This window comes from Fusarium oxysporum, chromosome 4 (assembly GCF_000149955.1).
Source record: "Fusarium oxysporum f. sp. lycopersici 4287 chromosome 4, whole genome shotgun sequence".
In the NCBI taxonomy this organism is placed as follows: Eukaryota; Fungi; Ascomycota; class Sordariomycetes; order Hypocreales; family Nectriaceae; genus Fusarium; species Fusarium oxysporum.
In genome coordinates, this window is record NC_030989.1 from 653,696 (window position 1) to 714,643 (window position 60,948).

At 48.6% G+C, this 60,948-nt stretch overlaps 24 protein-coding genes across 26 annotated transcripts in view; 15 read left to right on the forward strand and 9 right to left on the reverse strand.

Moving 5' to 3' along the window:
* The window catches only part of FOXG_07611 (phosphatidylinositol phospholipase C, gamma-1), a gene marked incomplete at both ends in the record, with an annotated part of 3,342 nt that extends 409 nt beyond the window's left edge, over positions 1-2,933 (forward strand). The window contains one exon of the mRNA XM_018386207.1: positions 1-2,933. This exon is cut by the window's left edge and continues 409 nt beyond it. Within this exon, the coding sequence (XP_018243332.1) occupies positions 1-2,933 (2,933 nt within the window).
* Positions 2,934-4,315: 1,382 nt separating this feature from the next.
* FOXG_07613 (palmitoyltransferase PFA3) lies at positions 4,316-7,670 on the reverse strand. Its single transcript, XM_018386209.1, has 3 exons — positions 7,180-7,670; positions 4,433-7,129; positions 4,316-4,381 (listed from the first exon to the last, which is right to left on the reverse strand). The coding sequence occupies exons 1-2, from the start codon at positions 7,331-7,333 to the stop codon at positions 5,643-5,645; spliced, it is 1,641 nt and encodes a 546-aa protein (XP_018243333.1). The 5' UTR covers positions 7,334-7,670; the 3' UTR covers positions 4,316-4,381; positions 4,433-5,642.
* On the forward strand, positions 4,500-5,171 carry FOXG_07612 (uncharacterized protein; the record flags this gene model as incomplete). The annotated part of the gene is made up of 1 exon (XM_018386208.1): positions 4,500-5,171. The coding sequence occupies one exon, from the start codon at positions 4,500-4,502 to the stop codon at positions 5,169-5,171; it is 672 nt and encodes a 223-aa protein (XP_018243334.1).
* Positions 7,671-7,965: 295 nt separating the features above from the next.
* FOXG_07614 (uncharacterized protein) lies at positions 7,966-9,281 on the reverse strand (the record flags this gene model as incomplete). Its single annotated transcript, XM_018386210.1, has 2 exons — positions 7,966-8,982; positions 9,033-9,281. 2 exons carry the CDS (start codon positions 9,279-9,281, stop codon positions 8,053-8,055), a joined length of 1,179 nt encoding a protein of 392 aa, XP_018243335.1. The 3' UTR covers positions 7,966-8,052.
* Positions 9,282-9,779: 498 nt separating this feature from the next.
* On the reverse strand, positions 9,780-12,250 carry FOXG_07615 (uncharacterized protein). Its single transcript, XM_018386211.1, has 3 exons — positions 11,734-12,250; positions 11,269-11,683; positions 9,780-11,221 (listed from the first exon to the last, which is right to left on the reverse strand). The coding sequence occupies exons 1-3, from the start codon at positions 11,947-11,949 to the stop codon at positions 10,041-10,043; spliced, it is 1,812 nt and encodes a 603-aa protein (XP_018243336.1). The 5' UTR covers positions 11,950-12,250; the 3' UTR covers positions 9,780-10,040.
* A 1,890-nt stretch (positions 12,251-14,140) lies between these two features.
* On the forward strand, positions 14,141-16,329 carry FOXG_07616 (serine/threonine protein phosphatase 2A; the record flags this gene model as incomplete). The annotated part of the gene is made up of 5 exons (XM_018386212.1): positions 14,141-14,164; positions 14,266-14,559; positions 14,621-15,577; positions 15,624-15,922; positions 15,969-16,329. 5 exons carry the CDS (start codon positions 14,141-14,143, stop codon positions 16,327-16,329), a joined length of 1,935 nt encoding a protein of 644 aa, XP_018243337.1.
* An 865-nt stretch (positions 16,330-17,194) lies between these two features.
* On the reverse strand, positions 17,195-18,858 carry FOXG_19515 (uncharacterized protein; the record flags this gene model as incomplete). The annotated part of the gene is made up of 2 exons (XM_018399737.1): positions 17,195-18,625; positions 18,709-18,858. 2 exons carry the CDS (start codon positions 18,856-18,858, stop codon positions 17,195-17,197), a joined length of 1,581 nt encoding a protein of 526 aa, XP_018243338.1.
* Positions 18,859-19,472: 614 nt separating this feature from the next.
* FOXG_07619 (uncharacterized protein) lies at positions 19,473-19,991 on the reverse strand (the record flags this gene model as incomplete). The annotated part of the gene is made up of 4 exons (XM_018386213.1): positions 19,473-19,759; positions 19,814-19,839; positions 19,913-19,926; positions 19,983-19,991. 4 exons carry the CDS (start codon positions 19,989-19,991, stop codon positions 19,473-19,475), a joined length of 336 nt encoding a protein of 111 aa, XP_018243339.1.
* Positions 19,992-21,383: 1,392 nt separating this feature from the next.
* FOXG_19516 (uncharacterized protein) lies at positions 21,384-22,131 on the forward strand (the record flags this gene model as incomplete). The annotated part of the gene is made up of 2 exons (XM_018399738.1): positions 21,384-21,425; positions 21,475-22,131. The coding sequence occupies 2 exons, from the start codon at positions 21,384-21,386 to the stop codon at positions 22,129-22,131; spliced, it is 699 nt and encodes a 232-aa protein (XP_018243340.1).
* Positions 22,132-22,375: 244 nt separating this feature from the next.
* On the forward strand, positions 22,376-25,157 carry FOXG_07620 (uncharacterized protein; the record flags this gene model as incomplete). The annotated part of the gene is made up of 2 exons (XM_018386214.1): positions 22,376-25,002; positions 25,052-25,157. The coding sequence occupies 2 exons, from the start codon at positions 22,376-22,378 to the stop codon at positions 25,155-25,157; spliced, it is 2,733 nt and encodes a 910-aa protein (XP_018243341.1).
* Positions 25,158-26,127: 970 nt separating this feature from the next.
* On the forward strand, positions 26,128-27,821 carry FOXG_07621 (uncharacterized protein). Of its 2 annotated transcripts, XM_018386216.1 has the most exons (3): positions 26,133-26,156; positions 26,243-27,045; positions 27,095-27,740. In XM_018386216.1, the coding sequence occupies exons 2-3, from the start codon at positions 26,382-26,384 to the stop codon at positions 27,478-27,480; spliced, it is 1,050 nt and encodes a 349-aa protein (XP_018243343.1). In that variant the 5' UTR covers positions 26,133-26,156; positions 26,243-26,381; the 3' UTR covers positions 27,481-27,740. The 2 variants fall into 2 exon arrangements, with proteins under 2 accessions (XP_018243342.1, XP_018243343.1); XM_018386215.1 differs by having other exon boundaries at positions 26,128-27,045; positions 27,095-27,821.
* An 878-nt stretch (positions 27,822-28,699) lies between these two features.
* Positions 28,700-31,505, forward strand: FOXG_07622 (mitochondrial chaperone BCS1). Its single transcript, XM_018386217.1, has 3 exons — positions 28,700-29,842; positions 29,889-30,048; positions 30,099-31,505. Exons 1-3 carry the CDS (start codon positions 29,318-29,320, stop codon positions 31,316-31,318), a joined length of 1,905 nt encoding a protein of 634 aa, XP_018243344.1. The 5' UTR covers positions 28,700-29,317; the 3' UTR covers positions 31,319-31,505.
* An 82-nt stretch (positions 31,506-31,587) lies between these two features.
* Positions 31,588-32,485, forward strand: FOXG_19517 (uncharacterized protein; the record flags this gene model as incomplete). The annotated part of the gene is made up of 2 exons (XM_018399739.1): positions 31,588-31,994; positions 32,044-32,485. 2 exons carry the CDS (start codon positions 31,588-31,590, stop codon positions 32,483-32,485), a joined length of 849 nt encoding a protein of 282 aa, XP_018243345.1.
* Positions 32,486-32,662: 177 nt separating this feature from the next.
* Positions 32,663-33,022, reverse strand: FOXG_07623 (uncharacterized protein; the record flags this gene model as incomplete). The annotated part of the gene is made up of 2 exons (XM_018386218.1): positions 32,663-32,971; positions 33,020-33,022. The coding sequence occupies 2 exons, from the start codon at positions 33,020-33,022 to the stop codon at positions 32,663-32,665; spliced, it is 312 nt and encodes a 103-aa protein (XP_018243346.1).
* A 295-nt stretch (positions 33,023-33,317) lies between these two features.
* FOXG_07624 (uncharacterized protein) lies at positions 33,318-35,345 on the forward strand. Its single transcript, XM_018386219.1, has one exon. The coding sequence runs from the start codon at positions 33,521-33,523 to the stop codon at positions 35,057-35,059; it is 1,539 nt and encodes a 512-aa protein (XP_018243347.1). The 5' UTR covers positions 33,318-33,520; the 3' UTR covers positions 35,060-35,345.
* Positions 35,346-35,495: 150 nt separating this feature from the next.
* On the reverse strand, positions 35,496-37,249 carry FOXG_07625 (uncharacterized protein; the record flags this gene model as incomplete). Its single annotated transcript, XM_018386220.1, has 2 exons — positions 35,496-36,422; positions 36,472-37,249. The coding sequence occupies 2 exons, from the start codon at positions 37,247-37,249 to the stop codon at positions 35,497-35,499; spliced, it is 1,704 nt and encodes a 567-aa protein (XP_018243348.1). The 3' UTR covers position 35,496.
* A 1,702-nt stretch (positions 37,250-38,951) lies between these two features.
* FOXG_07626 (uncharacterized protein) lies at positions 38,952-40,181 on the reverse strand. Of its 2 annotated transcripts, XM_018386222.1 has the most exons (3): positions 39,646-40,175; positions 39,440-39,604; positions 38,964-39,385 (listed from the first exon to the last, which is right to left on the reverse strand). In XM_018386222.1, the coding sequence occupies exons 2-3, from the start codon at positions 39,545-39,547 to the stop codon at positions 39,071-39,073; spliced, it is 423 nt and encodes a 140-aa protein (XP_018243350.1). In that variant the 5' UTR covers positions 39,548-39,604; positions 39,646-40,175; the 3' UTR covers positions 38,964-39,070. The 2 variants fall into 2 exon arrangements, with proteins under 2 accessions (XP_018243349.1, XP_018243350.1); XM_018386221.1 differs by having other exon boundaries at positions 38,952-39,385; positions 39,440-40,181.
* Positions 40,182-40,339: 158 nt separating this feature from the next.
* FOXG_07627 (uncharacterized protein) lies at positions 40,340-45,121 on the forward strand. The gene is made up of 4 exons (XM_018386223.1): positions 40,340-40,793; positions 40,841-43,871; positions 43,920-44,258; positions 44,306-45,121. Exons 1-4 carry the CDS (start codon positions 40,558-40,560, stop codon positions 44,768-44,770), a joined length of 4,071 nt encoding a protein of 1,356 aa, XP_018243351.1. The 5' UTR covers positions 40,340-40,557; the 3' UTR covers positions 44,771-45,121.
* Positions 45,122-45,456: 335 nt separating this feature from the next.
* FOXG_07628 (uncharacterized protein) lies at positions 45,457-47,582 on the forward strand. Its single transcript, XM_018386224.1, has 4 exons — positions 45,457-46,101; positions 46,147-46,257; positions 46,302-46,557; positions 46,607-47,582. Exons 1-4 carry the CDS (start codon positions 45,579-45,581, stop codon positions 47,433-47,435), a joined length of 1,719 nt encoding a protein of 572 aa, XP_018243352.1. The 5' UTR covers positions 45,457-45,578; the 3' UTR covers positions 47,436-47,582.
* A 1,214-nt stretch (positions 47,583-48,796) lies between these two features.
* FOXG_19518 (uncharacterized protein) lies at positions 48,797-49,459 on the forward strand (the record flags this gene model as incomplete). The annotated part of the gene is made up of 3 exons (XM_018399740.1): positions 48,797-48,930; positions 49,111-49,361; positions 49,413-49,459. 3 exons carry the CDS (start codon positions 48,797-48,799, stop codon positions 49,457-49,459), a joined length of 432 nt encoding a protein of 143 aa, XP_018243353.1.
* Positions 49,460-49,780: 321 nt separating this feature from the next.
* FOXG_07629 (uncharacterized protein) lies at positions 49,781-50,626 on the forward strand (the record flags this gene model as incomplete). Its single annotated transcript, XM_018386225.1, has 1 exon — positions 49,781-50,626. The coding sequence occupies one exon, from the start codon at positions 49,781-49,783 to the stop codon at positions 50,624-50,626; it is 846 nt and encodes a 281-aa protein (XP_018243354.1).
* Positions 50,627-50,675: 49 nt separating this feature from the next.
* On the forward strand, positions 50,676-52,547 carry FOXG_19519 (uncharacterized protein; the record flags this gene model as incomplete). Its single annotated transcript, XM_018399741.1, has 3 exons — positions 50,676-50,773; positions 50,866-52,054; positions 52,122-52,547. 3 exons carry the CDS (start codon positions 50,676-50,678, stop codon positions 52,545-52,547), a joined length of 1,713 nt encoding a protein of 570 aa, XP_018243355.1.
* Positions 52,548-52,607: 60 nt separating this feature from the next.
* On the reverse strand, positions 52,608-54,986 carry FOXG_07631 (uncharacterized protein). Its single transcript, XM_018386226.1, has 3 exons — positions 53,847-54,986; positions 53,627-53,757; positions 52,608-53,574 (listed from the first exon to the last, which is right to left on the reverse strand). Exons 1-3 carry the CDS (start codon positions 54,410-54,412, stop codon positions 52,721-52,723), a joined length of 1,551 nt encoding a protein of 516 aa, XP_018243356.1. The 5' UTR covers positions 54,413-54,986; the 3' UTR covers positions 52,608-52,720.
* A 4,064-nt stretch (positions 54,987-59,050) lies between these two features.
* Positions 59,051-60,424, forward strand: FOXG_19520 (uncharacterized protein; the record flags this gene model as incomplete). The annotated part of the gene is made up of 4 exons (XM_018399742.1): positions 59,051-59,329; positions 59,381-59,869; positions 59,972-60,191; positions 60,240-60,424. The coding sequence occupies 4 exons, from the start codon at positions 59,051-59,053 to the stop codon at positions 60,422-60,424; spliced, it is 1,173 nt and encodes a 390-aa protein (XP_018243357.1).
* Positions 60,425-60,948: the final 524 nt, after the last annotated feature.

The following is a 60,948-nucleotide window of genomic DNA, read 5'->3' on the forward strand; positions in this document are numbered from 1 at the left end:
GAGCCCAACGATTTGCAGGTAGAAGACGACCATCCTCTGGTGCCCCTGCCAGTCGTGACGGAAGTGTTGGCCCCAGCATTCTCAGACGTCGAAGTGACAGCAACGCTACAGCCCCTCAGGAGAACAGCGCCTTGACGGATACCGATGAGGAGCCTGAGATCATCCCCGACGACTGCATCTCCATGGTTGGACTTGATGGCGCTACCAACACCTCATCCGCCAACAGCACTCACGGATCCATCAGCGCAAGTGCTGGAGCTATGGCTGGCCCGGTGCTTCCGGCTGAGCTTCGCAATGGATGCCCAGTGAGAAAGGTTTCAAAGAAGAGCCGACCTAAGAGAATCAATCTTGTATACGAGACCGAATCCAACAAGCTTTCTTGGGATGCCACCCGACCTCAAAAGTCTCTCCATGTCGATGAGATTAGGGAGATTCGAACAGGCTCAGATATCCAACAGTACATCATCGACTATGGCCTTGGCGAGGAGGCGGCCAAGTACAGCGACAAGTGGTTCACTATTATCTACACAGTTCCCGAGAACTCGAAAACAAGATTTCTGCACATTGTTACAGACAACACTAAGAGCTTGTCACTTTGGACAGAATTCTTGGACGCCATGTTGAGATACCGTCAAGAACTTATGACATCGTTGATGGCATTCAACGACCGTGCTGTTGCCCAATATTGGCAAACAGAGATGGCCAAGGAGTTTGGCGACCAGGTTCGAAGCCCCGAGCAAGAGGAGATGAACATTGCTGGAGTGAAACGTGTGTGCCAAAACCTTCACATTTACAGTTCACAAGCGACCCTGGAAGTCAACTTTCACTTGTCTGATTCGCGACGACGACAAAAACTAAACTTTAGGGAGTTCAAGGACTTTGTTCGACGCATGAAGCAAAGGACCGACGTTCAACGAATTATCCGTGGCTTTGCCGCCAACCCTGAGTTCGGTCTTACCTCGACAGAGTTTCTTACCTTTCTCCGCGACGTCCAGGGCGAGGATGTTGATTCTAACCGCGTTGCCTGGGAGAAGCTGTTCTCCCGGTTTTGCCGTCAGTACCGCAATGACGAGGTCGATCTTCAAGAAAACGCCGAGATTATGTCCGAAGCCGCCTTTGTTGGTTTCTTGACGTCAGAGCATAACGATGTGATTCAACCCGAGCCTCAAAACATTGTCCTGGATCGCCCGATGAACGAGTATTTCATTTCAAGCTCCCACAACACCTACCTCCTCGGTCGTCAGGTTGCTGGTCAGTCTAGCGTCGAGGGCTACATCTCAGCTCTTGTCCGGGGATGCCGATGTGTTGAGGTCGATTGCTGGGACGGCTACAACGGTCAGCCCGAAGTTAATCATGGCCGCACCATGACCACTTCAATTAGCTTCAAGGAAGTTATGACCACCATCAACAAATACGCTTTTGTTAAGTCCAAGTACCCTCTTTGGATTTCACTCGAGGTCCACTGCAGCCCGGCTCAACAGGCGACAATGACGGAGATCATCAAGGAATGCTTCGGTTCACGATTGGTCACGGAGACTTTGGAGGCGTTCCCCGATAAGCTTCCTACCCCCTCTGAGCTTATGGAGCGTGTCCTCATCAAGGTCAAGAAGCCTCAGATTAAGGAAGAGCCTGTTTCCGTTGGTAATGACTTCCGTGGTCGACGAAGGGGCAACAGCCTCAACTCGCCTATGATGCGACCCTCGGCTCCTGATGGTACTCCTTTGATGCCCTCTCAGTCCCTTCCCCAGAGCCCTATGTTGACACCCAGCCACTCCTCGCGAAGATTGGTCAGCAAGACCCGTGTCAACACTATCACTGAGGGCCGTGTTCAGGATATGATGAGCAGCAGCACTAGCGACAACGAGAGCGCAGGTGAACAGCCAGCCAAGAAGGCCCCCAACAAGACTGTCAAGGTCCTTGGTGAACTGGGTGTCTACTGCGCTGGTGTCAAGTTCTCTGGCTTTGACACAGTGGACGCGAAGCAGTACAACCACATCTTCTCCTTCATGGAGTCTAGCTTTGCCAAGCACTCCCGCGCTAAAGATCAGAAGATGGCACTTGATATCCACAACATGCGTTACATGATGCGCGTCTACCCCGACCGAACCCGCATCACCTCCAACAACTTCGACCCCCTCATCTACTGGCGACGGGGTGTCCAGATGGCCGCTCTCAACTGGCAGACATTCGACCTCGGAATGCAGCTCAACCGTGCCATGTTCGATGGCAAGGATGCTTCTGGCTACGTCTTGAAGCCCGCCGAGCTCCGGGACATTCAAGTTCTCCCCTACAACTCCGACATTGCCGAGGGCAAGAAGGAGCGCAGTGTAGTCTCATTCAGCATTGATGTCATCTCTGCCCAACAGCTTATGCGACCTGCCAACCTCCCCGCCAACAAGTCTATGGACCCCTACGTGGAGATCGAGATCTTCCACGCCAACGACAAGCGCGACAAGAAGGAGGCTGATTCTAACTTGGTCATGGAGCACGACTCGCCCCTTAAAGTCCAGACTGAGGTGATCCGCGAGAACGGCTTCAACCCCATGTTCGACAAGCAGTTCAAGTTCAAGGTTACCACCAAGCACCCTGACCTGATCTTCGTTCGCTGGTCGGTCAAGCTCTCCAACGATGGCGAGAGCTACAATGAGCGCCCTGCCGTCGCTACTTACACCGCCAAACTCACCAACCTCAAGCAGGGTTACCGCACCCTGCCTCTCCTCAACCATGCTGGCGACCAGTACCTTTTCTCTAAGCTCTTCTGCAAGATTAAGGTCGACTCGGTCCAGAAGATGTTGATTGATGCTCCTCGCCGCACCCAAGACGGAAACAAGCTCAACCGTCTTGGTGGCAAGGTCTTCAGCCGAATCAACACCAGCCCTAAAAGTACTATTGAAAAGTCTAGCTCCGAGAAGACGAGCTTTGACAGCTATTGATTACCAACTGAGCCACATCTATCTCATCTGTACGAACACTTTTTTCAACCTTCTTGGATATAATTTTTTTTACCATTCACTTCTCGATCGATCGATACTGAGCCTGACGAAGCTGGATCTGGACGCTGCTTAAGTCTGATATCGACAAGGATCTTGGGCAAAGGATATCCGAAGCCATCCTATGATGTTAGTCACACATCTTTATTCCATGATCCCAGGAGGATCCTGGCGCGACACGCGATGGGACTGAAGGGATCTGTGACTTGATGGATGGAACCTGCGCCATTACTGTTTACTTTGTTTCTTTTCTTTTCGTTTCATTTTATTCAAGGCAGGGTTGAAGCGTTTGAATAACCCTTTTAACAGTACCCTCTGGTACACGACGATTTCCTTAAAAATACGGCGCATGAAAAAAAACAGTTAAAGATGGACAAATACCCCCTTTAGCGTGGACGGTGTTGGTCATTATTGGGATTCTATGTTTATATTATTTTTATTATCGTGGCATTGAACGCTGCTCCGATGGATCAAAGGAACAGGACGGGAATGAAAAGGAGTCTGCATACACCACGCTTGGCCGTGATTTGGGAGCGTCAGGGAAACTTGCATTGCACTGGGGAATACCGGAATTCACGTATTATAGATCGGCACAAGGCAGGGGAGCCAAACACTTGGGAAATATCTCTTTTCTGCTGAAAGCACTTTCACTTTACTTGGCCCACAAAATCTCTCTCATCTTTTGACTCTCTTGTTGATTCTCCTACAATCTGATGTCATCAATGTCACCTAGCACGGAGGACGAGATGATAGGAAGAAGGTTATTGCACGGGCGTAAGGGAGAATGGAATGGCTGGTGGAGAAGATGGAGATATCCCTCACTTTTGAGGCCTCTGAGATGGGACAATGGATCGACATAGGGAAATCATGATATACACATACCGGTGGCTCACGCTACAACAAACAAAACAAACAAACTACTGGACCACCCCCTCAATCTCGGGATAGGCGATATATTCCTTCACCCTTTCGTGGAAGAAGCCTTCTTGGCCTTGACCCAAGGGCGAAGAGGGGAATAATAAGGAATGAACTATTTTACAAACACATGAATCTCTGATACAGTCTGTGACTCGTATTCTCGTATTATTACCCCTGTTCCTTAACAAAATAGTCATAAACTAATCTCCACAAGTTCAACCTCCTAATCCGAGCGTCGAAACCGCCTCGTTCTTATTTTACGGTTCTCACTAAAAGGCGCTCGTTCCATATTCGTCTCGTCTTCCCCGCAGGGTCCCCCCCTCTCCAATGCTGATCTCCACGATCGTCGCGGGGGGGTGTGCGCCCGTTGAGAAGAGGACATCGTATGGAATGAGAATGAGGCTATTCTGAGTTTCTGGAAGAGGGGGGTTGGATAGTGGAGTTGAAGATGTCATTCCAGCTCGACGTTGTAACTTGTAAGCTTTGTCAGCGTTCAAGTCAACCCCGCTTGGATATGGACATACCGTAGTAGCTTCATCTCAAAGCGTAGCATTTGTAACGTTCCTTTATGAATATCGTCTGAGAGTCATGATGAGCGACATAAACCCCCTTGTACTGGAAAAGATACCTCAGGCCGATACTTGTCTCTCAGCTCTTGAACTCGCTAGGGATGCTTTGCCTATCCCTATCTTGAATCATTCTCTTCGAGTCTATCTTCTAGCTCGGTATATCGCCGAGAAAGAAGACTCTCCCTTCAAGTCTGAAGATCAGAGTCCACTTCTCTTTGTAGCAGCTATTCATCACGATATTGGAGCGAGCCACCTCTGCAATGGCGAGCAACGCTTTGAGATCTGCTCTGCCGACTGCGCAAAGGCGCATCTCGCCAAAAGCGGCTATTCTGAAGCTGCGTCACATCAAGTCTGGACTGCCATCGCAGTACATACGTCACCAGGCATAGCAGAGCGAATAGACCCCTTGTCCCGTCTCATACGCCTCGGCGTGCTGTCTGACTTTGGATCGAAAGATTACAGGACAAGTCTAGGCGTTGACGAATACTACACCGAGATCGAAAAGCTTCTGCCGAGATTAGATGCAGAGAAATGTCTAGGTGACGCAGTTGTCAGTCAAGCCAAGGAGATACCACATGTGGATAGTCTCACTTGGCCAAATGACGCCAAGTTCCCTGCTGCGAGCTGGCCTGGGATACTCCTACGGGCACATGCCGAGAACCCAGGGCATGACGGCGTCAATCCAGCTTTTTGAAACACGCCAAAGGTCTCGGTTGACAGGCGATATCATTGTCGTAGGGAGTGAGATTGGCGGTGTAACCCTTTTTTGAAAGTAACATAGTGCTGATCAAGGGGTGTTGGTGTTGTAGATCTCATAAACGTGGACGATCTCAACTCGGCAGTTTTAGACTAATCACACGAGTCACGCTTGGCAAAAGAGTAGATCTATAGTAGATATACACCCGTGGATCCATAGGAAGGGTGGAAGTTAAATAATATTGGATATCGGATCATACACCATCAACTAAAACTCCGCCAAAACGTATCGGAGAAAAAGTAATCTGTACCAAGAAGAAGAAGAATAAGAAGAATAATAATATGATGATGATCGAACTTGAAAATAAAAGGATAGAACACAAAACTCCTCATCTCATGACAAGAAACGTTAAACGTCGAGGAACCTCATTCATTTCATTCGCTTTCGAAAACATAACCCTCCAAATGTCTAATCCACGCCTTCGTCTTGGAACTTTGGTGTCCCTGAGCGGCTGAGATTGCTTGGTGTTCTACTGAGAGGACTGCTCTGTGAGCTTCCCTTTCGAAGCATGCCGCTCGCTCCACCGCGGCCCCAGTTGCCGTTGGTGACGACTTCAAGGGCGCGAGCCTCAGCGTCGTCACGACGTTGAGCTTCTGACGTGAAGCTTGGACTCAACTTACCGTTTTCTGGCTCTGGGTTATTTGTGTCGATGAAGCCATCGTCGTCATCACTGTCCAAGTCTGCAAGCTCGTCGTCTACTGTTCGACCTCGAGGGCTGAGTCGGCTCATGGGCACATTTTGTGTTGCATCGGCATAAAGGTTAGGATCGCGGCCCAGAACCCGATCAGCCTTACTCATCGTCTTGGGTCCTGCAAGCTTTGGTCCTGGAGTGAAATGCCGTCCTGCACCTGTAGGTCGTTCGGGAACATCAGGAATATCATCTGGGGATCCCCAACCAGCGTTAACCTCACGAGCTCGTTGTTGCTCTCGCTCAGCTTTAAGTCGGTCCCGCGCCTCAAGCCATTTGCTGCTAGCTTCCCATGTCCAGCCATCTCCTGTTGTGTTGGAGACAGGGAAGAACCAAAGGGCGGGGGTAGGTCCGAATAGATGCAACAAGTTGCGTTTCCAGCCGAGGTCAAAGACATTAGGGAGCTTCTCAGAGTCCTGTTCGTCGAGATACTCCTCATATCGCCTTTGTCGTTGTTCTCGTTCTCGCTGAGCGTACGAAAGCTGAACAGGGCGAGAACCATCAGGGGGATACGACCGTCGCTCTTCGCCCTCTTCAGGTCGAGTGATACCTGGCAGAGCATTTGTGTGAAAGTCGACAAATTGGCGAGCAGCTTCCGGTACATTGTTGGCGGGATTGTGAGCAGAGTTGTAGGTCTTGCGCAAGGGTGACAGGTATCGTGTCTTTTCGAGACACTCGATCGTAGTTTGTCCACAACGTGCCAGGTGAATATGCCATCCTGTAAAAGCACCCACAACGAGACCAATAATTCCGCTGATGACGCTCAACATGATAAAGTTGACGGGCAGGAAAGTATCGATGTACTCCTGATCATCCAGCGCCTCGTACCAAACCCATGATCCGCTGACCGCAAATGACCAGAAGCAGAAAACAGTCGTATAAATGAGGAACAGGAGGAATGCCTTGTGGTTGCGCAGGCCGATGCACGTTGCTAACCAGGGGCAGTGGTGATCCATCTTCAGAACACATCGTCGACATGTCGAGCAGTGGTGCGCACGATCAGGCTTACGAGCCTGGCACTTCTTGCAGAATCGAAATTCGCCGTTACTCTTGACTGTAAAGGATGTGCCCTGCGGCGTATTTTGTGTAGGAAGGAGTCCATAACCCATATCGTTCGTTGTCGAGCCGGGGGGTGTAAAGACAGCGGTAGTGTAGCACCAGTTGAGCATAATGTAAAGTACAACACCTATTATCGAAGAACCGGTGCCTGTAAAGTTGTTAGATGGAAACATCAGCATCACCGCAGTCCAGACTTACCTATCCAACTGCTCTTCCTGCTGGCACTACCGATACAGACCACCACCCAAACCGCCCATGATGTCAAACCGTAAACGAAAGCCAGTGGAAAGTATGTCGCAAAAGTACAACAGCAACGCTCAATCTTGCGCGCCCATCTCCGAGCTGTCGCCATTGCGCCCGCTTGTATGTTGTCTCTGTAACCTCGAAGCCAGTCCAAACTCTATCTCCCTGATCGCTCGTGCAATATATATTCAGATATCTATTCGAATCGTCTCGTCATAGCGTTGTTCCAGCGTAGCGAACACAGGGGTATCGTTTAGTCGATCTTGAAGAAGCCGTTATTCGATAGCGGAATCCGGGGAAAGGCCAGAGGAGAAGATAGCAGCAGGCTTTGCTGCAAACGCTCAATATCGCAGGTGTCTTTGACGCAAAATACACAAAATTATTAGATGATGAAAGCAAAGTTGAACTGGTGAAATATCCTGAAATTAATTACGGGAGTGTTGTCTACTCTCACTGTATCGTATTGGATTAGAGTGAAGCTTAGGTCATCAGGGGCCAATGGGTTCCACATTTAGCTCCGCTCCGGTTCTAAATTTACAACTCCGCCTCTTGAACGCGTAAACCCAACGTGCATCCGCTGCGGCTGCTGTAAGTTGAATCAATGCAATGCTACATAATCTTATAGAGGAAGAAATGCTCGTATATGACTGTATTTGCTCACGATAGATCAGTTGAATTAACGACTTCACGGCAATGAATGAATTACTTGGGCATCGTCAATCATTCAGCTACTATATAAGCTCAGGTACATTGCCCAGCAGTCTCCCAAGTTCACTTCTCAAACTTGCCAATCTCAAATTCATTCTCCGCAACAATCATTCCGCAAATCTACCAATGGATCTGCATTCCCGTGTAAGGGTCTCCTCCATTGACCTTGGGGTTCTCCTTCTGCTCAACGAGGTCTGAGCCAGGGCTAGGGCCTTTGCCAAACGTCTTTGACGTCTCATAGCGAACGGTGCCATCTGCGTGTCTATCCTTGACGTTAACCATGCTAGCGAGAAGCTGGTCCATGTAGGAATTGTACTGCTCCGTGTCTCGGATCTTGCACTTGTTGCTGTTGGACTCAACATGCTGGGTGATCGAAGCAAGAGACCCAAACGTGTTGAGACAGTAGGGGCAGCGGTACTTGCTCGCAGAGTGAACCTCGGAGGTGAGGTGTGCGATGAAACCCTTCGCTGTCTTGAAGGCCTTGCCGCATCTCCCCATGCGACAATTAAATTTCTGAGTGTACTCGGAGTAAAACCGGCCCACGTTGAAGTTGGGATGCTTGGGGTCGAGATCGCTCATGAGGTCGAAGGTAGCTCTGGCGCTCGGAGCAGTGACTTGCTTGAGCTGCTCTTGAGTAGGGCGCTGAGCTGCAGGAGCATCTGGGAACAGGTTCTTGCCTTTGTTCCAGCTGTTTTCTTTCTTTTCCTTGGTGGGCTGGAGTGTGGTAGAACTAGATTCGCCAAGGCTGGGGAACTGACTCTGCTCGATAGTAAAGGGAGCAGGAATGCTTCCAGTTGATTCCCAGGTAGCATCAGGAAGACCCTTGTTCGCATTTTCGGGCATGTAGCCTCCATAGTTGTTCTTGAGAGGCTCTTTAGTCAAAGCTGTAAGGGCTTGGGAGAATTCCATCTTCTCCTCACGCATGGTCTCAATCGTGTTGGTATTGAGAATGAGACACTCTTTCTCGACGTGAGATACGAGTCCGCCAACTCGAACGAAAGGGCCTTTTCCACATCCTGTGCAATAAAGGCTTTGTTCCTGAGGGTGATCCTGCGGAGGAGTTAGCAGGGCAATACAGGAGAAGAAGAGATGAAACTAACCTGCTGGATGTGGGTGATTTTGGCGGATTCGGTGTGAAAGTCACGACTGCAGAACTGGCAGTGTATATGCTTAGCCTTGCCTTGAGCGCTCATCTTTTCTTTGTGATCGTGAAGCTGCTGCCACGTGCTGAAGATTCTCTTGCACGGATCACACCAGAACCTGTCGCTGGTGAGGGTGCCAGACCCCGTTTTATATTCGGAGACCACGATGGCTGTCGCGCCATTGGATTGGCGTTTGACGGCTGCCATCTTCTGTTTGGAGTGAAGGGTGAAGGGTGAAGGGAGAAGAGAGAAGATTGGTGTTTGTCTGCAATAATGCGGATGGATGCGGAGGTGAAAACGGAAAGATGCAGGAAGGAGGGTGAAATCGAAATTTATATACAGGTGAAAACGCAGGCAACAAGTAAACAAGAACACAGTGAGTCACTGTCACTGCGAAGCACGGCAAACGTGCAGAATAAGAATGTTAACGAGCTCGCAAAGAGGTGTGAGGAAACAATAAGTTTGAGGGGACAATAAGTTTGAGATAAATAAGAAAAGATCAAACCAACGAAGAGCCACGGGAGGAACAATAGCCGCAGAGCAAAATGGCAGAGAACGATTATTTAAGTATCCTGATTGCTGGCAATTCACTTCACTTTGAGCATGATTCTGATACTCGTTTTACTTCTATAATGGTGCTGCCGACGGTTACTAACGCAAAGTTGGACTTCACATCGTTTTCTCGCAAAGAGTTTGAAAGCCAAGCACTGCTCAAACATGGGGTTTGTTAGCAACATTTTCCCATGGAAGCAGGGGAGAAGACAATAGAATGGAATTAGTACCATAGGGGCAAAATGCGAGAGTCTGAGCAACAAACTGTAATGGAGGTTTGGAAACGTGCCCAATGCACAATTGCGGCAGGGAATTGTTTGATGACTGTGTTTCCCCTTTGCTTCCTTACAGCTGACTGCATACTGCCATGTCCCTTGCTTCTTGGTACTGTGATCTGGTTCCCGTATTGACAACTCATCCATACATCATCTCTCTATCTATATCCTCGTCCCTTACAGCCGTGATGTCACCATCTTCATCATCTCCTGAATCATCGTCATCCGAATCCTCATTTCCGGATCCCATCTCTTCCAATATCCTAGCCTCTTCTTCCCCTCGCTCGACCGCCCGTGTCTCTTCAGCTGGTGCCCGCTTCGGTCCTGCGTTGGGGTCTCTAACACGCACGCTGTAACCCTTATGCTTGTTCTTCTTTGTCGGTTGCCGTCCACGAAGTTGCGTAAGCTCCTCGTCTGTGAGACGTAGATTAGGCAGAGGGAGATGGAATGTTGCTTGATTGGATCGTATAGGAGTTTCGTCTCCTGCTTGTAGCGTCATTGCGAAATCTTCTCGTGTAAGGTGCCGGTCAAATTGGATCGCGACCAGTTTTGTCTTCATGATGGCCTTGACCTTTGCCCACAGACCTCCGTGATACCATCCGCTGCTTGGGTCCCATTCGGGACGGATAGCAGCATTCTCAAGAAGCTCTTTGAGTAGTGGGTCGGTAATATCGCATACTTGCCACACTTTACCATCAGTGTGAAAGGTGTCGCCGTCAAAAACGTGGCTTTCCGAGAGCTCCTCCAGAAATTCCTTCAAGGGGCCCATCTGGACCTTGCGTAGCGATTTCCACGTCTGACCGCGTTGGGCACGCTTCTGCTTAGGAAGCTTAAACATGAGAGTCTGATAGGTTCGATACTTCGGATCGGTCCGTGGATCGATACCATAAGGAACCACACCATCCCTCCATGGCCCTCCCTTGAACTGATAGGCTGCGTAGTTGAGATACTTTTTGAGCTCGTTCCAGTTCTTGAGTTTGCCTCCAAGGTGATTGAGTAGAGACCGCCGTGTCCACACTGGCCGCTCTTCAAAGGCCGCTTCGAGTTCAGCCATGATTTCCACCATTCTAGGATCGGTCATATCGGGTTCAAGTTGAGGTCCAGCTGGTGCAGGGTCTTCTGCGCCAATGAAGTAACCGACTTGCTTCACAGCTGTAGTGTTGACCGTACCGCCATCTTCAGTGGCACGTACGTAAGGGTTTTGCGAGTATTGGTAGTTGAAAGGGAGGCTCATGTGCGTAAACATCGGTGGTGGTAGAATATCGACATTCGGTCCTTTGTCAGTTCCAGGTTGGAACTTGAACTCCTTAATCTTGTCGACTGCAAGCTGTTAGTACCCTGAACAGATTTTGGACCAAAAAGCTTACCATCTCCAGGGAGCACCTTGTCCACGTATTGTTGCGCAAATGACGATTTGGACATATCCCAGTAAAAGTCCGCAAGCCCCCGAAATCGATGTGTGTTCCGAATAACACCAACTGCTTCAACCTGGTACTTGTCGACATTGTCTGCCATTGTTCGGCGCAATACTTTGGGGTCGTCCAATCTGGCATGAGATGAGACTCTGTCATTTTCTTGTGGTTGATCCTCAGCGTCGTTGATTTCAACATCTCCTTCCCATGGTCCATCAGTACCACGCTTGCGCTTACGCCCTGTTCGTTTTGGAACAGTGATTTTCAGCACGACATTATGACTGCGGGCATTGTGTGACATGATGGGTTTGCAGAACGGCATCTCTGGCATCAGATAGAGGGGAATCGAGTTTCTCCCTGCATCCATGACCTGAATTCCTATTAGTCGAAGTAGAAGACTGAACTGTTATGAGTTCTTACATGCTGGAGATTTGGTACTCGGCCGAACGCCTTAATGGTACGGTCGATGTTTTCAACCACAGCAGGAATCTCAACAGCACCAATAGCGCGAGAAGGAACTGTATATCTGGGAGCTGAATCTGGATGAACCGAATCATTGGCTCTTTCACCATTGTCATTCTCTAGTTGAGCATCATCCAGGCTTTCATAGCCGTTTTCATCGGACGAAATCTCCATCTTTGCTTGCCAACTGTTATTGTAGTCGTGACATCAAAACGAAAGGCCCAATTTATGAGAAAAAGAATATTGTTGTATCTTCATGTAAGTTCTGTTGTCGCCCTGTAAACTCTAGGTTGAAAAAACAACACTGACAAGCTCCAGATACACACCGGAGCTAACTTTTATGGGAGGAAGACGGTGACACAACAGACCCAAGAATAGTGGCCAATTGGAACTCGCTGATGAGTCGGAGTCTGTGCTGATGCTGCCCAAATTAACGGAGGGGGAAAGTCGATGCCGCTGTTGCATTGGATACGCGATGATGATGACTTGACGTGATTCTCACCAGGTGCCCTTGACATTGATTTCGTTGTGGCTGGGGATGGGGCTTCGCGCACTGTCTTTCTGACCTGAAAACACTGGCAGAGGACAGTGTCATTCTAGTTAACTTCTGTGGCTGTTCTGGTCTGTGCTTACGACCTGGCTTATCAAACTCCAATGAATGTTGGGTTCGAAAGGGTATCGGTATCACGAAGAGAAACAACGAGACCAGAAAAGACTCACGATTGAAACATCTGCTTAACTCACGGCTGATATGATCTGAAAACACACTTTGTCGTTCCCATCTTAGCTATGGAATGTTCTAAGCTGTATCCTCTCTCTCACCTGAATTTGCACCTGCATGCCTCCAACAGCACAACAAAACTGGCTTACAATCAGTCAATTACTAGAAATAGAGAGTATCACTAATATGCTCAAGTCTAAAGCACATTTTAACGTTCGTCTGATATCCTTTCTTCTAGAATGGACTTTCGAGATTCTGTTTATCTGCGGCTGAACATTCCCATGTTAAATGCCCGGCCTCTTACACAGCCTACCTGTAATTTCGGCCGCGTGACTGGTTCAACTCACACCTAGTGGCACTCCAACTGACTCCCTTGACGCCCACTTCTTGGCAGATCGGTATTTGATGTCCTTTCAGTTGAACTTAGAAATAACTATAAACAACATAAAGTGATACAAATAATAGCTAAAAGATAGCCAATATCAAACGCATTAAAGCCAATGTACCTTAAATTATAGCAAGCATTGATCCAAGCCTCTCCCTAATTACCAGCTCCTACCAAGCATTGGGGTCCATTCAGGAGGGGCACATCCCCCTAATGTGCCTCTGCAGCGCCTCTCTAGTGGTTTCACCGCCCGTTCCTAGTCATCCCAACCAGGGTCAATCCAATTGAGCTCACCAGTGCATGCCTAGGGGATCTGTTAGCGATAGCACAGCATCTGCACACTGTCACTAACAGCTGGTGATCTACGTGAACACCATGACCCGAACCTGACCTCCCTCTCCAATAATCGAAGCGCGTTCCCTCCAACTGGAGCTTCCACCCCCCCGCAAAGCACAATACCTACTCTTCGCCGGCGCCCAACGACAATCACGTCCGCTACCTACGACAAGTTTCCGATTTCCTCATCGACGACAACGAGGCTCGAGTCTGAAGCCGCCGTGAGCATCTCGACCACGCCGCGTCCTTGACATTTCTTCTTCTTCGTTCCACTTCCAGTTCTACTTTGCTCCTCACGACCTTTGATCTTACTACGTTTTCTCCTCCCTAAGACAAGACAGCAGCACCAGGAAGCATCAGCAGAGACCAACCCGGCCGAGCCCCCGTTCCAGTTTCCCACCCTCCTGCGCAAGTACCAGCCAGCGCCTCAGTCAGTACCAGCGCCCAGCACTCGCACTGCACAGCACCGCACTTGATTGCACCTCATCTCGACGCACTGTCGCCCAACACCTACCAAAGATCTTCAGCTCTGGCTGGTTCAGTGCTTCATCGTTCTTCTCCTGCATGGGATCAATCGTCGCTTTTCGCTTCCCGAGTAGTCTTTTTACACCAGCTGCCCCGGCCTCATCAGCTTAGAAGCTCTCGCACTCGCGGTCTTTCGTCCGGCTCTCGACAGCACCACAACGCTCTCGCCAGGCTGGCCCCTCTCCTCTTACCTTGAAATCGACCCCTAACAAAGATTATCGACATCGCTCATCGCTACGACGCCTCGATTCATTGATATTGTTGCTTGCGCAGCTGTTATCACACCCTCAACGTCCCTTTGCCCCTGACGTCGTTGCCCCGGTGCCCCACTGCCTCATACAGTTGAGCAGCGGGCGTCTTAAACCGCCCCTCCACACGACACGCTGTTGTCCGACAAGATGAAGCGCTTCAGTCAGAGAGTTGTATGTCACTGTTGCTTTATTATCTACTAGTTTTGCTTGTGCTAATATCATCCAGCTCTCGCGTGGGAAAGATCCAAATAAGTCTTCTTAAGAAGAACAAGGATTCCAAGGATGGTACCGCGTCTCCTTCATCACGGGATTCCAATCAGTCACCCGTGCTCACGCCCTCATCCTCCACGTCGACCTTGAACGATCCTAGAAACAAGCCACTGCCACAGAACAATGCTGGACACGGAGGTGAACACGGCAGTGGCTCACAGCCCTCCAATCTGTCCAATGTAACTCAGGCCGGTAGCACCCCTGATCGCTTTGCAACTGGAGGCGCTTCGAGCCCCAACGGTGGAAGTGCCAACTCGAGACTTCCGCCAACTGTTGTCATCAGCCCAACACCAGGTGTAAGTTACACTTCTCGCTACCATTCAGTCTCGAACTTTCGACTAATCACAATTACCACAGCATATCCCTCCCCCCGGAGCCGCCGAGACGATGCCACACGATTTGGCCCCTCCTAAAGCAGGACAAAAGTCACTCTTGATCCATCGAGGAATAGATAACCGCGATGCGATTCCCGAGGGACTCAGAACCCCAAAGAGACAGCATTCTTCACGATTCGACATCTCCGCCCACCGCGAGCTTGAGAAGTTGCCTGGATTCCACGAGGTCCCCCCTAACCGACGACAAGAACTCTTCATGCAAAAGATTGATCAGTGCAACGTCATTTTCGACTTCAACGATGCGAGTGGTGACATGAAGTCCAAGGAGATCAAGAGGCTAGCTTTGCACGAGCTACTGGATTATGTCGCCAACAACCGACAAGTCATCACGGAACCCATGTACCCCAAGGTTGTCGACATGTTTGCCAAGAACTTGTTCCGTCCGATCCCTCCTCCAATGAACCCTCAAGGCGAAGCTTTCGATCCCGAAGAGGACGAGCCTGTTCTTGAGGTCGCTTGGCCGCATATCCAGGTCGTTTATGAGTTCTTCCTTCGCTTCATTGAGAGTCAGGATTTCAACACCAACATCGCCAAGGCCTACATTGACCACAGCTTTGTCCTCCAGCTTCTTGAGCTTTTTGACTCAGAGGACCCCCGTGAGCGAGACTTCTTGAAGACCACCCTCCATCGCATTTACGGAAAATTCCTTAACCTACGATCCTTTATTCGACGATCCATCAACAACGTCTTCTTCCAATTCACCTACGAAACCGAGCGATTCAACGGTATTGCCGAGTTGCTCGAGATTCTTGGCTCTATTATCAACGGGTTTGCTCTCCCTCTGAAGGAGGAGCACAAGATCTTCTTGACCCGAGTGCTATTGCCGCTGCACAAGCCCAAGAGTCTGAGCATGTACCACCCTCAGCTTGCCTACTGTATTGTGCAATTCTTGGAGAAGGATGCTTCTCTTACAGAAGATGTAAGTTAAACTTGTTGTTTCTTAGACGTCATACTAATCATCACAGGTGGTTTTGGGATTACTCCGTTACTGGCCCAAGGTCAACAGCACAAAGGAGGTCATGTTCCTCAACGAAGTCGAAGATATCTTTGAGGTCATGGATCCTGCAGAGTTTGCGAAGGTTCAAGAACCTCTGTTCCACCAGCTTGCCAAGTCTGTCGCCAGCCCTCACTTCCAGGTTGCCGAGCGAGCCCTGTACTTCTGGAACAACGAGTACTTCTGCAATCTTGTCAGCGACAATGTTGAAATCATTCTGCCCATTATGTTTGCTCCTCTCTACGAGAATTCAAAGGGCCACTGGAACAGGTATGTGACGTTGAACGCTCTGAAGGACCAAGTCTAACTGTCACAGAACGATCCACGGCATGGTTTACAATGCTATGAAGCTGTTCATGGAGATTAACCCACAGTTATTTGATGACTGCTCGCACGACTACACAGAACAGCAGAACAGCGCAGCAGCACGTGAAGCTCTTCGAGAGCGTAAATGGGCTGCTTTAAGCGAGAAGGCCAACCAACAGAGGGAAAGCAATGGCAATGGAACCGCCGATGCCCCATCAGCACAAAACCATGTCAACCCCATGCCTCGTGTAGACGAAGTCGACCCAGTCACCGAGGATAATTCGAAGCGCCTCGATTCGCTTAAGTTGCAAGACGGCCGACCCAATCTCCACGAGCGACAGAACTCTGTAGGATCTACTCGAAGTCGGTAATCCAAGTTAGCAGCTATCCAACATTCGTCAATGCATCGAACTTGGATAAGAAAGGGACGAATCCCCTTTCCAAAGTCGAATACAGAGGGACACTGGTGGATTCGGATAACGATCATTGCTGCATAGTCGTGTTTGGCGGTGGTATTATGATTATGAGAAGGGATTGGTCTTTCGCGGTTCAATAATGGACTAAAGAACACGCGTACTCGACATACAGTCACTTTTACTGGGGTTGGGACTGGCCAGTGTGAGCACCGTCGCTATATTTCGCCTTTTGACTCTTGAACCTTCTCTTGGTTTGCGCCTCAGCTAGACCACATTCAGGGGGGATTGTTCTGGGGAGGACAAAAGCGTGCAGATATTACAATGCTACTGAGTTCTCTCTCTGGCTCTCGAGATGACAAGAAAAGAACGCGTGTTTTTATACTATATTGCCTGTCGTGGCATGATGGGAACCGAGCATTAAAAAAACATGGATGTCTACGCTTCTCGTGTAACTCTTTGGGGCGAATACTGAACTTTGTCTGTTCTTTTCTTCTTCTTTACTTCTTCTGGCTGTCTCACTTTTTTCACCCTCCCGCGACATGGAACCGGGCGCATGGAGGAGCTGTAGGTTCTTCGCTGGTCCCGGGTTTGAGTTGTGTTTTTGTGCTTTTGCTGTGTGTAAAGAGGGAAGAGGGATTGAGGGTCTGCTTGGTTTTATGTAGACGATGAATGAGCAAGACTAAAATAAAAGTCATCACTATTACGACGTCGGTAAATCATGGATCAGGTTGTGTGAAAGATGTGAATCAAATTCAGAGATCTATTATTGACATGTAGTTGTACATCAGTGTATCTCGTTACAAATGTCTCATTGAACACCTTACCATCCTCGACCTCGATCATATCCACCCCTCCCTCTACCACGATATCCGTTTCCTCTCCCCCTCCCTTGATATCCGTTGTGCGGCAGAGGTGGAGGCGGTGGAACATTCCAGCCACCCATCATCTGGCCCATCATGGCTGGGTTAGGGGGGAACCAGCCTGGTGCCATATGTGGAGGAGGCGGCGGAGGCGGCCAAGGACCTTGGTAACCTGCTGGAGGAGGCGGAGGGACAGGGAAGTCTCCTGGTGGGGGAATAGGAGGGAAAGGCGCTGAGGGTGCTTGCTGAGGAAAAGGAGGCGGGCGATATGAACGGTCTTGGGGAGCCTTGCCTTGGAAGGGCGGAGGTGAACGCGATGGTGATCTGCTGTACCCTGGGCGCTCAAATCGTGCTTTACGGCTTCGACTCCGACTCCGGCTTCGGCTGTAGCTGGGACTGCGTGGTCGTTTTGTGCTGCGATCGTTATCACGACTATATGATCGGCTTCGGCTACGGGAAAGACTTCGACCCCTGGAGTCTTTTGAATCTCGTCGGCGCTTGTGCGTAGGTCGTGAAGAACTTCGTGTTCGACTGCGTGAATAGCTGCGAGATCTGGAGCGCGAACGACCCCTGTCTGACCCCTTTCTGCCCTTTTTCTTTCTCTCCTTCATTTTCTCGCAAAACTGACGGGACCAGCCGTAGTATGTGTCTCCTGCGATAACCTCGCCAGTGATTTCATCCAGAACAACTCGTTCCCCTAACTCATTTAGATCGTTACCGGGTTCGTCGTTCCACTTTTGCTCCTTCGAGAACATGCGCTCAACCTCTCCCAAGAGGTCTTGCACAGCGTTGACGAGAACCTTGTCTGCAGGGCCAGCAGCGAGTTGAATAGGCCGAATCTGGTCAGGAAACATTGGTTTCGTCGAGTTTGGAGTCAGGTGAGGTAGCCATGTTGTCGCGGGTAGATCATACCACGGTACTGTGCTGTCGCCGTGGAAGGAAGGGAGCGCAAAGGGCGCGTCCTTTGCAAGCTTGAGAGTAACACTGGATGTTTGCGCTTCTTGGGCGGTTTGAGGAGCTACACCACTTGCGAGAGCATCTTCAAGCTTTTTGGCGAAACTTGACTTGACGTATTGCTGATTCTCCCACAGGCGAATAAGATTCGCGATCTTTTGCTTATGTTTCGGGCAATTGTCGAACGCGGCGGCGCTTGCGATCATCCCAGGCAAAACGGGTTCCCAAGCTGTCGCAAACTTGAAGTCATCATTCCTCGTGACGGCGTGATACAGCACGTCATTTAAAACATACAGAAGATGCAGTCTCCGTCGCTTAAGGCTCGGCCGTGAGCCGTCGTCTTGTAGACTCTTGGATAGGGCATTGAAGTATTTTGCCAGGGCAGTCGTGCGCGCGGCAGAGGGCGCAATTTTATCGATGATCCAAACCTTGCATTTCTGTTTGACCAAAAAAAGCACGCAAAATTTAGTGACTTCTGCTTGGGTACAGAGGGAAGAGCTTTTCAAGCGATGGAGCAGACCTGGACGTTGGGGCGCGAGCACTTGGCGAGGGCGTCTGTTAGGATCGGGAAGAAGGCATCGACTTCAGGACGGCTAAGGGATGTTGGATCGGCGCGGAAGAGAGTGGCAGAGAGGGTGGCCTTTGCGATGGCCAGCTCTGGCGTGGCCATTCTTCTGAGTGGCACTAGAGACTCTATTACGAAGACAATAAAATGTTGAACGAACGAAGTTGATAATGGAAGCTATGGTGGAGCTGAGGCGAAGTTAGAGCCTCCTTCAACGGGTGCGAATGCGGCTAATTGTCGGGTCTCTCAGCACGTGGCTTGGCTGCACAAGCGGTAATTCGAGTATGACGCCCATGACGAGCCGCGAATAACGTCAGTTTACCTGTACCATCTCAGAAAAATACCCAATTCAATTTCTCGTAATACTGATTTAGTGAGAGTGTACTAACGTTGCAGCAACACAGAAAAGAGCGATTCTTTCCGTAGAAGCTCCAAGCGAGGTCGGAACAGGTTCAAGGCTCCACTCCAACCGGTCTTGTCCGTAAGGATGTGTTGCATCCAGCTTATCACCGAATATGACAGCGTTGGTGAGCAAATTTGTGTACATTTTGCAGATGAAATAAATTCAATGTGATAGTTTCTCAATTCGAAATATCCAAGCAATCTGAAATCCTTTGCCTTTTTCTAGTAAATCATAATGACGATGCGTTAAGGTAATTGTTATACACAGCTCCAATACCGAGCCCTCTCCTCATATACACATTTCCGGGGTTGTTGGCTTAAGAGAATCGATCTCCCTTTGGACTTCGGTATACATTTGCACTTTCGTATTTGCTCTTCTCTCCAATTCGCTGGCTCTCGGTCTCGGGCGCATGTCTCGTAGGGGCAGGGTCGCTGCTTGCTTCTTGGCTTGGGGAGCCGGTGCTATCGGTGCGGGCAGGGCTTCCGTTGCCCTCTGTGGTTTCCAAGTTCTCGATCATCTGTCTCTTCTTACGGTGGGCTTCCATCTTGGCCTGTCGGTCGGCGTTGATCTGCTGCTTAGCAAAGTAGTAGGCACCGCCACCAGCTGTGACATGGTCAATTGATGTGCTAGGGAAGAAGGAATTGTGAGGTTATGTACCGACGCAAAGAGAGCCCCAGCCCAGCCTATGATTAACATTGTCAGCTTCGAATTGCTAGATTTCGGGGGGGCGGAAATCGGAGGCGCAAAAGTACGAACCAGAAAGATTTAACCTAGAGCAGTCAGTATCAACGGCGCAATAATCGGATTTGTCTCCTTGGAAACTCACAGTGTTCATTTTGGCGATAATCGACAGTTCAGAGTGATGTTGAAATTTTTGACAGCGAAAATCGGGACGCAGGATTGAAGGACTGTAAGAGGCAGGGTTTTGTCAAGGTGTAAGTGGAATGGCCTGACATGATGAACCGAGAGGTTCCTTTCAAGGTCCAGGCCTTGTCGCTTGGCGCCAGATTTGGGTACGTACCGTTGAAGAGCTCTGGTGGTTTTCAGTGCTTGACTTGACCATCTCCCGCCGCTAGAACAGTTTCACCTTGGGGCGTTGCGGCAACCACAAACTGCCGTGAGAAAGGTCACAGGCGCAGCTTATACAGGGATCAATTCATTTGTGCTTTGATGGCACGGGGCGAGTTGAATTGAACCTTATGATATGTGATTTTTGGCCTCTATCGGCACTTGATTCCTTAGGGCCAGTCGACAATCTGTAGTTGGGAAGTCTTATGATGAGTTTTGAGTATCTTAGGCCTTCTCTAACAAATATCTGTAGAGTTCTTCTAAGTTACAGATAAATATGTGCAACTGTTTCATGACAGTCGATCAACAGGTACAACGACTAAATCGGACAATTTCCAAGGTCCCTTTAGCATGATATCAATTTCAGCGAAAGCTTAGGCAATATAATTTATCCCAAGCCTCGGGATAACCTTAAACTATTTACAAAAATGTTCTTCCTTAGCGATTATCCTTACATCATGACGTTCCTTATTCCATTTACTGACCGCGTGGACATCTTGAACTTCGATGGTTTCCCCGCTGATACACCCCTGAAGCCTTAGCGGAAATCACTGACCCTGGTAGTTCTACAGTGCATCATTCATGAAACGAACCTATATGCACAGTATCAACCTCTCGCAAAACGCATGTCTCTACAGTGCCAAGAACAACGCCAGACGCACCCACTTATGACATAAGGGTGGCTCAGCCAGCTCGAAATTGTGAGAGACCACGCAAGACAACTCGCAGCAAGATCGACATCGAAGCCACGAGGAGAATAGGGGACTTTGAATGAGAAAAAAACAAGACACTTCTCCAAAACATCCCTCGCTAGTTTTCCACGCACTTCCACCACGATATCGACAATACGAGACTCTTTGGGTTCTCGCCAAAGGCCCCTGTCATCAACATTAACATCACCCACCCGCTCTTTCGTCGACCCCCAATGTTCCTTGTCACTGCCCAGTGCCGACTTTTGGAGCTTTAACTTACCGTCTCGAATTCTGACTTTTCATTACAATCTCTTTGCTTGACTCTGGCTTACTACGACCTGTCGCGCCGGATTCAGCTTCCACTTTCGACTGTTGATGCCTTCATGAGTGAGACGACTGGGCGTGGGTGTAGCGGGTAGAGTCACCCTCGACCCTCGCTGTCGAGAGGAAGCATTTGTTTTATTATCATGGAGCCAACTAACGGAGAAGGGCCTGATGGCTCTTCACTTGTATGAACCTCCATTGTCCCAAGTATTCACAATGCTAACAGTTCTACAGAAGCCGGTATCCTCATTACGAGCCCGATTCGAGAACATGGGCAACTCGACCAACTCCAACGTCAGCAAACCTGTCGATGTCCCGCCTACTACAGCTCCAGCTGCCACCGGACCTCCTTCACGACCTATCTCCCCAGCTCCCAAACCGAACCGTCTTCGTGATTTCAAACCTGGACAAGAAGTACCGCCGGCCAGTCCTTCGACCCCAGCAATCCCTGCGAGACCAAAGCCTAAGCCAGCGGCACTGTCTGTTAATCACGATGCCCCTCCCCCGCCGACGTCCGCACGACCAGCTCCGACCCCGAAACCACAAACAGTTCAGCTACAACAACCACCTGCGTCGGCTACGCTTCCAGCTGTGACAGTTCTTCCACCACAATCGCCCCCGAAGGTTCGAATCTCAGCACTGGCAGTTGGAGACCAACCTTCATTCGTAAACCCAGATGCTGTCGCGACACCTCCAACACCAACCGGCGGTAGCCGATCCTTCAAGATTCCAAGTCGATCACTTAATACTTCACCATCTTTCAATGCTCCTAAGTCTCCTCGCTCTGGCGGTTCGAGGCCGCCGTCACCGCCTCCACCTAGACGTTCTGGAGAGCTGATCAGGACTCGAGAACCCCAAGGTTCCTCCTCCGCCGCCAGCCCCTCGCAATGAAAAGGCACTGATACCTGCGCCTCCCAAGATCGCATCGCTTTCTGGGCCAACAGTCATTGGGAAGGGTGGCATCTCCCAGGAAAACTCACCATTTAACAGTCCGCCAAGTAGCTTGGGATCTGGGGAGGAGACACCTCCAAAACTACCAACACGACCAAGGCCACAATCGCACATTGAACCAAGCAGGCCAAAATCTGTGGTTGTGGGCTTCGATCCTCCGCCTGTTCATCATTCGATCACGACTATGAGAAAGGATCGTGAAGAGGCCAATGGGTTCTCAAGAGGCCATATAACTCCTCAGGTAACTGGCGAGCCTCGGCCAGCACTACCAGCAAGACCTGCAAACTTTGACATCCCGCCTCGACCTCCTCCAGTAAACAATAATAGTAATAGCATGCCTCCTCCCCCACGACCACAACGCCCCGCTGCAACGACAGCAGTGCAAGCCGTCGATCCGGCGCCTACTTCGTCACCACCTAAGCGAGTTGTTTCAACCCCTACGACACAGCAACCTCAGCAACAGCTTGCAGCTCCTTCACGAGGTCATGGCAGGTCTATGACGATAGATAGAGCATCTGACCGAACACCAGCCGAGTTCCGTATCGCCCCGACGACCGTTGCCGCCCCAATTGCTGCTGCCGCACCTCCAAAGTCTGTGCAATCCACTCCAGTTGTTGCCGCAAAAATTGCTCCAAAGGCTGAGCCTATCCATCACGTCACGACATATCCCGAGGCTTCAAACACCAATCGACGACCACCCTTCAGCAAGCATGGAACTTATGAGATTCCAACAAAGTATGATGCGAGAAGTTTCGACGTTTGTGGTGAATTTATTTGCGCCAGTGGTTACATGACAAGAGTGTGGAGTCTCATAGACGGCGAGCAAATTATGAGCTTACAGCATACTGAGGGAGTCAAGGCGACAGCGGTAAGCTTCAAACCTGCTGCTGACCCGCGAGAAGAAGGCAAGAGGATATGGATCGGTACCAATACAGGAGACCTCATGGAAGTCGAGGTAGCGACGCATGCCATAACACCGAGCAAGCCAAATGTCCATGGTCGAAACGAAGTTGTACGAATATTCCGACATTGGAACGAAATATGGACTATGGATGAATCGGGAACACTACTCGTGTGGGGACCGGATGAGAAAGCAGTTGCAAACATCACAGGACATCCGACTCAGAGTTACAAGCTTCCAAAAGGACACACTCATTCCATGGTTATCGGGGATTATCTTTGGCATGCGACAGGCAAGGAGATTCGAGTATTTGCGCCTACAGTCGATGGACGAACCCAATTTCAAGTGCTCGTTCGTCCCCTGATAGCGGATAGTGCCGGCGAGGTTACTTCTGGCACTCTTGTCAAGTCACATCCGGATAAGGTCTTCTTTGGTCATGTGGATGGCAAGGTGACTGTCTACAATACCAATGACTATTCATGTGTGATGATGATGAACATCAGCACATGGAAGATCAACGCATTGGCGAGTGCAGGCAACTACATCTGGGCAGCGTACAACACCGGTAAAATATGTGTGTATGACGTGGAGGAGGCACCTTGGGTCATTCTCAAAGAGTGGCAGGGGCATGAGAATCCCATTGTCAAGATGGCCGCCGACCCCTCTTGCTCATATTTCCTGGACCGACAGCAAATCATTTCGTTGGGAGCTGATAACAAGATTAAAGCATGGGATGGCTTGCTTGAGGATGACTTCCTCGAAGATTCAATGAAGTCGAAAGATACTCAATACTGCGACTTCGACGAAATACGAGCCCTATTCTTTACTTGGAATGCCGGAGCATCGACACCTTCGAGTCTACGACATTCTGGTGGCGATTCAACATTCTTTCAAGATCTTGTTCAGTCTAGTGGCTCGCCAGATATCCTTGTGTTTGGTTTCCAGGAACTTGTGGACTTGGAGGACAAGAAGTTGACGGCCAAACGATTCTTGAAGCCCAAGAAAAAAGAAGCCGGAACAGACCAGGAACGAATGAGCCACCAGTACCGAGATTGGCGCGACTTTTTGATGAAGACCCTCGATGACTACATGCCAGCAGACGATTTATATCACCTCCTTCATACAGCACCTATGGTTGGATTGTTCACCTGTGTCTTTGTGAAAGCAACCCTACGAGACAGGATCAGGGGCCTCCAAGGCGCTGAGGTCAAGCGAGGTATGGGTGGCTTGCACGGTAATAAGGGCTGTGTTGCCGTACGCTTCCGAGTTGATGACACCTCCATCTGCCTCGTCAATTGCCATTTGGCTGCCGGGCAGTCACAAGCGAACGCCCGACACAATGACATTGCAGCCATTCTTGAAGCTAATCTTTTTGCTATTGAACGAGATTCTGCTTCTCGCATTGACAGCTTCGTTGGTGGCGGTGATGGCAGTCTGATCATGGATCATGAGCTGTGTATTCTCAATGGCGACTTGAACTACCGAATTGATACCATGTCTCGTGATACTGTTGTTACAGCAGTCAAACAGAACAATTTGGGCAAACTCCTCGAACGAGACCAGCTTTTGGTGGCACGAAGACGAAATCCAGCATTCAAGCTTCGGGCTTTTGAAGAAATGCCCATCACATTTGCGCCAACTTATAAGTACGACGTTGGTACTGACAACTACGACACCAGCGAGAAGAGACGAAGCCCTGCCTGGTGTGACCGACTACTATACAGGGGGCGAGGCCGTGTCGAACAATTTGATTACAGACGGCATGAGGTTCGAGTGAGTGACCACCGTCCTGTAACTGGAACTTTCAACCTTTGGGTCAAGAAGGTCGATCCAAGAGGTCGAGCAACAGCTTGGATGGAAAGTCAACAGAGCTTCGAAGATATGCGGGAGAAAGAAACGTCCGAAGACAAGTGAGTTTGAACGTGCTTCATCAACGGTGCTGAACTAACATGAAAACAGACTTTTGTTCTTAAGGGATACTTGCGGCTTTGACGAAGAGACGAGCAAGAGGCTCATTAGAGAGAAGTCAGCGAGACGTGACAACCGCAGTCCTGTTCGCGCTTAGTTATCTACTCAATACCCAGACGGCAAAGTCGTCTTGATTCCTAAAAACACAGCACAGAGAAGACACGAGATGCGTATGAACGAGTTGGATTGATGATTTATCGGAGTAAAAAGCAGGTTGGGGAGATTTCTAAAGGAATGCGGATGTGATAGTGAGTATCACGGATAGGGGCGTGCGCAGGCGATAGACTAGTTGTTTTTACTACATTTCTTGTCTTTGTTGATAGCTGGAGGTACGTTAGACATTGACATGGACACATGAGAGGATTGTGGACATTTATGATAGACGTTTGGTCACCCAAGGAGGAGGAGATACTGGGAATAGCTGATGATGAAAGACGAGATAACGGAAAATATAAGACATTGAGGTGTCGGGCGATTTAGTGTGTGAGAACAAATGTTGGTTGTTAATTCAACATATTGGAGTCTGGTAAACATGATCAGCTGTAGCGGTGAGCTGCCCTTGTTCGGTCATCTTAAGTCTACATTTCGGAAGCTCTATCGAGATTATAAAGTCAATTTACTGTTAATCGAGAATAATCATGCCATAATGCATCATTATCAACCTATAGCCTTCCAATATTGGCAAGCATAGGGTAACTCGCTTATATCCATCACTTTGGCGGTTCAATGTTTGTTAGTTGGATACAAAATGCCAAACCAACTTGAGATAAAAGTGGTAGAATGGCTGATAGGAAGAATACGATTACGAGCTTTGGAACGGCTGGATACATCAAAATGCATGTCAGCCTGCATTTGTGTCAAGTTGGAGGCCAACTGCGCACGATGGATGAAGGATAGACGCCCCGCATCATCCGAAGTCCCCTGGAAATTACTGAGAAGCCCCTGTAACTGCAGCAAGCGGAAGCCGGTCCTGGAGGTTAATTCGTGTGGGTATGGAAGATGATTGGCTGGCTCGTGTGCGGCTCCTTGTTGAGCCCCTTGCCAAGTCACCTAATTCGTGAATGGATAAAGCCATCAATTTATCTTCTGAGTTGAGGTGAGAGATTGACTTTGAATTCTTCCTTGAATCTTGGTTCCATTGGTCTTATTAGTGAACAGAGACTGATAAGAGGCTTGGATTAGAGTCCCTACGGATATCTTTTGGCGGATTTGCTCATCATAGACTCGTCAGCCTTGACTAATTACTCTGGTTGATCGAGCGGTGAGACTCAACTCATCTCTTTCACCCTTTCAAAGCTCGACCTCAAGAAAAGTCTTGAAAATGGCGAGCTCAACAGAAAACACGGCTGGTCCTCGAAAGACACCCATTGCCAGCCCAGGACCCAACAGCAAACCTCTCCCAAGGCCAGAATTGACAGACGAGCAAAAGACAAAGTATGAGGCTCTGCTAGAGCAAGTCAAGGGTATCACCGAGATCCAATGCGAGAAGAAAGCCGACGAGGAGGACAAATCAGGCCCTATCACTGATCACGAGCGCTCATGGCTCACCCGCGAGTGTCTCCTCCGTTATCTCCGCGCTACAAAGTGGTCAGTCGACGACTCCGCCAAGCGGCTCAAGGCAACTCTCGCATGGCGTCGGGAGTACGGTCTTGAGGGTTTCACGCCGGAGTACATCTCTCCTGAGCAGGAGACCGGAAAGCAGATGATCATTGGTTATGATCGTCAGGGTCGTCCGTGCCAGTATCTCAACCCGGCAAGGCAAAACACGGATACTAGTCCCCGACAGCTGCATCATCTGTTCTACATGGTTGAGCGGGTGACGGATCTCATGCCGCCTGGAGTGGAGATGCTGAGCCTCATGATTAATTTCAAGCCCAGCAAGGAGCGCAAGAACACGAGTGTGCCCGTGTCTGTTGCGCGAGAGGTGTTGCATATTCTGCAGAACCACTATCCTGAGAGACTAGGCAAGGCTCTTATCATCAACGGTAAGTACTGTGTATTTCTTGTAACAAAGACCAAAACTGACAATATCAGTACCGTGGATCGTATGGGGTTTCTTCAAAATCATCACCCCCTTCATTGACCCCGTGACGCGCGAGAAGCTCAAGTTCAATGAAGACATGAAGCAGTACGTTCCTCCCGAGCAGCTGTGGAGTCTCGATTGGGGCGGTGATATGGACTTTGAGTATGACCACGAGACATACTGGCCAGCGCTGAACGAGCTGTGCCGCCAGAAGCGTGACGAAAAGTACCGACGGTGGGAGGCAGCTGGCAAGGAGATTGGTGAGAGCGAGGATTATCTCGCGGGTGGAACGGATGTCAGTGTCAAGGGATTCAAGTTTGGTGAAGATGCTGGTGTCAAGGATGTGCAGGAGAAGTTGGCGGAGACTAAGCTGGAGGAGCAGTCTGTTGCGGCGTAGGTGTACGGTGATATGACGCGTGTTTTTGGGTGAGATGGTAGATGGTTGAGCGTGTGTCTATGTGCTAGGGCGGAGTGGCGTTGAGCCTCATCTGAGCTAGAACAGGCCTCGTGGGGGATCGACCGGTTTATACAGGTCTGAGGACGCTTGCTCGCGTAGTCGGCATAGCATAGACAATTTTCGTATTTCCCTCAAATTGTTTAGTAGGAGACTTGAATCGTAAGAGGGCAATGCGCGAATCGTTCCCGTGAACCAGCTAACTGAGGTTCGGCATGGTGTTGAAAGTGAATATCCTACTGCATCATGGGCGATTGGTTTTGATCACTCATGTTCACTTCTTCACTCTACTTCATGTCTTGCATCACTGCGTAATACTTCGCAGGGCACTTGGCGTATCAGCGCACCTGTATCAATATTCACAAGTGTTCTTGTCTACCATGGCTGAGCCTGTGTCTCACGCGCCAATTAATTCGAAAAGAATTCTCCGAACATGTTCACCAGTCGTGTTCATATGTAACTGGCATAAGGCCAAATGTAACCAAGTCCTAATGCTATGATAGTTCACAAAGTGCAACAGAGCCTCACTCAAGCTTGTTCGGGCGCAATGGTTCACGATATGTATCCCAGATTGAACAAGCCTGGCAGTATGCAAAGACACAATAGGAAAAGCCGAGGTCATTTGACCATTCCAGCTTATGCCCATTCCTTTCAAACCCCTCTTCTCGTCTGCAGGTCCAGGGTGAAGATGCACGACACAAGGCTGAATAGCATGTAAGTCGTCGTATTCGGAGTGAAGTCTCCCCAATTTTGATAAAGGCTGACATGTTTTTTGTTTACAGCAAACATAAGTCCCAAACAAAAACAAGACAAATCTGACCCGAAAAGCATGCCAAAAACAACCTCCATCTTTCGTAGCGTTGATGCTGCCTGTTGGTTTTGCCTCTTCTTGTATGCGGTGCCTCAAAAAATGGAAATCCAACCACTCACACGAATTGGCACTCACACATTCTGCAGAGATAGGCAATGAGCGACCTACGCAATTCATGCACAACAAAACCATCGGAACCACTCCACATCGAGAGTGAACACACTTTCATTTGCTTATTTCCATAGCCAAGAATTGTTTGACTCATACTTGGTTATGGTTTGGGTACGGGAAAGTACTCGATTGTTACACAAAGTGCCATAGTCTATTTTAGGGTGAATCAAACCCCGTGCATGTATTCACGAAAACAAGAATATAAACAGTCTTAGTAGAGCCTAAAATCTAGGCAGATTACGTGTGTACGTACGGGAAGTGCGTAAACTAATTGTCATGTACGTAGGGCAAAAAGAAAACAAGTGTGCTTTTTTGCTTGGTAACATGACCCAACATGACCTAACCACTTCCTGAAGGATTTGGACCAGGAGGAAACCAACCTACATTATCATCCATATAAATACAGGGTTGCTTCTATGGATTTGAGCTGGCATACTACGCGCCCAAAGTGCATAACAAGGGACTCTCGAACCTCTCACAGCCTGATCTTCATCCATAGCAACAGGAACCTCAATCAACACCAACCAAAAGCTAGGCCGGGCCCAAGGGTCAGGTCATATGTCCTTCTTCTCTTCTTCACTTCAGGTATAAAAGAGGCCCCGAGGAAGACGTTGTGTGACCCTGCCAGCGCAGTCTTGCATCTAACTCGTCGGAGCAAGAAAGGGCCTCGATTGGATCAGTTGCTCACTTGCATCAGCATAAACATCTTCACCAACAGGAGGAACTGAACTTCTGCAAACCTGAAACCATCTGAACCTGCCTTATCACGGCCTGAACAACTTCACTCATTCATACACCATGGACATCACAAAGATGAGCAAGATGGGCTGGCCTCCTTTTCTCCAAGCCATGAACAGCACCGCTCAACCACTAAACTCTTCTTCATCGTTCCCTGGAATAATGGACACTTTTCTTGTATCCGCAGGCCAAGCTTCGCCTCTACTCCAGCTCTTCCTATTCGTCTACCGCTTCGTGGGCGCTCAGTTGGGTCTTGACCCATCTCTCCTCCTCACCCTCCTCGGTTGTCTCTGGGGCTTGTCTAAACTTTTCGATCAAGTATATGCAACGATCGATAACTTCCTTCACACCTATTTCAGGTGTACCATATACGTTAGCGAGAATGACCAGATCTATTCTACGCTCATGCAGTTCCTGTCGGAGCAGCAAGACATTGCGACTAATCGTCATCTTACAGCCCAGACTGTTTTTAAGAGTGCTTGGGACGAAGAAGAAGATCAAGCAGATGTGTTGGCCACGAATACTGTCGAAGACGGTGAAGATTCGCCTAAGTATCTCAACTTTGCCAGCGACGCAGCTAGATGTGTAAGTTTTTGTACTCGTGCCTTTTGCAGTCACTGACACCCCTTAGAACCCACGATATGTCCCAGCCATGGGTACGACAGGGTTTTGGCACGACAGGACGTACTTTCGGGTCAACCGTAAGAGAGAGTCTCTGCAAAGTACCAACGGTTGGGGAGGGACCAAGGATGTTGAGGAGCTCAAAATATCTTGCTTCGGCAGGTCTATTGGTAAGCCGATGGCACTGATCTTGAATCAACACTTATCTAACGATTCGTAGACCCTATCAAGCAGCTTCTCGCAGATGCCAAAACAGCCTATTTCCTCGATACTCGCCACAAGACCACTATCTACCGCCCAAGAATAAAAGAAAGTCGCCGTGATGCTTGGAGCATGTGGCAGCAAGTTGCCCGGAGACCTATCAGACCAATGAGAACTGTGATTCTCGAGCATGAAGAGAAGCACGACGTATTACGTGACATCAACGAGTATTTGCACCCCGGAACTCCTAAGTGGTATGCTTCACGAGGTATTCCCCTGCGCCGTGGTTATCTCTTTCATGGACCACCTGGCACTGGCAAGACAAGTTTTTCGTTTGCATTGGCTGGCGTTTTCGGTATCGATATCTATGTCATCAGTCTTCAAGATCCTACCGTCAGCGAAGAGGATCTGGCTGTTTTGTTCACCAGACTTCCTCGCCGATGTGTTGTCCTTTTGGAAGACATCGACACTGCTGGTCTTCGTCGTCCCAACGATGAAGAAGATGAAGAGGAGAATGAAGACGGTACCGGAGAAAAGGCCGGCGAGGCCAAAGGCAAAAAGACTGAAAAAGCGGAGAAGAAAGAAAAGAAGAAATCCAAAAAGGCCAAAGACTCTTCCGATAGCGACACCGACAGCTCTGAAGAGGACAGAAAGAGACGCAGAAAGCGAAGACGAAACAGAAGAGACAGAGAGAATACCAGCAACAGGGGTACTAATAACATCTTGACTGTGGAAAGTATTTCACTTTCTGGACTTCTCAACGCCATCGACGGTGTTGCTTCGCATGAAGGTCGCATCCTCATCATGACAACCAACAAGCCCGAGTCCCTCGACGAGGCTCTCATTCGACCGGGACGAGTCGATGTGCAAGTTGGGTTCAAGAACGCAACCAGCGCACAGGCATCAGAGCTCTTTTACCGAATGTACGAGATGTCGCGTAACAAGCCAGTCCCTATGTCCAAGACCAAACCAACCGCACCCAAGCCACAGAATGGCAGTATCCACAGTCTCGTGGATAACAAAGGCAAAGAGACCACTCTGTCGATCGATGATCTCAAGACGATCTCCCAGGAGTTTGGACAACTTATCCCAGAGGGTATGTTCTCGCCTGCGGAGATTCAGGGGTTCTTGCTCAAGCGCAAGAAGAGTCCTCGAAAGGCGCTTGAGGATGCTTCTGGTTGGATTGAGGCTACTGTTAAGCAGAAAGAGCTCAAATCCAAGGTTGTTACTGTCCAGTAGTCTAAGGACTTCAACAGATGCATTGCCGAGGGGGTGATTTTTGGGGTTGCATGAGGATGATAATTGCTGGACTTTGCTTCATGCTATAATCTGATGGCGGATCACGTAGTCTTAGAGCATAATTAGTAATTCATGAGTCCATGCCTCACTTTCTTTAATTAAGGTTCTTGCTTTTGTAGATGTTGATGAATGTTTCAGTGCAATTGTGATAATGGACTTATCAAGGTGAACTCTCGGTGTAGCTCGGTCAGCACCTCAGGTCTCCACATATGTCACCTCCCTCTACCTCACCCTCCAGACAAGCCCACGTTTACACGTGCGACAACGAACCTCGAAGCACGACAAATACTCAAGATCGGTACTTCCAGCCTAACGGTCTCACGAAATGTTGTTATCGCACTTTGCATTGTTATTCCCCTTATTTTCAGTGTTCTTATCATCTCAATTATCAGCCCCTGCCTCCACAACCCCCCAACACCGTGGCGCCAACGCCTACACCAAGCGGCAACAAAGACCCTGGCCTGCGATACCCCAGCAATGGAAAGAATATCTACAGTCGCCCATTGAATAGGACCAAGACGGCTGAGCTGAGCCAGGCGAGCTTTGCGTATCTGTTTGGCGAGATGGTGACGTATGCGCAGAGAAGGGTCAAGGGCATTCAGGAGCTTGAACAGCGGTACGTTCAATCCTCCCTGTTTTCAGGCGCAGAAGCTGATTATGCGCAGACTTAATCTTCAAGGCCACTCTATCGGTCTCAAACTCCTCGATCTTCTCCTCTTTCGCGAACCAGTGCGTACACAGACTCGACCACTAAGCATCATTGCCCTCCTCCACTTCATAAAGCAAAATATCTGGCAGCACCTCTTTGGTCGTCAAGCAGACCGACTCGAGAAATCCGCCAACCCCGAAACACCAGATGAATATATGATCATCGACAACGAGCCTCTTGTCAATCAATACATCAGCGTACCCAAAGAAATGAGTCAGCTTAACTGCGCTGCGTACGTAGCCGGTATTGTTGAAGGTGTCTGCGATGGAGCTGATTTCCCGGCAAGAGTTACGGCGCATACGGTTGCGGAGGGTGATATGTGGCCTGGCAAGACGGTCTTTCTTGTCAAGTTTAGACCGGAGGTCTTGGAGAGGGAGGGGTTCTTGGGGAAGAATTAAGTGGTGATGATGGAGTTTTGGAGTTTTTATGAGGGGCTGGGTTTGATAGAGACGAATTGTGTCTTTGGCGATGTGATATCATGCCTGATTTAATATTGAACCATTCTGCCATGCTGCTTCTCTATAGTCATGCTACGCCCAACGCCTTGCTCAAAACAACAACAATGTGCACACGGCTCATCGTGGCAGAGCACTTCCAGAGCCCTTGGGCTTTCCACCAGTTCCAATACTAGGACCCTTGTTCATGAGCTCCGAAAGCCCCAAGTCCTTCCAAGCAGGCTCCTTTGACTTTTGCGTAGCGCGCTGAATTCCAAAAGCAGCATGTTGATCAGGCACGACATCGTCTTCGTCTTCCGGGTTGATGGGCTGGTGAACAGGTGGAACGTAGATCTCGTCATCGGGGAGCTTGTCCTTGCAGAAGTCCTCGAAGAGGTCTGCGTCGCGGGAGCGGTGCATGTGGACGAACGTGAACGATGAGTCTTTGTTCTGAAACTGTTAGCTGGGCAAGAAGGGTTTGGAGTAGGGTGAAGTTACCATTTTGAAGGATGTCAAGGTATCTTGAATGGTTTGTTTGTTGATGTTGAGGATCCGTTGGTTTCCACAGCGGGACGGATGGCGGGGTGTGGGGCCGTATTGAGAGCTCTGGCAGTTGGATATTCAGTACGGCAGTTGATCAATCTTCAGGGCTTGATGAGGTTTCAGATTTGAATTTCGATTATATTAGATAGGACATGCTGAAATAATACTATGTTGCGAGTTATTTTGTGCTTTCCGTCCCATTGGCTTCCGAACGAGGTTCTCCTGCCCTCTTAGCTGCCTGCAGGCGGTTTCGGCGGCCTTTGTACTAAGTCACTAAGGTGTTACAGCCCACCGTGGGTGACTGGCTGAAGTATCTTTGCTTCTGCACCATCTTCAAAACGTGTCGGCTTGACCTTCACAGTCCGCTCTCTAAGCTTCATCTTGCAATCTTCACTAGCTGTTAGACTCATTCATTCATCTACTGGCTCCGAAGGCCACTATTTCAAACCGCTCACCATGGCGACTTCAGGCGAGCCACAGCCTGCAACCGTGCCACAACCTTTCATAACACCAAGACTACCCCTCGACATCCTCTATCACATCGGATCTCTTCTAGCTTCCGAGTCCATCACTGAGCATGAACACCAAATAGACAGTAACAGTTCCTGCGACTGCTGCATGGACAAGTCGTCAGCCTCTCTCTACAAACTGACCTATACATCCAAAGCCACCAGGGATGTCTTGGAACCCTTGCTCTATCGGAATCTCATCTTGACAACCCCCCAGGATGTTACAAACATATTCATCAATCTCATTCAAAGACCTGAACTTCGTCAACATGTTCAGTACATTCTTTGCTATGCTCCTTTGGCGGGACCACGGGTGAGGAAACTTGAAATGCCCGAATGCAAGAGGATTTGGTCAAAGCGATGTCCTTCTGACAAACCTGCTCTGATGCGTCTTCTCGATGGCGCTGGTCTTCACAAACTCGCTTGGTCGGCTTGTATGTTGGAGCGAACCAAGCAACGATTCATGTTTTCCCCTGATTTCAAGCATGATGGCATTCTGGAACTGCTGTTTGCGTCTATTCTCTTCTTGTCGCCAAACGTGACCAGCTTTACCTGGCGAGATTGCAACAACAACCCAAAGGCCTTCATACTGGATCACATTATGTGCAAGGCGGTACACGATGGCCTTCCTCTCATGCCCAAGCTGCAGAAACTCAGCACCGAAAAGGCAGAGTTTGAGGAGAGCAAGCAAGCACAATTCTTCACCCCGCACATCAACCTGTGGGAGAACCTGTACAGCCTACAACTCAACGACATAGACTTGGACATGGAATTTGTTTTGATGCTCTTTAATGGAAGCTTCAAAGAGAACCGACCTGTGAGAGAACTTTGCGTTCGTTGCGTAGCTGGTTCAGAGCGACCAGAGAGCTTGACTTCGTTCCCACCAGGTTTCGAACTGGCATCGACAATGCTTCTAGGGGACAAGAATCTCGATAATTACAAGGACCAGTTCAAAGCCTTCCCTAACCTCAACCTCCTCGATGTAACTTTTGTCTTTCACAGACGACGCATGGAAGAAGGTTCACTCACTTTGAAGGCTTTCCTACACGCCGTTGGGTCACCAGAGCGCTTATGCCTGACGGGCCATCCTCTGCCGACTTCGGCTTTAGACACTGGCGTCACACACTCGAGACTCAAATACCTAAAGGTCCGGGAACTTCAGCCAAATGCCCCTGCAAAGACGACATCCAAGGACAACCTCATCGCGGGGCTCAACCAATTCTGGAACAAAAAGTCCATAATCGTACCGAACCTTGAGGAGATTGATTGGGATCACTACACATTCAAGAGAGAAGACATGGAAGGTGAAGATAAAGCTGTCTGGGAACTTGTTGGAGAAGAGGAGTGGGAAGATGATTCGGGATCTGATGAAGATGAAGATGATGATGATGATGCGTTTTGGTACTCAATGGAAAGAGGTGATATAGATGCATTTATAGAGGGTGCAATTGGCGTGGAAGATATGTGGGATGCCTGGGGACCTTAGAGTGGGATCAGGTACTACTGAAGATTTTGGAATCTACATCTACGCGCCCATGCAAAGAGGAACGGTTAAAGAACTAGATAGATTATCTTTGATAATCTAGGAGACACAATTCCCCGAACACTCCAGCCATCCGTCACGATCTTGGCAAACCCCGAGTCTCAAATGCCTTTCGTAGCGACCTTGTGATACATGGCTGAGCTAGTCTCGTATATCCGAGATCTTTAGACAGTTTCAAATAGCATTGTTTCGAGACCATAGACCTGGCAACTTGATGTTAGGAAACCCCAATCCGAATTTCCGTCGAATTGCAGCGTCAGTAGATCACCCAAAGGCACTTAAAGGCGCTGTAAAGGGTACAAACCGACGTTTCGCTGCCTAAAAGATGGCTTGTCTTCCAGTCTTCAACCGTCATGCAATAGCCTCGTATCCTTGAGTCCTCAGTTCGCATCATCCTCATTCTCATCCTCAGGAACTGGAGTTTCAGTCAGAGTGCCTGCGACCCAAGCATTTCCGACCCCAGCTGTCGACAGATTGATGGCCATTTGAACAATCTCAGGGTGCTGAGCCTCCATGGTTTGGAAAAACTGCTGCAGTAGTTCAGGTGTGGCCATATCACGCATGGCATTCGCCAGCACTTCCCGTGGCATGTTGTTCAACTCCTGGAACAAATGCGCTTCAGTCTCAAGAATCCAGGAGTCAAAGTTGAAGTATCCCGTTTCACCACGGTTCTTGAGGTAGACCTTCTCCTGGCTGGACATGAGCAACCGGTCAGTAGCCATATTGGAATCCCATTTAGCTAGGGGCTGCCAGGAATCGTGGATTGGGTGATTTGCTTCGAGGGTGAACCCGAATTCATTGTGGTGTTCGATTCTGATGTGGGTAAACTCGGCCTTTTCGAACATATCGATGTCCCAGAAGACGTACCCCCATGGAAGTGACTGGTAAGGGGTAACTTCTTCATCGGATTCGTTCAGAAAGATTGCATAGCGACTTAGGACGTGCCAAGCACACTCTGGTCCGGGATCGGGATCTTTGATGAAGGGAGTTCGCATCATGAAGTCTGGAGTGTCCATCCGTGCCCATTTGCCGGGAGTCCCCTCGTAATCGTGGACAATGCAGGTGAGCTGCTCGTCGTTACCGGGGAAAGGGGGTCTGGTTGGGAGATTGGGATTCCAATCAATGGGTGGATTAATCCTTCGCATGACTTTTGCTCTCAGAGGTCGCGACCCGGCAGTGAGGAAGTCTTTCAGAAAGGGGAGGCCTTGAGAAATGAGACTCATTGATCCAGGGCACAGGGCATGAGTGATGTAGTATGGCAGCTGGGTACCCAGTTCGATATCGCGTTCGAGAAAGGTGTTGAAAGCTAGAAACTGTTAGCATTATGCATAGTCATTATTCATGAGAGGACTTACATGGCGCGATCTCGGTAACCAGCATGCCACAGATGCTAGTCAGCTGCTCAATCTCCACAGCAGAGTATTGGCTGTGAAAAGCCTTGAGAATACGGTGTTCCTCCAGATCTTTCAGGCAATGAACCCAGTGAGCCTCCTTATGCTCCTCTTCCGTCGGGGCTCTGTTCTTCCCATGATTATCATGTAGCTGCGAGGCAATCATGAGCTCCGTGATCTTCAAACACGCGTCCAAGCGATACAGCGCACGCTGAAACCGCACCCGAACATTAGTGTTGATAGAATATGCATTTTTGTACTTGACGACTGGATGCTTTCGAATAAGAGACGAGGGAAGGCGTTCTGCGAAGTATTCGACAGCCTTATGAAGACGCCACATCTCCTTGACCCGATCGAACGTGAGGAACTGGCTGTAGATACGTTGCTGTTCGCTCGAATAGACGCGATTGATAGCCTTGATGCCAGCTTTGACACCCTTCCATTCTGCAATTTTCATGTTGAATGTCACGATGGCCTCCCGGTAAACGGGTTCGTCCATGGAGTTGAAGAGGATGCATGATGCAATGTAGGCTTGACGTTGCTTGAAAGCGTTGTAAAGTGTCGGACCGGAGATCATGGCAGCACGGATAGAGGCTCTGTCGGGGATGAAGGAGAGGGCATAGGAGAGAACTTCGGGGGGGATTTTCTCAATGGGGGACATCTTGTTGTCGCTCGTATCTGAGGCCATGTCGATGTCGTTGGAGGACTCCATTGAGGAGCCTGGCTTCGAAGGATCCGACATCGTGAGAGATCAGCGCGAAGATGAAGAAGGTTTCAAGAGTTAGGATTAACAGGAGACAAAGGATAAGGAGGAGTTAGCGGAGTTGTTTGTACTGTCGGGTGTTTGTCCGTGAATCATTCCGCGGGTAACTTAGCAGTTGCCACCACTTTTTGCAGCTGCCTTGACAAGCGGCTCGCCTTGGGAAAACGTCGTCTACTTTAAGCAACGAACAATCTTACAAGGCTTTCTTCATAGAATCGTAGGGATGCTGTTGGGCTGTAGAAACTTAACGTTTGACGTCAAGTTGTATCTTTGTCGTTTTGTGTAACCTTCCTGCTAACGACCCGATCCGTTTGGTTGCAAAACCACAAATAGAAGTTAGGCTGCTGGCTAATCGAGTTAAAAGAATTTCCACTGAAGCTGCGGAATTGGTAACTGGAAAATGCTCTATTATCTGCTTCGATACCTACTGGTCCTGATGTTGTTCCCAAAGCCCAGAAATGAATAAGAAGGCGTCCTCACTTGATCTTCAAGTCAGGTGTGTGCCCCTGTGCTTCCATCCTTTAGTACTGAGGTTCCAAGTTCTCCTCGTCTCAATCGGATGCTTCTAGCCATGTGTGTAACTGAAATGTCCAATCAACCTACGAACAACCAAGACGGTCCCGAAACAACTTCTTTCGTGGCCAAACACCCATGCATCCGTTATCTCAAAAGTTATCACCGTACTTCCAAGCCATTTCTGTAACATATGCATACCAGGTGTGATTTTGTGGAGTGAAATAGGTGCGTTGCATTCCCAAATCACATAATGATCCGAATCCCCAGTTCGCGATATCTCGAAACTCATCCGTTTGAATAGGGCCGCTTACAGGGTCGAAATTCTCTTGGGTGGCCACGGTTACTTTGCAGGATCTGAACCAAGACCACATGGATTGATTCTTCTGGATCTTAACGAGCCTAGGACTATGAATCGCTATATTAAGGGCGTGTTCACAATCTGATCGGGCGGCTGCGGTGTTCGTTCCGCATCCCCAGTAGTATGTGCTCGAATTGTAGGATGGGCTCCAACCTGGCATGCTGTGACGCAGCAAGTTGGCGCCTGCGAGAGATAGAAAAGACATGAGTGGTAATAGGATCCACATTGTGGCAGATGGAACGTAGTTTGTGTTGAGATCGAATGTAACGTGGCGGTTTTGTGAGTAATTTGGATTATAATTGAGGAGAAGCTGCTTGCTGAGATGGGAGATTTGACCTTGTCACAGGGAAGAATGTCTCCTTTCTATACCCCATAATTCCATTTGATCCACTTCATATCTCCCATTCACATCTTTGATCACTGTATAATTGCCTATGGATAGTTGCTTAGCCAGTCGTGTGAATCGCAGTATGAGAAGATGGATGCACATCAATGCTCTGACTCACTAGTGACTGAAGCTTAAAATGAATGATGCTGCTCCCTTAGTGATTTGTACGTGCTATTGAACATTCTGTAACACTGGATTCGTTTTATGCTTTGTGAATGGCAGCTAGGTGCGATTTGACTTGGCCTTAGTACTCTTTCAATGCAACAGTAACGAGGAAGCGATGGTTTGTACTTGTGAAGGGCTTGAAGCGGTTTTGTTGTTGATGAGCCGCCCGAAGCACGAAGGCCACCTAGAAAACGATACAAGTCACATGGATATTCTAATCATCGTCCTCGAAACTAGGTAGCCTAAGAACTTATGGACAAGGTCAAACTCATATTACTATCAACCAGCCCCTGGACTCTCAAGCTCTTGAGAGAATAAGTTACTTTATTAGATGGCCAAACCAGTACCAGCCGAAATGACACTATCGGTTCCTCTAAAATTCATCATGAGGCTCCCAGCCCTTCTCCGTTACAAAGGCTATCCAAGTATTGTTGTCTGGTTTGACCGTTGTTCGGGCCCATTTATCAGGGCATTTATACACCATACCCCGATGAACAACATCCACAAATTCATCTTGTTGGATCTCGAGGGCAAAGTGACCGAGGGGCCCGGGTTGTATATAAAGCTGGCAAGAACCCCAATACTTGGTTAGACCATTGACTTTTCCGATACCGAACCAGCCCGTTTTGGAAACAGTCTTAAACCAGTCAAGTAGCTCGTTACAGTCTGAGATACTGAAAGGAGCCGTCTATACTATGTAAGTAGAAGGAAAATACTCCAAGATTGTTAAAAAGTAACCTACCTTACCACATCCCCAGAGATATTCGCCATCTTTATCTGGGGGGCTGCGAGACACAGGGCCCGCCGTCGTTAGCGAGAGGAGGGAGACGAAAGCTAGGAGGAGGCGCATGTTTTTAACCGGGTAGGTCTATTTTATGGTACTTTGAAGTGATAATCGTGGGGGGTGCTGTATAGTTAGAAGGGCCTTGGAGACATGAGAGAACTGACAAGTTCAAAGGGCGTGCTTCTTATAGGCAATCCATCGCCCCCATACAGTCATCAAACGCTGCTATTGAAAGCAACATCACTGTTTATGGCTTGGCAAATAGCTGTTGTAACTGCTTTGAATCGTAACCAGACATTCGAGCACAAGCCTGCTCTGAATACTGAGTTCTGGAACTGATGGTGATCAGAGTTGCCCTCGGGAAACCAGCGCCCTAACCTTTATTTTTCCATAAAATATTGAAAGCTCGTAGAACTTGACCACCGGAGAGCTTTGTGACAGCCTAACGGAAGGTGGACTGGTAGGTAAGCCACGAGAGAAACACCACGTATGAAGTAAACTTGTGTTTAAGTGCCAATCGCGAACCATATTCGACAAGTGAGTAATTAATCAGAGTCGGGTCAGCTGCTGCTGCGCTCATTCATTTAGTGCAACATCGTGAGTGTATAAGACGAATTGTTTGATTGAGATAAAATTAGCTGACTTGAGGTCATACCACTGCACATTTTGTTACATGTAGTTCATCGAACCTGTGATAATCCTAGATCAATGGGCATACCCTGTATGTAGACGTCGTGCAGCACAGTCGTTGACCGTTACGGATCAAAGAAACGCCGACCCACCGACGATCGCCCCTCCCGCGACTGGGGTGACAGCTCGGATGTCATAGCGGGGCAACACCTCGAGAGCTCCGACCTTCTTCCGTCTGCCTAGAGGAAGCTCAAACTCTCAATCTTTGTACCAACCAATCCGAATAGCATTCGTGTTTCGTCGAGTTCATTATATTTGACTTTTATCTTACTGAGATCACATCTCCTACTTCTGCATTATCCAATTTTCCCAATACCCCTCCATCCGTTACCCCGCGCTTATGATCTGAAACCACCAAGCTCACACCATCGTGAAGCTCGCTCAGTATGGCTTCTGGTCAAATCAATGCCACGCCGCAGGCGGTGATGGGCCACGTCACAAAGCTCAGTGATAATGATCCCGACTTCCGCTTCATGGCCCTCAACGATTTACTTCAACTTCTGAATATCGCCAAACCGGACTTTCTGCACCACGACTATAATATCGCCGCTCGTACTGTTGATAGTCTCATCAAGGTGTTGGACGATCAAAATGGTGAGGTGCAGAACCTTGCAGTGAAGTGGTATGTTAAGCGGACAATTCAATCTATAAAGTGCTAACGACAATCAGCCTGGGCCCATTTGTGGGCAAGATTCCGACACCCGTTATCGCTCCCTTGATCGAGAAGCTCTCGTCCCTGAAGCTCAAGAACTCCGTGGACAATGCTGTCCCTTCACTTGCACTGCGAAATGTCATCATCGCTCTCCCTCGACCAGTCCCAGGCATCCCACCAGCATCCGATGTGCAGGAAGCATACAGCGCCATCAGCCGCGTGTTGATCCCCCGACTTATTGGGCCCGGCCCCAAAACCCAGGTCCCAAAGAACCCCAGGGTCCCTCTTCCTCCTGTCCCCGAAGGACTCCTACAAAATGAAGGCGACCTCAACGCAGAAGCTGTCGACGTATTGATTGAGGTTGTCCGATGCTTTGGACCTATGCTTGTCCAAGTTGAAGTAGAGGCTATGCAAGAGGTTGTTATTCAGCTACTTGAAAGCGAGAAAGGCACATCAGTTGTCAAGAAGAGGGCTGTTGTGGCTATATCTATGCTCGCTGTCTACTTGTCTGACGAGCACTTGGAAGAAGTAGTCAGGCGAATCACCCTTGGTCTAACGAAGAAAATCAGCCCTGTCACCAGAAGATTATACATCTCGATCCTCGGTAGTATGGCCCGGTCGATTCCTGCACGATTTGGACCTCATCTTGCCGGTACTGCACCCTTGATTATCAAGGCACTTAGCGAGGAAGAACTTCAAGAACATCTCGATGCTCTTAGCGACGGAGATGATCTTGGGCAAGATTTCAACGAAGTTCGAGAAGCTGCTTTGGTAGCCCTAGATGCCTTCTTGGCCTCGTGCCCTCAAGAGATGCGCCCGTTCACAGATGAAACCATAGAAGCCTGCCTGCGATATCTCAAATATGATCCCAACTACAATGTTGATGACGAGGACGAGGATATGGAGGATGAAGAGGAAGACGAAGAAATGGACGAGGACGACGAATTTGATGCCGATGATGGCTTTGAGGACGACGATGACGACGCCAGCTGGAAGGTTCGACGGTGCGCTGCAAAGACCATCTACACAGTTATCTCAACACGCGGTAGTGGTGACCTGCTTGAGAACGGTGTTCTCTACAACCAGACGGCACCTCATCTTATCAAACGTATTTCTGAGCGAGAGGAGAATGTTCGCCTTGAGATCATTTCGGCACTTTCGCTCTTGGTTCGCAAGACTGGTGAAGGACTCCCCACAACAGACCTCTCCCTAGACGATCTTGAGCCAGACTCCGAGACCCGCATCCCCATCAGCCGGAAACGAAGACGTCAAAGTAGTGGTGGAGGCGCTTCTGCGTCCCAATTCATGTCAGGATCTGGATTGGTTTCACCCGTTTTGGAGAAAATTCCTCCTAGTGGCCCACGAGCTGACTTGGCTCGCCTTACACCGTCTATCGTTAAGGCAATCACTAAGCAACTTAAGGGCAAGACTATTCCTACCAAGCAGGCAGTCATCAAGCTTCTCAATGACATAGTTTCAGTTCAACACGGTGGATTGGCTGAGTACTTTGACCAAGTCATTGGACCTATAATAGAGGCTATCCAGCCCACTGGTGCTGCATCCGCCTCGACTCATGTGGCGTCCCATTCCGGCTCCTCTTCGGCGACTCCAAGCACGTTGAGAATCACTGCTCTTAGCGTGATAAGTGACATTGCAAAGACTCATTCATCAACTATTTTACAGCCGTATCTTACGAAGATTGTCGATGGTGTCGCATCTGCTGCCAATAACCGTTTTTATAAGATCTCGAGTGAGGCTATTCGCACCGTTGAGGAGTTGGTCAAGACAATTACCCCACCACGGTCACGCAATGCTGCCTCCAAGTACAAGGCTGAGCTAGAAAAGCTTTATACGGTCATTATTGACAGATCTTCCGCTCAGGATGCCGATGCCGAGGTTCGCCAACGTGCCATTCATGCATTGGGAGTCCTTATCTCGCGAACTTCAACCTCCGAGGGATCTTCCCTTCTCTCTGAGGATAAGGTAAAGACTGCTCTGGAAGTCCTCCAAGAGAGGCTGAAGAATGAGACTACTCGCCTTGCTGCCGTCCGCGCTGTGGAGAACGTAGCCCGTTATGCCCGGACCCCCGAGCAACTGGACAAGGCATGGGTTCAAGATGTTACTTTAGAGCTGTCCGCACAGCTACGAAAAGCAAATCGGTCGCTCCGTGGCTCTAGCATCATTGCTCTTCGTAACCTTGTCTTGTCGCCCGCTACGAAGGGTCAGCTCGAGCCCGACACTATTCAGGGAATTGTCACCGATTTGATGCCCATCATCGTTAACAGCGACGCGCATCTCCTTGGACCGACATTAATTATCCTTGCAAACTTGGTGCCTGAGCATCCAGAGCTGGTGGTCACTGATGAGATGATCGCTGCCATCTCGCAGCTGCTCAAGGAGCACCATGCAGGAATCGTTCTTGACCAACTTCTTGTGCTAGTCAGCAACATTGGAGAGAGCGGGGCCGGTCAGGGACTCATGCAGGGACTTCTTAAAAATGTCAGCGTTGCAGGCGACCCTCCCGTCGTCGGTAAAGTTATTGGAACTCTGCTCGTCACGGGTGGGGATTCAGTTGGTGTCAAGCTTGATAGCTTTGTCACGGAGCTCTATACCAGTGCTAAAACGAATGATGAAGCCCGAGTCAGTCTTGCCTTGGCTGTTTTAGGTGAAGCTGGAAAGAGGCTTGGAACAAGTTCAACCCTGAAGCCTGACCTTTTCTTGGATCAGTTCCACAAGGAGCCAGACAAGGTTTCTCTCTCAGCAGCCGTTGCTCTTGGCCAGGCAGGTTCCGGCAATGTTCCAGAATTCCTTCCTGTCATCTTGAAGACCATGCAGAAAGGTGGAAACACTCAGTACCTCCTTATTCAGTCCATCAAGGAAATCCTACAATCGATCTCTGCGCAGTCTACTGACCTGCGCAACTACGCCCCAGCTATTTGGGACGAGCTTCTCAAGGCTTCTGATAATGCTGACAACAAGGTCGTTTCTGCTGAATGTGTTGGACGACTTGTCACACTCGACCCTGCCGTTTTCATTCCACGCCTTCAGGTATGCATGCCCAAGCCCTTCCGTTCTGAATGTTCTAACTCTTCATAGGCTCTCCTGAAGGACCAGTCTCTGGGTATTCGAGGCATGGCTGTTCAAGCTGTTCGCTATACCCTCCCTGAAAGTGATGAGATTTTGGATGTGATGCTACGGGACGTCCTAATTCAGATGCTTCTGACAATGCTCCAAGATTCCGACATGGATATTCGCCGACTGGCAATGACCACACTCACTACAGCTGCTCGATCGAAGCCCGACCTAATCCACCCGCACCTGGGAGAACTGATGCCATTTGTTCTGCAAGAATCAGTTATCAAGAAGGAACTCATAAAGGAAGTCATGATGGGACCTTTCAAGCACACCGTGGACGATGGCCTTGAGGTCCGAAAGGTGCGTTTACGGTGAACTCGTTGTGAACAAGAACTGACTTGTAGCAGAGCGCGTATGAGACACTGTACGCCTTGATGGAGACTGCATTCAGTCGCATCAATAACATCGACTTCTACGATCGTGTCGTCGCTGGCCTCAAGGATGATAATGATATTAGGCAGCTCTGCAATCTCATGGTGACCAAGCTGATCGCGATCGACCCCGATGAGACAACTCGACGTTTGAACTCGATCGCTGAGGCTTACAGAACTGTCCTCTCGGTGAAACTGAAGGATAATGCCGTGAAGCAGGACGTGGAGAAACAAGAGGAAGCCAACAAGAGCATCCTCAGAGTGACCTTGCTGCTAGGCGAGAAGATGAAGGCCATGACTGGTAACGCTGGAGCAGCTACCAGTAATGCTGGTGCCGCCAGCACCTGGACAGGATACTGGGATTGGGTCAACAAGGAGTTTGAGAAGCAGTTGAAAGCACTTAGGGAGGAGAACAACCAATTGCAGACCCGGATGGTCTAGTATTTACACGGCGATGGCAATGGTGATGACAATACTGGAAGACGCAGTGAAGACAACTCATCCATTGGCACAGCGATGGATGCCATGACGATTGATGACAATGGCAATGGCGATGACAATACTGGAAGACGCAGTGAAGACAACTATACACCCAGTGACCTACCGATGGATGCGGGGATTGATTACGGGTGGATGTAGTTCTTTAGGAAGAAAACCGACAATATTAGTTACACTACCACATGAAATATAAGCTTTATTAGTCAAAAGCGTTGGGAATAACTTACTTGCTCGTTTCCTGGTTTGATTACTTGGAACCTCTTCACTGTTGCCTGTCCTTGGCAAGCAACTAAATCACAGACTTGGGGGCCAAAAATAAGTATGTATGTACCCACGAGGCCATCCTCGTTTCTTGATAGGATTTCTGAAAGTGAGCCAAAGACCTCCCAAGATGATTCTAAAGCTATTTTTAGATTAATAGGTTCTTCTGCCGCTTAGGATTGAGCTCATAGTCCTTAACTCCTCTCGCCTGTATATCTCTGTTTATAAACACCTGCTTGTCGTGTAGTTGAGCTGCTCTCAACATTATTCGGCGCCGGATGATGCCTAAATGGGTAAGTGGGATAAAGAGCATGATCGCCAGGCCAAGGAATGATGAGGACTGCATAGGGGGCCAGGATGTTATGCGGGGGATCCTGTACCATGCGGGAGGACAACGCGCCGTCTTATTTATATAGGACGCATTCATTTCATTCATTAACAGCCGATTGAGTCCTGTATTCATCGCTTCAGTCTTTGGGAGACTTACAAGATGAAGATCCAAGTGCAGCCTCTGCCTCTTTTGCTTTTACTCACTGGCGATGTACTCGCTGCAAAGAACTACCATTGTCCTCCAATTGGTCCAGTCCTCCCTGCGCCAACAAACCCAAGCTCACATCAAAATGTGAAAAATGCCATTGAAGCTATCACAGAAACTATAAAGGCCTATTCAAGCCTTCTGCATAGCTCGGCTGTATCAGTTGGCGTCGCGTCAATCTACGAAGACAAACCCTTGCTGGATTTTCATCACACACCAGAGAACTTGGATCCTCGAGGCGTAAGCAAGATCGATGCCGACTCGGTTTATCGCATTGGTAGTATCTCGAAGGCGTATACTACCCTCGCTGCGCTCAAACTCAAGAGAGTGGGCATGCATGATCCGGTGACGAAATATGTCCCTGAATTGAGGAAGTTGAACAAGCAGCAGAGTGAGAATAATGCGATCACGACTGTCGATTGGGATAAGGTATCGCTGCAGGCTCTTGCATCACACATGGGAGGCATGCCTGCTGATTGTGAGTTTTGAGTTCAATGAGAAATCAGATACTGATGCGTGGTAGTGGTGACGGATTTGACGAGCTTCAGGAATTGGACTGACCTGGGTCTTCCTGCGGCGCATGATGTCTTAGGATGTGCTGGCCTGGTTGGAATACCTCCCTGCGACGTTCAAGGTGAGTTAACAACCAACACTCAAAAACAAAACTGACCGGCATAGATTTCTGGGACAACTTTGGCAAACGGCCTCCGACTTTTGCACCTTGGGGCAACCCCGTGTACTCAAACATCGCCTTCTTCGTTATGAGCTTGGTCATAGAGAGAGTCTCAGGACAGTCATATGAAGAGTTTGTGCAAAAGAATGTGCTTGATGTTGCGGGGATGAAGAGTACGACTTATGCGAAGCCTGATGACTCTGTGGGGGCTATTGGACCTGACGACATTTTCTGGAATACTTCTATCGGTATCCTTAGCCCGTGCGTCTCCTTCATTCTGGGTGTAGTGGTCTTTAGCTAACTTGCACAGGGCTGGTTCGTTCTACTCATCAACAAAGGACCTCCTCGCTTTCGGATCTTCCATCCTCAAGCACGAGTTCTTAGACCTGCCAGAAACAAATAAGTGGCTCAAACCTGTGACTTTTACCAGTGGCAGGGGGCAATTTATCGGCGCGCCCTGGGAGATTGTGCGATCTAATAAGCTGACCTCTGACGAACGGGTGGTCAATGTCTACACCAAAGGAGGCGATATAGGAACCTATCATTCCATTTTTGCAATGATTCCAGACTATGGTATAGTTATAAGTGTATTAGTGGGAGGACCCGAGATTGCGGGAGGTCTTCCTCTGGTTTTCTTCTCACTGATCACAAAGGCTCTTGTGCCCGCTCTCGAAGCAGCAGGTAAAGACCAAGCGAAGAAGACATTTGCAGGGACCTACATCAATGAAGATACAAATTCGACTCTCGTTCTCGACGTCGATGACGATGGTCCAGGGCTGAGTATCACAAAGTGGATAGTCCGCGGAACAGACGTCTCGACACACTGGCTTCACTATCTCTCCGTGCTCAACCCCAACGTACCTAAAATCTCACTATCTGGGCGATTATATCCTACAGATCTTACAGCGGGGAACAGGACAGAGTGGAGAGCAATGTTTAGAATTGGTACGGCGAATCAAATTGGGATGCAGGAGGGGTTGTTGTTCTGGGAGGATGCGAGTTGTATGAGTTGGGCGATGATAGATAGAGCAGCGTATGAGTTCTTGGGATTAGATGAGATGGTGTTTGAGAGTGAGGATGGAAGGGCGGAGGAGGTTGAGCTGGTGGGATTCAAGACTACCCTCAAGAAGGCTAAGTAGAAGTATGCTGAACATGTGTATTCTGTCTATATCAGATGTGCCAAAGTTCACCAAATCGCTTTCGTTGACGTCGATCGTTATGTTGAGTATAGTGGTCGTTAGATGTATACCATAGACTGTTTGTATAATCAAGAATGTTGAGTGTAGTGTCATGTCAAAGACGAGGTGTCGAAACGTTGATGAGAGGCATCGTGCATGGGAAGGCCACAGCGTATTGGGTGTCGAATGTCAGACGTCGAGGGTGCAAGGTAGGGGATCGAAGAAGAACAGATTCTTCTGTAAGAAATTGTCATTAACTTAACAGAAAATGTAGATGAAAGTAAAACGTACCCTGGCTTCGACCAGAATTAGATGATGACCTTCTGCGGAAGCAGTGCCAGAAAACGAGAATGAAGGTGGGGACGTTGACTAACACGCCAACAGTGGCGACTATGACTTCCACAGGCATAGCCATGCTGCGAAGGTTGGTACTTGAAAGACGGTAATTTGAGCTTAGAAGAAGGATAGAGCAGTTAGGCAGTCAATAGGGAGTTTTGTATCATGGAAAGTCAACAATTTAGATGAGAAGCAAGTGGGAGTAAGAGTTGATATATACATCCATTTCGGCAAAGCGAATTTTGGCCCTTGTTGGTACCGGTCGTACCGCTACATCCTGGCAGCGGCGGTGGCACATGTTGTGCTTTTGGTAAAACATTTGAACGCGAATTTGGCCGTCCAATCATGGCTATTCCATGTTTATAGGTAGTTTTTGGTTGTATCCTCTCTGTGGTAAAGAAAGCAGGGAGACCTGTATTCTTTCATCTAAAGACCTAGGTTAGGAATACACGGCTCAAATTCATCATGGTACATTTGGCATATCAAAATGACTGAAAATGTACTCAAATCTAATGTTGAAGCCTCGGGCTAGATGGCTCACTCTGTTCACAGAAGCGGTCTCATGAAGGTGACATACTAGTCTATACGTTGAAGTCGGAGCAAATTACAGAAACCGCTTCCTGATACGTCAACCCCAAAAGGAGATGCCTCGTAAGGTGGTGGTAGTCGGTTGTTGAGGAGGTGTGATATAACGAAACGCGAATTTTGGCCGCCAATCAGCGACTTGACAACTCAGCCTCACTGGGCCGCTGTTTGGTGGCCACGCCCTTCAAATCAGGCTCTAACAGGGCATGAATAAAACGAGAATTTTGGACAGACGTTAGCCTTGAGTAGGTACTCATGTACCTATCTTGAGTAATCGAAAGCCTGATGATGAAAAGGGTCTGACCCTCCCACCCATTCTGAACTTCCTGCCATACTCGCTTCACTCAGCATTTACAAGAGCTCCTTATTCCAAGACTTTTGTTCATTCTAACGACCTCAATATGCCCCAGACATTGAAAATCCCGCCTGCTCGATGGAAAGCCCAAAGGGGTCGCATAACTGAGCTATACGTCAACCAAGACAAAACCCTCGATGAGGTTATCCAGATCATGGCGAAATCTGGATTCCATGCCACGTAAGTCAGATTGGTGCCAGTTGGATATTAAACATCTGAAAATAGGTTAGAAAGCCCCAATACATTCGAAAAGTGAATGTTTAACTGGAAGCTGCAAAAGAATTACACCAAAAAGAAATGGCAGCATGCAAGGGCTTTGGTCACCAAGCGTCAGGCTGAGGGAAAATTGACGGAACTCAGCATTGGTGGTAAAGTGATCTCAGAGAAGAAGAGGAAGAAAGGACTGAGAAGATATCGTGCTTCACAAATCGAAGAAGATTGTAAGCGCAATGTGCCCGAGTACAGAAACCTGCTAATCCATCGTGTTCATGAAGTCGTTGGTACTAGTACCTGTGGCGTGGTTGCTTTAACACCGCCATCATCCAACTCCATGGTCGTTCTCATCAACGGACTCCCGTGGTTGAACTTCCGGGAAAGCTTCAATGACCTAAGTGAGTTTGGTCTTAGCCTAATCGTTCTATGCCAATACTGACGCAACGAAGTCAAGAGTCGACCACCACTATTCAGCCCAAACCAACAGAATGGCTGACTTGATATTTTGGAACTGGCAAGTCCATTACTGTCGGACGTCTATGTCAATGGGGAAGTGGCCACAAGAAGTCTGCCACTATTAGAGCCACACAAACTCGTCTCCGATTTGGTCTCAGAATACCTTGACATAACACGACAGAGACTGTTTGAACTGGTGCCAATATTGGAAAACTCTCTGATAAGCCTTCGACAACAAGAGCCGCTGTGGTTGCAAATTTTCAACTCGCTCGTGTTTCTTTGCTCTAATAATTTGATGGGACTTGAAGAGTCCTCTTACGAGCTTCTTCAAATTGCCATCTCGAGTGGCTTTCTCTTGAACATGAAGCGTCTACTTACTATAAAGGGACCAAGCGTCGAAATATTTGGAAGACACCTTCTCTTTATGGCGCTCGGAGTTGAAGAAAGCGAAGGAATAGAATTAATGCGTTTCTTACTCGGGTCGGGGTTCAGCCCTGACAGCATTGATCCGTGTACCAGACGCTCTGCGCTCTACCAAGCCGTGAAACTGAAAAACCGGGACGCCGTTCATCTCCTTCTCACCTTTGGGGCGGATCCAGATGCGAAGGTTGAAGGCACCGAAGGCGACACACTCGATAGCCCTGTAAATTGCGCCATTGATTTACCTGGCAATGGAGTAATTGCAAAGACGTTGATCGACTTTGGAGCAAACATCAATTCCGGATCTCCCGAACCCCCTTTTCGGGCTGTCAGAAAAAGGAACTCGGCCCTCACAAGGCACATGCTGAAGGCTGGTGCAGACCCAAAACGGTTACTAGGAGGAGGCCTTTCATTGATATACTCTGCAATCTATCGTCACGATTGGAGCCTGGTCAACTGGTTGATTGAGGCGGGAGTCAACTCGGACCTTTTGGTTGAGGAACTTCAGGATGCGGATCTTGAATTTCTGAAACGTGAACTTACCCGCTGCCTCGCGGGCCCATTTTGTACTCCCATCCAGCTAGCAGTACTTAGAGGCAATGGCAACATTGTCAAGAGACTCATCGAGGGCGGCGCAGCTATGGATAAATTTATCGAGCCAGAGATGCTCGAGAATATAGGCCATCGACTTTCAACACCCATCCACCGCAACGGCATTGCAAATGGCGTGCTTCTTACCTATAAGAGATCAAAGGAAAAGTCAATTGATCGAAGCTTTGTTGGATAGGGGAGCAGATGTTAATGCTCTTCCAGGGGAGGAGGGAGGGAGAACAGCAATGCTGGCTGCAGCTGAATCTGGGGATTATGACCTCCTCAAGCTACTCTGGAGTAAAGGCGGCAATGCCTTTGCCTCTGTTGCTACAAAGAATGGATTGTCGGTTTTCGAAGCCGCATTGAAGTCTGGCTCCGCTAAGCTTGTGACTGACGTGTATTCTTGGAACTGGGGAGTCACTGTGATTGCCCCAGTATCCTTGAAGGAACGAATTACCTAGAAAAAGCAGTGTCCACGGGCGACATACAAATTCTTCACGCGGTGTTGGAGCTTTGGAGTCGCCAAGAGTTGCATTGGCCGAAAGAATTCATTTCGTCCGCCCTTAAAGTCCCCGTCCGGAATGGTTTCACGTACCTTACTCAGGTTCTCGACGCCGGCTCATTTACCATCGCCGAAGAAGATGCCACCTCCATGATATGCGAATCGATATGGAGTGGTGATAAGAGAACATTTGACTTGTTGAATGAGCGTTTCGTCGAGTCTGAGCTTGACTGCCCCCAGCATGGATATCCAACACCTCTCTGGCTAGCATTGCACGAAGACAACTATTACATGGCACAACATTTGATCAAAGCTGGAGCGGCTCCTAACCAACCATCATTGACTATGTGGCGCAAAAAAGGCTGTTTCGGTCATATAATATCCGAAATGCCACTGCAGCAGGCCTTACGTCGAGTTGACAGCAGGTTTATAGAAATTCTCGTCGACAAAGGGGCAGACATACATTGCTTGATCGATGGTAGCCAAACACCGCTTCTTATTTCCCTTCGAAGAAAATATGAAAGTGCCGCTGTGATTTTGCTCTCTAAAGGAGCAAATCCAAATGCAATGGACATTTTGGGTGAAGAAACTGCGCTTGGGCTTGCCCTTAACCAAGGCGCCTCGCTCTCAACAATCCAGTCACTTATACACTATGGCGCTGATATCAATAAGCCCTCAAAGTGGGGGACACCACTTCAACAAGTCGCAAGAGAAGGCTTTTTGTCCCATGCTCTACAGAGATGCCAATTGCTTCTCACAGCTGGCGCCGACGTCAATGCTTCAACTGGAAGGACTGCACCTCAACTAGCAGTCGACAGTAACAGACTGGAGCTAGCTGAGCTTCTTATTGACAGAGGCGCTGATATCAATGCATCAGAGGCTGGGATGACTGCACTTGAGACGGCCACCAAGAATAACAATACATACCTGGCAAAGCTGCTTGTCAAAGCTGGCGCCGATGTGAACATTTCCACGACTGGAACCAGTGTACTTCAATTGGCTATGAGCAAGAAGAACGTGGAGCTGGTCAAGCGCTCTCTTGAAAATGGTGCTAATGTCAATGATTCCGAAATTCGGGAGACTGCACTCCAGACAGCTGCAGATCTGGGGAACTTGGAATTGGTAAAGCATCGCATTGGCCGGGCTTGCCAATACCGCCGCGACGCATGGAAACATTGAGATCGTTAAGGATCACGTCAAACGTGGAGCCTCGATCAATGAAGAGGCTAGCCTTCACTACAAAGCGAGAGCTCTCGGACATGCAGTTGTGAACGACCATACTCAGATAGCCATATCTCTGATCGAAAACGGAGCGTCGGTCAATGAAAATTCAGGCTACTGTGGCGGGGCCACAATGCTTCAGCTCGCCGCAGCATATGGGAATTACCAGATTGTCACTTGTCTCGTTGAAAATGGGGCGGCAGTCAATGCAGCACCCGCAACTGTTCGAGGTGCAACTGCTCTTCAATATGCAGCGATCGTTGGTGACATCAAGATAGCTATTTTCCAGAATGGGGCTCATGTCAACGCGAAAGAAGCAGATGTTGATGGAAGAACTGCACTTGAAGGAGCAGCAGAGCATGGTCGACTTGATATAGTCGTTTGCAGAGGCTAAATACCATAACGTCATTGCCAGGATATTGAGAGACTATAACAGGCCATAATTTCTACGAGGGAGGGTTCAAGCAAATATGTCATTGATGATTGTATTCATAGGTTATTGAGACTGTGTTGCTGCAAACTTGAAGTGTCATGTCTAAGCTAGCTGTTCTGGGCAACCAAGTCATTTTAAGCTTCCTCCTTGTTCTTGTTTCTCTCATCCATCTCGACCTGCTCAACACTAGCAGTCTCAATATCCTTCTTTTGGTGCTGAGGAAGGTCTCCGTCGTGGACACCAGCAACAGCATGCTCAAAGGCACGGCCGCGCTTTTCAGGACCAAACATAGTGGTGAACATGATACCGAGAGCAATGATAGCAGTGGCGACGCCCATCACAGGACCATAAGCCTCAACCTTGTCGCCGTTCTTGAGTGTGACGAATGTCTTTTCGGCGACGGCGTTGACAATCTGAGCTGAAGGAGATGAGATCATGTTGCCGATCTGGTAAGTGACACCAGGGAATGAAGATCGGAAGGCAGGAGGCGACAGCTCGTTGAGATGAATGGGAATGACACCCCAGGCTCCCTGAACGAAGAACTGGATGAAGAAGCCAGAAGCACTCAGTCCTCTCTCGGTTGTGGGGAGAATCCAGGCCGGGATCATGAGGGCAGACATGAAAGCTGACACGATGATGGCACGGCGACGACCAACAAACTGGCTCAGGTAACCAATGATTGTACCACCAACGCAAGCGCCAGTCTTCATGAGAATTGAGGCACGAGAAGCAGCAGAGTTATTTAGTTCCTTCTGCTCCAACATGAAGGTAGTGTAGGAGTCTTGAGAAGTGTGCGAGTAGTAGTTGAACCAGGTCATGAGGAAACAACAGTAAACGCACATCTTCCACTCGGCGATGAGCATCTTCTTGCAGTCTGCCCAGAAAGCACCGGGTGTGGAAGACTTCTTGCCCTTGGCGCGGGCTTCGAGAAATTGTTGGGACTCGGGGAAGAAGATACGAATGATACCGACGGCAATTGAGATACCAGCTGATCAATGTTAGTAAAGATTAAATGATAGGTCTTGACTATGTTGACTTACCGGCAATCCAGAAAACGGTCTTCCAACTCTCAGTGCTACCTCCAACGCCAAGGTTGGCGCATGCAGCCAAGACGTAGCCGAAAGAGTAGCCCTGCTGCAAAATACCGGACATCAAGCCTCGAGCGTTGGAGCTAGAGCGATATTAGCACGGAAATAAAAACATTCTCCAAACTTGGCAAACTTGGCATGGTGAAGTTCAATTGGGGTAGGGTTAACTTACGGGCACGACTCGAGAGCCATGGCGATAGCATTGCCGTAGACTCCGCCCATGAAAAGACCGAAAAGACTTCGCACGGCGAGGAATTGTTGAAAGGTTGTGCTGTAGATGGTGGCGATCTGAAGGACACCGAGGATGATCATGTTGAAGACCATGGGCCACTTGCGTCCCCATTTATCACCAGCGAGACCAAACATGGCTGCGCCGACAGATCGGAGGAGGAGAGTGAGGGTGATGGCGGTGGTGATGGAGGTCTTGCTGGTGTCATAGTAAACAGAGAGCTTCTTGGTCTGGATAGACAGAGCATGGAAGTCGAAAGCATCAGCAGTCCAGGCACAGAATCCTACAAGGAAAAAGATCCAATCCTTGCCAGAAAGCTGAGCCATTAGACTGATGGGGTTCTTGATGGGATCTGGGTCCCGCCATTCAGTGGTCTCTTCGCCATGCTCGTTGGTGATCACGACGCGCTGCTTCCAGATGAAGAGATCACTGAGAGCTTGCTTAGCTGTGGGAATGACACCCTTGACCACAGGGCCAGCGGGCTCGCCTGCAGATGGTTGCTTGACCATTGTAAAGATGCTTATACCGGTCTTGAGGGGAGAAGGGAGTAAGGAAGTGATGATGGTTGGGGAGAATTGAGTTTACGAGGAGAAGAGGGGGGATTTATATCCTCTTTGCGCAACGCCAGCCACGACCGCAGATCACAGCAACAAGCTTAATGTGTTATCTCCGATTACAGCATCACTAGTCCCCTGCCCTACCATACCATGCAGTGTAATGGTAACATACAGGCCAACATGTCGCACCAACACAAAACCCTAGAGTTACAGTAGACGTGGGGAGGGTCTCGAAGTTGGGGTACTCGTCTAGCGGATCATGCCCGTGAACAGAAAGTGAGGTGACCACCCTGGCTTTGTCTGTTCCCCGCAGAGCGAAGGAAGTATGGGGATGGAGAAGGGATTATCATTTGTTGAGCCGGGTGAGAACGGAGGGAGGAAAGATTTTGGTTTGTTGACTGGGATCAAGGTTGAGAGTTTGTTGTCTGTGTATGCGGGGGAGAAGAGGATGACACCGGATCCGCAAGTTATACGAATGAACGAGTTTATACAAGATAATGTGACAAGAATACTACGTAGTCAATCTTTTCGATGCTTTTGCTGTGTTGTCTTGTTTTTGGGTGTCTCGTTATATGACATATCCCCTCTCGCCATATCCTATGACGCTGTATCACTCCATCACCCACCAAGAGAAGGTTGGAAGCCATGAAACACAATTGGTCACATGGGATTAATCACCAAGATGACAACCCCGTTCGCATACATACAACAGGTGGGCACCTCCAAAACGTGCGGAGAGGCCGAGCCAGGCCTATTCGGCAATACGGCACCGCTATGCTTCTCAGTGTAACTGCCGATCACCCCGGAATTTACGCTTATACCACTTTAACGTTAGGGTTTGACATAACATTTTAAGGCTCCTTGTTAAGCTTACCTTGCACTGTGAAATATGGGGCCATCACACCCACTGACTCTGCGGGGAGAGACAACTGATACCTAAACCACCAGCAGGCTAGCAAGGGCAGAAGGGTAGAACTTTTTTCACAGTCCCCGCTTACGCTGTAACTCACTACAGAGAAAACAGAAACAAGTGGAGGCAGAATTGGGGGAGGTACATGCCGAGTCTCCATCTCGATAAGTGACCTTAGCGTTGGAGGTGAAAGGTATTGGCGTTTTCTTGGTTACATCTACAAGTCTACTGGGCCTGAGGGTGCACTTGGAGGTGTAGCGATGACCCATGGTGGTGTTGGTTTAATCCCTCGTTGGTCCATGCTTACATGCATCGTCTGTCTGAGTTAGGATTGTTCTGGAAGTTGATCGCCGTGGCACTTCTGTAACATCGCTCCTCTTTCGCCAGTCACTTTTGCAGTCCGACTGTTTTTCTTGGTTGACGATCATTTCGACGGGATGACCTCACTAAGTGCGTCTTGGCTGACTCGGGAAATAATCGCCTTGGCGCCGAGACACTTTCTCGATGAGGAAATCCGTCGCATCGCAGCCGACTTCATTCATTGTTGACCAACGGTTTATCTTCTGGCACGTTTGTCGCTAAAGACCAGCCAAGTTATCGCGAGACGTTATGGACGACTACTAGAGATAAGAGACAACATAAGAATGTCAAAGCTTTACGAGTCAAGTCTCCTGAGTCAATCTTCCCTCCGTCTTTCCCCCAAGTGAACAAGGATTCCCTCCTCGGTTGGAGATTGAATCGCGGGGCTAGGCTGCATCTGCTTCTTTAGTCACAATCTCCGATCAGCATTAACCCAACAAAGTAATTGGCTAGAAAAGTCGACGCACTCTTCATCGCACTGATTGGTTCTTAACCCGCAAAGTCTCGACGTTCTAGTGGCGGCTCGTACGATATCTCCAACCTCCACTTGAGGGGAACGATGCCTCTATCTTGGGGTTTCGAATGCCCGAGGTTAATGCAATATTGACTCCGTACTGAGATCCGGGGTATCTGGGGCTGTTACGCTTGTTCAACAGTGGGAGATTAGGGTTCGTGTCAGAGACAACGCATGGGAAATGTCGGGAGCACAATGTAACAGAGCCCAAAGTGCTACAGTTCCAGACCCCGACGATGCATCGAGACTGGAGACACAAACGAAAATCTCCTATCATCCCAAGCGCCCGCACCTCTAGCGTTTTCGAGAACATTTCCCAATTATAACTCATACAGCTCTTCTCCACGCGTTGGCAACCTTCTTCTCCAAATTGTGGCAAACTTACCCCTGCCAATACGTGGAATGCTTCCGCTTCTACCTTGATAAGCATGTATGCTTTTTATTCGGATCATTTCGGAATGTGGGAGAATGGTATCATGATAGTGAAGTTTTGTTATCATGAAAAAGGGAATGAGCTGTTTTGATGTCTGTTTTGAGTGATCTTCCCCATAAAGAAGCTCAGATGTTTCCGTAGGTCCGAGATCTTAAATCTCAACCCCATAATCTGAATCTTTCTCCAGGTGTTAACCATGTCCGTCATACCACAGCTGCAGACTCCCCAGAATATGGTCCTCAGATCACCTGATTTGAGATACAGCTGAGATGAATCCTTCGTTAATCTTGTGTTATGGGGCTGTGATCAGATGTTAGCTGTGCATTGGAGACGCTTTGACTCCAACTTCGTAAACGCGCGGAACTACGATTCCGTGGCAAGAGATAGTCTGATACTGGGGTCATGTTGTTGTGATTCGACGGTGATGTGATTTGGGGTAATGGTTCCCAGACTATCGTTGAGGCATTATGGAGTAGTGTCTAAATTGTGAGCTAGGTATGTCACCCTCGTGGCTTAAAGTTTATGCTCAAGCCTTCTGTTAGTGACGGAGACTAGTCATCCCTTGTAATACTCTCTGGACCAAACAGCAGGGTTGGACGCGTAGCAAGGTCGGTTGCGCAAGATCGAAACCATCCCAGCTATCTCCACTGACATTCAGACGACAAGTCTAGAAGACCATGTCCCGAGACATCCGAAACTTCTAGACTGAACTATCTTGAGTGCACTACACGTGGTGTTATTGGAATTGTTTCACTGGTTTCAAGCCACTGAATTATGTATGGTTGAGTCGCCGCTTCGGTTCGTGATACCTGCTTGGTAAAAGCCGGTGCGGGCGCCGAGTCACAATCCTTGGCATCTCATCTGTCCCACCGTCCCGGGCAAGACGAAAATGGGCGGTAAAAACACGGCTTGTCGTTATCTCTTTGACTGTTTTCTATGAGTCAGTCCGAGGAGAAAATGGTGTCAAGTATTCAAGCTGTCTGTAAGTTAGCGTCAGTGCTTGGTTGAAGTAGAAACGAGCTCTCTAAGTTGATAACCCTTGTATAGCGAGTTAGTATTAAAGAGTCATAAACAATGAGAGTGCCACGATGTGAGGAATTACTTGATATGAAGGCGTTAGATCAGTCTATGTATGTCAAAGCCTTGATACTGAGAAAGAACAGCGCAACTACATTTTTCTTGAGAGACATAACAGTATGTGATAGTTTATAGCTCGAAGGATAGACCCGCGTGGTAACCTCTGTTTACCTCTCTTCAAAGCCCTTTGAAGTCCTCTTGTCTGCCTCTGTTACCTACTTGGATTTCTCAAGTCGGTTCCTTGTGCTGAGGGTCTAGGTTAAGCGATTTGAGGAGAATACTCCTCAAAGTGACTCAACTCACGAATAAGAAGTTCACCAGCACTGAACCGACGTTTTTAAGTTGCTGGAAGTGAACTGCATAATTTTCAAATGGTCAAAAGGCGTCTTTTCCAGAATGATACCTCATAGAAGCGCCATTTCAGCTCATCACCTTCACGCATTCCTAGTCGACGTTTCCTCATTGGCGTGACATTTTATCTTTCGACAAGGCAAGAGAAGATACAGCTTACGAAATCACAATAGACTCCCTGATACTAAAGAGACATCTTATTTCCTTGGGTACTTTTGAATTACAACAGAGTCCCACCGTTCGTTTCTTGTCAGATTTCTGTAGCCGATGAGGAGAGCATTTCACTAGCAAACCAACAATGGAACTCGTGATATTCCACGTGAGTCCCTCTGGACGTGAACAAAGCTCAAAATAATATGGGTCTTTGTCAATACACAAACACACTGTATCATCTTCTATTTAAAAACTGTGCCAACTCGAAGTCATAGCAAATAATCCTACCGCTTGGATTTGTGGCTTAGCTAGCCTTACGATACCCTCCTAGTCACAGTTGAAAAGAACGAAGCTTCGATTTGATCCTTCGGTCTTGAGTCGGAAATTTACTAAATACCGCACCAATAAGAGTAACACTACTCTCCGCAAAACACCAACGTCATCAGTTGTGATCTTCACCGACGCGCGTCTGACTGGCTGCTTCGTTTCCTTTGAATGCTACGAATATTCTGATTGGTTGGAACATGAAACTAAACATCCTTCGAAACAAGTGTAGATCCTTCGCGTTGTAGGATTATACGAAAATCGGCAATTTCCAAAAGCGTCATTGGCCGCGGCGTTAGAAATGTTAGTAATTACCCAGTATTAGACTTTGATCAGCTTGAGCAAGCGCGTTGATCATGTAACTACTACCGAGAAGGAGCGAAACTTATGGGGCTTTCAATAGCATAGAAGTTGCGATCATCCCTTGGATGTTCTACCGTGACTTTTAGAGTAATCATTTTCTTCAATATGCTCAGTCTACTCGTGAAAGCGACAACATGTATCGCTTTGCTATTATGCCTGACTTGGTATGGGCAGACTCATTTTTATCGTGACCCTGGTAGTGTCTTCTTCGACAAGGCACGAGCATACGAGACACGGTACTCCGAACATCGCAAGGCCGAAGTTGAGAAGCTAATAAACTCGTATCCGGAGCTGAAAAAGCCGGCTCTGGGCAAGGCACGAAATGGAAACAAACTTCTCTGCGTAGCACTGAACTCTGTGAAGCGTGAGACACAATACCTCCCTGTATGTGCTATCCCAAACAAATACCTGTACTCAGGCTCATTAGAATAACAGAGGACAATAGGGAGTATGGTACACGACCTCGTGAAGGAAGAACGAGACGATCTACATATATCTGTCCTGATAGCGGAAACCGATCCGAGACGCCATCCGGGCTGGAACCACCAATGGCTAAACCGTGCGGCCGACGACATCTTTACCTACGATCTCAACGATACACAAACGAAACACCTGAGCGACCTCGAACAAAATGGACGATATCAAGAAAAAGGCGTCTTCGATTACACTTACGCCCTTGAACGATGTTACGCCACCGGCGCATTATATGTTGGCATGTTTGAGGATGACATCATTCTTGCCGAGGGATGGTTTATGAGATTTCTACAAGGACTATCACAGATATCTGACTCTGGCAACTGGCTTTTCATGCGTCTTTTCAACCAAGAGAGATCAACAGGGTGGTCGAGTCGGGAGATTGGCGGAAACAACGAATTCTTGATTATCCTAGGCATTGACATAGGAATCGCAGCCTCGGTGTGGTTCGTACGTCGACAATGGCGAGGTTCACGCAAGTATCTTGACCTGGAGACACTCGCGGTAACAGCCTTTATACTGGTACCGGGACTGATAGTACTGCTGTACCAGTCGGGAAAAGCATCACTATTTCCCCCGCCCCCTGGAGTATTCAAAGAACCTTTCGGGTGTTGCTCGCAAGCAATGGTTTTCCCAAGACATAAGGTCCCCTTGCTGATTGATAGCCTAAAGGAAAGGAGGGAAGGGCAGATAGACTTGATGCTCGACGAGATTGCTTCGAGCAATGGTCTTGATAGGTATGCTTTATATCCAGTTCAGGCACAGCATATTGGTGAGTTTACCAGACAGTGTTAAAGATCACCAGCTAAAAACTTTCAAGGAATCGATTCAGCAAGAAAGACAACAAAAGACGAAGCCCAAGCCATCTGGAGCATGGCCTTTGAAAATCAGAACCCCATAATTCTCAAGAAAGAGCACAGCAAACTCCTTGAAAAGTACGAATTATGGCGTGAGAAGGTTGAGCAAGATGCTCTCGACTCTATGTATCTCGATGAGTTATCATAGTATTTACCAGGCAATACAGTTAGCCCTCAAGTGAGGTTTTTTTTCAACCAGGTAGAACTTGATTTTAGTATCGACTTTCACTTGTCCACTCGTAGCAGCTCTTAGCTGATGCCGAACGTGATATGTATTTGCGCTATATCGTATAAGAATCTAAGGCACCTGGTAGTAAAATAGCAGTTGTTGCGTTTCTAACATCTTGAGGTAGGCTAGGCCGCTAGAATAAGTTTGCCGGCATCGCCTACGTAACGCATGGAGATTTCGAGGATATGTTAATAGGGTAAGAGACCACCAGTAGACAATTATGTTGAAATTTCTTTTGTCGAAAATTCCTTTGCAAAGCCTGTAACTCGGCGCATTTCGGTAGCTTCATCCTCGGAGCATTTATAGACTCGGCGAGTATACTGACTAAGAATAAGGTTACTGTTATGCCTATGCTGAATTATCCGCCGGTCATTTTAAATCACGCCAATAGGGCGGATGAAACATTCAGCATAGACAACAAGCAGATTCTGGTGTTTCATGAT

Excerpts from the sequence above, each read along its gene's own strand:
- FOXG_07613 (XM_018386209.1), bottom strand. The coding sequence starts at position 7,333 with ATGGCGACAGCTCGGAGATGGGCGCGCAAGATTGAGCGTTGCTGTTGT. Across the intron at positions 7,130-7,179 it reads CAGGAAGAGCAGTTGGATAG|GCACCGGTTCTTCGATAATA; the intron begins GTAAGTCTGGAC and ends ACAACTTTACAG.
- FOXG_07615 (XM_018386211.1), bottom strand. The coding sequence starts at position 11,949 with ATGGAGATTTCGTCCGATGAAAACGGCTATGAAAGCCTGGATGATGCT. Across the intron at positions 11,684-11,733 it reads GAGTACCAAATCTCCAGCAT|GTCATGGATGCAGGGAGAAA; the intron begins GTAAGAACTCAT and ends ATAGGAATTCAG. Across the intron at positions 11,222-11,268 it reads CAAGGTGCTCCCTGGAGATG|TCGACAAGATTAAGGAGTTC; the intron begins GTAAGCTTTTTG and ends AACAGCTTGCAG.
- FOXG_07621 (XM_018386215.1), top strand. The coding sequence starts at position 26,382 with ATGGCGAGCTCAACAGAAAACACGGCTGGTCCTCGAAAGACACCCATT. Across the intron at positions 27,046-27,094 it reads CAAGGCTCTTATCATCAACG|TACCGTGGATCGTATGGGGT; the intron begins GTAAGTACTGTG and ends TGACAATATCAG.
- FOXG_07622 (XM_018386217.1), top strand. The coding sequence starts at position 29,318 with ATGGACATCACAAAGATGAGCAAGATGGGCTGGCCTCCTTTTCTCCAA. Across the intron at positions 29,843-29,888 it reads CCAGCGACGCAGCTAGATGT|AACCCACGATATGTCCCAGC; the intron begins GTAAGTTTTTGT and ends GACACCCCTTAG. Across the intron at positions 30,049-30,098 it reads TTGCTTCGGCAGGTCTATTG|ACCCTATCAAGCAGCTTCTC; the intron begins GTAAGCCGATGG and ends AACGATTCGTAG.
- FOXG_07624 (XM_018386219.1), top strand. The coding sequence starts at position 33,521 with ATGGCGACTTCAGGCGAGCCACAGCCTGCAACCGTGCCACAACCTTTC.
- FOXG_07626 (XM_018386221.1), bottom strand. The coding sequence starts at position 39,547 with ATGCGCCTCCTCCTAGCTTTCGTCTCCCTCCTCTCGCTAACGACGGCG. Across the intron at positions 39,386-39,439 it reads ATCTCTGGGGATGTGGTAAG|ACGGCTCCTTTCAGTATCTC; the intron begins GTAGGTTACTTT and ends TACATAGTATAG.
- FOXG_07627 (XM_018386223.1), top strand. The coding sequence starts at position 40,558 with ATGGCTTCTGGTCAAATCAATGCCACGCCGCAGGCGGTGATGGGCCAC. Across the intron at positions 40,794-40,840 it reads CAGAACCTTGCAGTGAAGTG|CCTGGGCCCATTTGTGGGCA; the intron begins GTATGTTAAGCG and ends AACGACAATCAG. Across the intron at positions 43,872-43,919 it reads TTTTCATTCCACGCCTTCAG|GCTCTCCTGAAGGACCAGTC; the intron begins GTATGCATGCCC and ends AACTCTTCATAG.
- FOXG_07628 (XM_018386224.1), top strand. The coding sequence starts at position 45,579 with ATGAAGATCCAAGTGCAGCCTCTGCCTCTTTTGCTTTTACTCACTGGC. Across the intron at positions 46,102-46,146 it reads GGGAGGCATGCCTGCTGATT|TGGTGACGGATTTGACGAGC; the intron begins GTGAGTTTTGAG and ends GATGCGTGGTAG. Across the intron at positions 46,558-46,606 it reads TCTATCGGTATCCTTAGCCC|GGCTGGTTCGTTCTACTCAT; the intron begins GTGCGTCTCCTT and ends TAACTTGCACAG.
- FOXG_07631 (XM_018386226.1), bottom strand. The coding sequence starts at position 54,412 with ATGGTCAAGCAACCATCTGCAGGCGAGCCCGCTGGCCCTGTGGTCAAG. Across the intron at positions 53,758-53,846 it reads ATGGCTCTCGAGTCGTGCCC|CTCCAACGCTCGAGGCTTGA; the intron begins GTAAGTTAACCC and ends ATATCGCTCTAG. Across the intron at positions 53,575-53,626 it reads GACCGTTTTCTGGATTGCCG|CTGGTATCTCAATTGCCGTC; the intron begins GTAAGTCAACAT and ends AACATTGATCAG.